We start from the raw sequence: 52,500 nt of genomic DNA on the forward strand, positions 1-52,500 counted from the left end.
AGGCATTTTGTAATCCACTTATTTTTGTATTACTACAATGAATTTTTTTATAATAGTTTTGAAAGATGCAAAAGGTTGACTCATTGTGATGCAAATGTTGCATGTTTGGATTTTTTTGTCCCTTGTACTTCATCAGGATAGTGAACATGAACTGTTCATTGTAAAATTATTATTGTGAGTACTGTAAGGATTGTAAGATATTTTTCATATGTTTGTAGCTTACCATGGGTAATAACCATTGTAGGTATGTACTACTGCACACAGGTAAGTTTTATTCTACAGGAGTCAGTCAGCTGGTTGCCTTTATAATACAAATCTTGTAGTAAAGGATGCTGTTTGTAAAAGTGTGTTTATAGAAATAATTGGCATGTATTGTAATATCTTTTCAGGTGTCTTCCGTTGCATCTCAGTGTAGTCGTACTTTGGTGAGGACTAATCACCATCTTTTTCACCTGCATCCTGTAAAGAGAGGAAACTCAAGTATTAGGGCTTTGTTCTATATTAATCTTTGAAAGTGCAACTGGGTTTTGAATCTTGTTTTCATCTTTTTGATATTAGGGCTTTCATATCCACTTAAATGATTAACAATGTTGCCTTGAGGTTCTTGACATTTTTCTCTTCTATGAACCTTTACTTTAAACTTATGTTTTCATGTTTTAGGGTATCTGTCAAGGTAGTATATTGTTTACACAAAAGAACGTTGGTGGGTCCTTATTCTTTGGTGGTTTTTGTATACAGTAGAACTCCACGTGAGCAGATACGTATCTCATCAGTTTTCTGGGTTTTTGGGGAAGATATGGGGTTACTAGTAGTAAAAAAAAATGAAATATAAGAAATACTAAAGTAGTTTAAGTGTAAAGATTTGTGTTTGGTCATTAGGCCCTTGTAGTATAATTTGTCATGGTCTTTTGCATTTACATATATAAGTATTTGGAGCCCAAGCTGACCCATGATGCTAACTTGATATTGACTCTTGTTCATATACAACTGTGAAAGTATCATCCCGTAGTCCTTAGTTTTCTTTCTGGTACTTTCCAATACGCTACCTGATGCTGTGCAGAATAAAACAAAATTACATAAAAAAATATGTTGGATTCCATCATGTGTAGGAATTGAGGAAAACTAAAAAGTGGATAGTGCAGCAAAAGAAGCAGTAGTATACACATCTTTCAGTTTTATCTCCCGGTCAAGGATTGGCTATATGTATTTAACTTTGTGATATTGGTAAAATGGCAGTGTGACTGGAATAACACCCCCATAACAAACAAATTACGAGCTATTTAAGATGGCAAACAATGGCCATCATCTTCAAGTAGTAGGAAACAAGAAGTACACTCCTAACAAGATTAAGGCACACCACACAATCCCCAACCAATTTGTGATGTATGTCAAACACAAGTATCTATAAATCATATTTTAACAATGTCAGAAATATCAATGAAACTTACTATGACAATGTCAGAAATATCAATGAAACTTACTATGAAACACATTATGAAAGAAATTTTAGCTGAAAATAAACTATTTTCTCTAAGCAATTCAAGAATTTTTACAGCACTGCAACCCCATAAATTATATCTAATGTATTGCTGATAAATTTTACACGTAAGTTTACTAACTAATCCTTCGGGCCAGTCCTAGAAGAGTTCTGTTAACTTAATGGTTTGGTAAAACTGCTCTTATAGGAAAACAAGAGTTATGGTTGTTATCATTTTGAAGTTCACCAAAACAGCTAGTAGGCCAAAGGAAGTAGACCTCTTTCTTAATCAGCTAAGAGTGACACCTTTTGAGTAAGGAGTCAGCTAGAGTATCATATTATTAGACTAGTGCCTTCGTTACCCATGGGCCCTTCCATGGACCCCAAGTATCATTGCTTAGTTTTCCACAATTAGTAATTAATATAGGTGGTTCTGACTGCTCTCAAGTTCATCCTTCTACAGTTCAGGGTTGATTGTAGGTGTGCGGTTGATTGGAGAAAGAATATAAAAGAACCTTAGGGTAAGGAACTTGATTTTTATTACTATGATTTTTTTTATAGTCGGAAACTCTGTTTTGTTTTAATTCAAGAGCTATAAGCATTGCAGGGGGATATGATACTTAAAACTCCCTTCAAAAAATCCTTATCACTGCCTATGTTGAAAGTTTAAACACCAATTTATACCTTAAACTATCATCCTACATCAAATGTACCTGGAATTATTATCCTGTATTGATTTTTGAAATTATATTATTATATCATTTCAGTCATCTTAAACATTTTACCCTTAAAACTATACATAGTAAGTACTTTATGGCTTACTGCTACGTGTGAAAATAATCCAGTTCCCATTACGTATTCAGCCACGCACAGTCTTTCGTACAGTTACTTTTCAGGCCGTCCCATTTTCTCTCACGGGAAACATTGCTATGTACGTAATTCACCAGAGAAAGAGAGAGAACAAAAATATGTATGAACATTAATAGTACGTAAATCATACTTTTACTCGCCAGTGATGAAAGTTGATCAAAAATGATGATGAGGAATTAGATTTGCAATATGATGATGACAATGAAGATATGATTGCACAGCAAAGCAGAGGAGTTAAATCTCCTCTGAGGGCACCTCTTCCCCTTCATCAGGAAGCGCTTTGTCAGGGTTTCAGGCGGCACATCTATAGGCACCATTCCAGGAGATTGGGGACGCACTTTTTCAGTGGTTTGGTAAGGCTTTGGTAGGTCCATTTAATAAACATAGTGATAGGCAGCTGCAGTTGCTGCTGCTTCATGCTGATGAGTGCTTGATTATAGGGCAACAATGCTGCATGAAGGGCATTTGAAAACTGAGCGTTCCATGTAAGAATCCCCTGTACCTCTTCAGTTATCCTCTTAAGTTGAGACTGACATTCCAAAGACAGTTCCTCATTCTCCTCTTCCTCCCCTGAGCCTGGTATGTCTTCTTCCTTGCTGGCAGACTTCGTCAGCTCTTTCAAAGTTTGGTTTATCAGGAGGTCAGAGCCGTCACCACAAAGAATCCTTGCCAACTGGACCACCAAATGTTGAATTTCTTCATGAGAAAAGTCCTTATAATCATGCACAGACTCTGGCCACATCTTTCAGCACACGTTCAGGGTCTCCTCCTTCATGTCCTTCAGCAATTGGTCAATGACAGACAGATGTGGCTGTTGTGAATTTACGGCAACAAATTCCTTGTCAGTGTCCATTGCATTCACAAGGTGCTCGAGGAAGTTGAGGATGTATGGTGCTTGAAGGCACAGATCACACCCTGGAGCTGGACTCCCTTGTAATAAAGATCCAGAGGGTGGCCACCAGCATTATCCATAATCAACAACTTGAACTTCATGCACAAGTTGTTCGGGTATAGCCTAACTAGAAGGATGAAGCTCTGAATGAACCAGTTAGATGTAAGGACTTTGGTGATCCAGGCCTTGGGGTTGTGCATCCAAAACATAGGCAGCAACCCCTTGTTCTTATTCTTGAGGACCCTGGGGTCTGAAGCCTTGTAAATGAGGCCTTTTTTCAGCATGAAGCCAGTTGGATTCCCACACATTATGAGGGTAACCCTATCCTTCTGGGCCTTGAATCCAGAGGCTTTGGCCTTGTCCTTCTTGAGGTATGTCCAGGACGGCATCTTCTTCCAGAACAGGCCAGTCCTGTCAATTTGGAACACCTATTCTGGAGGGTAGCCCTTCTCAGTGATTTTCTTGAAGGTCTCCAGATATTTCATGGCTGCTGCTGTATCAGCAGATGCTGCTTCCTCATGCAGAGAAATATTATTCAGCTGAAACCACCTTGCTGTCCTGGAAACCTTTAGGAGCTGATGATGGTCCTGCTTGTGGCTATTCCTTCTCCTAACGCGGGTTTGTTGTAACCTAAGAATTCTAATTCCCCTCTGTTGCCGCCTTCCTGTGCCTGAACATTGTCGCCTTCCTGTGCCATGCCAGTCGAAAACTGCTGGTACAAATGTTTTTGCAAGTGATTTGGAGTCAAGGGATATGTTCTTTGTATGGCAGTCCTTTATCCAAAACACCAGTTCAGATTCCATCTTAACGATGATGATATTGCACAATGTCAAAACTACCAAAGAAGCCCATGCTTACAGCCTTTTATATCTCCGTCCTTCTTTTTCTTGATGTGCCTTATGATAATCTGGCTATAATGGTGTCCTACTCTGGTGTAACTTTTGCCTTCATTCAACATATCGAGAAGTTTCAAGACTGCCATCTTTCATTTAGGTTATTTACCAGTAGCCTCAGAAGGAGCAGGGGATTTAGTAAGCATTTTATGGCATGTTTTCAAGAGATACATGAAGATTTAAAACAACAAATAAAGATTTGCGATATCACCCAATCAGATGCAACAACAGGCAGTCCCCAGTTATCAGCGGTCTCCGTTAATGGCAATCCAGTTTTATGGCAATCGTCCAGTGCCATAAAATTGGCAATTTATGGCGCCATAAGGGGCCGAGTTTTGGTCATTGGCACATAAGGTGCTGATGATAGAGTTATGGCACCATAACATACCCAACAGTGACGCCATTAACCAGCGCCATATTGGACGTATTAAACGTTGACGAAAATTGTCTGTTGGGTGCCGAATTGATGTATGAAATGTCGATGCAAAAAAGTTTTTTAAAAAATTCGTGGAAAAATAGTTATAGGCCTACTTGGTGAAAACTTTTGAATGACGCACCTTGATGGATGCTGGGAGTTCATGGATCATGCTGTTGTTTTGTTTACAATTGTTACCCAGGCATGCAAGCGCAAATTTCTTTCTTCTCGCACTAAAAAGCATCAGCGACACATCTCAGAAATTATTTCGTCACTTTGACACAAATTTTTGCACCATTTTATATTAGCCGTTACATAGAGTTTTATATATAAAAATGTGTGCAATTTCATTTAGAATACAACTAAAAACAATCCATGGTTGTAGCTTTTATCAATTTTCAAATCTTTTCATATAAATAACAATAAGTGCCAAAATTTCTACCTTCGGTCAACTTTGATTCTATCGAAATGGTCGAAAAACACAATTGTAAGCTAAAACTCCTATATTTTAGTAATATTCAATCATTTACCTTCATTTTACAACAAATTGGAAGTCTCTAGCGCAATATTTTGATTTATGGTGAATTTATGACAAAAAACTTTTTCCTTATGTCCGCGCGGTAACTCTTCCAAAAAAATCAGAAATTTTTTCGTCCGATTGTCGTAATGTTTGCACCGTTTTATATTAGCTGTTACATTAAGTTTTACATATGGAAATGTGTGCACTTTCATGTAAAATACAACAAAAATAACCCATGGGTGTAGCTTTTATCAGTTTTGATATATTTTCATATAAATAACGATAAGTGCCAAAATTTCAAGCTTCGGTCAACTTTGACTTGACCGAAATGGTAAAAAACCGCAATTGTAAGCTAATATTAAATTATTTACCTTTATTTTGCAACAAATTGGAAGTCTCTAGCACAATATTTTGATTTATGGTGAATTTTTGAAAAAAAAAACATTTTCCTTACGTCCGCGCAGTAACTCCTGAAAAAATCAGAAATTTTTTTGTCCGATTGTCGTAATGTTTGCACTGTTTTATATTAGCCGTTACATAAAGTTTTATATATGAAAATGTGTATAATTTCATGCAGAATACTACAACAAAACCAACCATGGTTGTAGCTTTTATCAGTTTTGAAATATTTTCATATAAATAACGATAAGTGCCAAAATTGCAACCTTCGGTCAACTTTGACTCAACCGAAATGATCGAAAACCACAATTGTAAGCTAAAACTCTTAAATTCTAGTAATATTCAATCATTTACCTTCATTTTGCAACAAATTGGAAGTCTCTAGCACAACATTTCGATTTATGGTAAATTTTTGAAAAAACCTTTTTCCTACGTCCGCACCGTAACTGGCGAAAAAATTGAAATTGTTTTGTCCAATTGTCGTAATGTTTGCACCGTTTTATATTATCCGTTACATAAAGTTTTATATATGAAAATGTGAGCAATTTCATGTAGAATACAACAAAAAACAACCCATGGTTATAGCTTTTATCTGTTTTGAAATATTTTCATATGAATAACGAAAAGTGCCAAAATATCAACCTTCGGTCAAATTTGACTCGACCAACATAGTCGAAAAATGCAATTGCAAAGCTAAAACTCTTACATTCTAGTAATATTCAATCATTTATCCTCATTTTGCTACAAATTGGAAGTCTCTAGCACTATATTTCGATTTATGGTGAATTTTTGAAGAAAAAAACTTTTTATCTTACGTCCATGCGGTAACTTCTGAAAAAACCATAAATTTTTTCATCCGATTGTCGTAATGTTTACACCATTTTATATTAGCCATTACATAAAGTTTTGTTCATGAACCTTACCTGCCAGATATATATATAGCTGTATTCTCCGAAGTCCGACAGAATTTCAAAACTCCCGGCACACGCAGTGGTCGGCCAGGTGGTAGTACCCATTCCCGCCGCTGGGAGGCGGGCGTCAGGAACCATTCCCATTTTCTGTCAGATATTTTCTGTCGCCGGTGCAGCCAACAAGTGTTTTCTGCACCTCCGTCATTGGATTTTGGAACTCTTTTGGTCACTTGAGTATCCCGATTGATTTTTTGGTTATTTGATTTGGATCGGTGGTTAGGCATACGCTAATTGTGGATTGGTTTTGAATTTGGCTTGATTTTTCCTTAAACTTGAGATGTCTGGATCTAGTTTTTCCTTAAACTTGAGATGTCTGGATCTAGTTCGACTAGTGCCAGAGTATGTGGTGTGGAAGAATGCAAGGTGAGGCTACCGAAATCTTCGGTAGACCCTCATACAGTGTGCGCGAATTGTCGGAAACATGTTTGTGTGTTTGATGATCGCTGCAATGAATGTGAGAGTATGTCTGATTGTGCGTGGAAGGCGTATGAATCATATGTGTCTAAAATAGAAAGAGATAGGGTAAGAAGGAGTGTAACGCCAGTTACACATCCAGTGGAATTTATCGGTGGTTAGGCATACGCTAATTGTGGATTGGTTTTGAATTTGGCTTGATTTTTCCTTAAACTTGAGATGTCTGGATCTAGTTCGACTAGTGCCAGAGTATGTGGTGTGGAAGAATGCAAGGTGAGGCTACCGAAATCTTCGGTAGACCCTCATACAGTGTGCGCGAATTGTCGGAAACATGTTTGTGTGTTTGATGATCGCTGCAATGAATGTGAGAGTATGTCTGATTGTGCGTGGAAGGCGTATGAATCATATGTGTCTAAAATAGAAAGAGATAGGGTAAGAAGGAGTGTAACGCCAGTTACACATCCAGTGGAATTTATCCCTCCTAAACCTGTGATGCCTTCGGGCCCTACATTAGTGTCTGTGGAGGGTAATACCCTATCAATGATTCTTGAATCTTTGCGTAGCCTGGAATCAAAAGTGCAAGCATTAGAAGGTGTTAATAGTGCAGTGGTGTGTAGTGATAATGCTCCGAGTGTTGCGGAAGGGGGGTCGGACAACCGATCTGACGTTCCTTCGGCAAGACCTGGGGGCGCTTCCCAGGCTTCCAAAGTTCGTAAACGGATCTTGAAAGAGTGCTTTTCGTCATCAGAATCGTCCTCCCCGCGCAGCGGTTGGAGCTTTCGGAAGCGATCGCGCCCTTTGAAGAGGACAAAGACGATAGATGTCGCACAAGCGCGCCGCCGCCTTTGATTCCTCAGAGGAGGACGCTGCACATCCCTTAGCCCCTTCTGTTTTGCGGTCGTCTCCAGAACAATTCGAAGACTCTCCACCGAAAAAAGAGAGCAAAGGTGCAAGGTGTCGCACAGGCGACCGGCACCTTTGGTCTAAAGGAGAAAGATGCTTCACGTCCTTTCTCTTCTTCTGTGTTGCGATCGTCGCCGGAGAGGATGTCTTTTGACGACAATGCTTTTGAGCGCCCTGGTTGCGCTAAGGATATACCTGTGGCGGTCCATGTGAGAAGGAGGAGGGCTTCCCCTCGCCCCTCGTCTTCTCACAGGATCAGCCCTAAATCGAAGAAGATTGAGAATTTGCAACATCAAATTGCCTTATTAGTTGCAGAGACAGAGGATAATTCACGTCACAGGATGAAGGATGATAAACTGCCAGTCAAGAGATCCAGGCAGTCTCCTTCTCATCGCCTCGCTTTTTCTCCTGTTACCTCGCCTTCCAGATTTCGTGCACGAAGGTCTGCAGAGCACGACGTTAAGGCGGCAGCGAGACTTGACGCCAGGCCTGACGTTCGACTGGGCGCTCGGCTCGACGCCGGGCGGGACGCTCGGCTGGATGCCAAGCGTGACGCTCGGTAGGACTCGGCTCGATGCTCGGCTTGACGCCAGGCATGGCGCGCAGCTGGACGCACGACGTAATGTTTCTTCAGACATTCGCCGAGATTCGGAGGATAGTAATGAATCTCAAGAAGAAAACTTGTCGGAGGAATTAACTGAAGAACAATCATCAGAAGTATCTTCAGATTACCAGGTTTTGGTTCAATTGCTTCGAACCTCCTTTGAAGAGAAGTTTAAACCTGAAGCCCCGCAGTCGCCTCCTTCACAATTGCTATCGTCTAAGGCTATCAAGACAAGAGGATTGTTGAAGATGGCTACTTCATTATCAACAAAAAGGGCTTTTAAGAAAATGCAGAATTGGATGGAGTCAAGAAAAGCCCGAAACAAGAACGCTTTCGCCCTACCCCCTTCAAGACTGACAGGTAAGGCAGGTCTTTGGTATGAGACAGGGGAGGAGATAGGTTTTAGAGCCCCCTCGTCGTCCCAAGGTGACTTCGCTACCTTGGTAGATGCGAAGAGATCCCTTTTGTCGACGACGAAAGTGCCCTGGACCCTTTCTGAGATGGACCATCATATGAAGGGACTCTTCCGTACGATAGAAGTTTTCAACTTTTTGGATTGGTGTTTAGGGGTCTTAGATAACCGGTCGCGTAGTCCTGATTCGCTTAGCCTCGAGGAGCTGTCCAGCGTGCTTGCATGCATGGACAAGGCCGTCAGGGATGGTTCGGAGGAGTTGGCTTCGCACTTCTGCACTTCGATTTTGAAGAAGAGACGGCCTATTGTGGTTTTACTGCAAAGGCGGTCTCTATCTCTCAAAATGCAGAATTGTTGTATGCGCCTCTTTCGAGCCATCTTTTTCCTCAGGCTATGGTCAAAGATCTGGCTGTCAGTCTACAAGAGAAGGCTACCCAAGACCTCCTAGCTCAGTCACAAAACGTACGGTTGTTTCTTCTACGTTGGCACGGGCGCAACCGTTCAAGAAGCAGAAGCCCTTTCGAGGTGGAGTTTCCTCGAGAACATCTTCTCGAGGAAGTACACGTTCCAGAGGCAGAGTCTCGGCTAAGATCAGAGGAAAGAAATGAACCAGATATCCTTCAGCCACCAGTAGGAGCCAGGCTTCGACTATTCTCAAAAGCTTGGATAGAAAGGAAGGCGGACAGCTGGTCGCTCAACGTCATCAAGCGGGGGTACAAGATTCCTTTCTTGAAACCTCCCCCACTGTGCACGACACCCAAGGATTTATCCCCGATTTACCATCAGGAGAAGCAACAAATCCTTTTCGATCTGCTCGAGCAGATGTTGGAAAAGAGAGCGGTGGAACAGGTCGTAGACCTGGAATCCCCAGGCTTCTACAACAGGATATTCCTGGTGCCGAAACAGTCAGGAGGTTGGCGACCAGTCTTAGATGTGAGCAGTCTGAATCGGTTCGTACAGAAGCAGAAATTCAAGATGGAGACACCTCAGTCAGTTCTTGGGACCTTAAGACCAAACGATTGGATGGTTTCATTAGACCTCCAAGACGCGTATTTCCACGTCCCCATCCATCCACAGTCGATGAAGTATCTTCGGTTTGTCCTAAAAGGGACAGTTTATCAATTCAGGGCTCTTTGCTTCGGATTGAGCACTGCCCCTATGATCTTCACGACTTTAATGAAGAACGTGGCGAGGTGGCTTCATCTTGCAAATATCAAGAGTCTCTATGTACCTGGACGACTGGCTCATTCGTGCCTCCACTCAAACGCGGTGTCTGAAGGATCTTCAAACAACTTTATCGTTGGTGAAGTCCATGGGACTACTGGTGAATTTCGAAAAGTCACATCTGATTCCAACCCAACCTCCATCTTGTATCTGGGGATTCAGATGGATTCAGTGGCTTTTCAAGCTTTCCGTCCAGGGACGTCAGCAGCAATGTTTAGACAAAGTGACAGCCTTCCTAAGGAAAGATTCGTGCTCGGTGAGGGAATGGATGAGCCTGCTGGGGACCATTTCCTCGCTGGAGAAGTTTGTTTCCTTGGGGAGACTGCACCTCAGACTGCTACAATTTTTTCTCAAGGAAAATTGGAAAGAAAGCAAGAATCTGGATATGAGCTTAAAAATTTCAAGAGGTAAAACATCACTTAAAATGGTGGCTAGATCCAGTGAAGTTGTCGGAGGGTGTGTCTCTCAAGCTTCAGAGCCCCGACCTAGTGTTGTTCTCCGACGCATCCACCACGGGGTGGGGAGCAACATTAGGGGGGGTGGGGGGGAAGAAGTGTCAGGCACCTGGAGAGGGGAACAGGTGTCCTGGCACATAAACCTAAAGGAAATGGCAGCCATCTTTTTAGCTCTCCAGTTTTTCCAAGAAAAAGTCTCTCATCGAATAGTCCAAGTCAACTCAGACAACACCACAGCTCTGGCGTACTTGAAGAAGCAGGGAGGAACACAGTCTCGGTTCCCTTTTTGCACTGGCAAAGGAGATCTTGCTGTGGGCAAGGGCACTGGACGTCACGGATCCTTACAAGGTTTGTAGCAGGAGTAGAGAACGTCCGGGCAGATCTCCTCAGCAGACGAGGTCAACTTCTGCCAACCGAGTGGACTCTGCATCAGGAGGTATGCCAAGAGCTGTGGGGGTTATGGGGACGTCCGCTAGTGGACATCTTTGCGACGTCCAGAACGAAGAGGCTTCCACTGTACTGCTCCCAGTACTCAACCCAGCGGCAGTGGCGATAGACGCACTTCTCTGGGACTGGACGGGGATGGACCTGTACGCCTTTCCCCCGTTCAAGATCCTAGGGGAAGTCATGAGAAAGTTTGCGGCGTCGGAAGGGACGAGAATGACTTTGATCGCCCGGTTCTGGCCGGCGAGAGACTGGTTCACAGAGGTCATGGCCTTCGTAGTAGACTTCCCGATGACGCTTCCAGTAAGGACAGATCTACTCAGACAGCCCCACTTCGAGAGGTACCACAGAAATCTCTCCGCTCTGAGTCTGACTGCATTCAGACTATCCAAAAGTTGGCCAGAGCGAGAGGCTTTTCTAGGTCAGTGGCGAAAGCTATCGCCAGTGCAAGAAGAGCTTCATCCAATGCAGTGTACCAATCGAAGTGGGCAGTCTTCAGGAGTTGGTGCAAGAAGAACGGCATTTCCTCCACCACGACCTCTGTGAGCCAGATTGCTGACTTCCTTTTATATCTGAGAAGGGATCTAAACTTGCAGTCTCTACAATCAAGGGGTATAGGAGTGTGCTTTCAGTTGTCTTTAGGCACAGAGGCCTGGATTTGGCGGACAACAGAGACCTTCACGATCTCTTGAGATCTTTTGAAACAACGAAGGTTCAACAACCCAGGTTGCCGTCTTGGAACTTGGATGTAGTTCTGAAGTTTCTCATGTCCAGTCCATTCGAACCTATGCATACGGCTTCCCTGAAGGATGTTACTAGAAAAGCTATCTTCCTGACTGCTCTGGCGACGGCGAAGAGAGTCAGCGAGGTACAAGCGATTAGCAAATACGTGGGCTTTAAAGGTTATAACGCGGTTTGTTCCTTGAGCCCAACGTTCCTGGCAAAAAATGAAAATCCGTCCAACCCTTGGCCTAGGACCTTCGAAATTAAAGGGATGGCCGAAATCATTGGGCATGAGCCAGAGAGAGTTCTGTGCCCTGTCAGGGCTCTAAAATTCTACCTACAGAAGACTAAGGATTGTAGAGGTCTTTCGGATAACTTGTGGTGTTCGGTAATAAGGAAGCCAAATTTACCAATGTCGAAGAATGCTTTGGCTTTTTTCTTGAGGGACACCATTAAGGAAGCGCATTCATCCTGTCAAGACAGTGATATGAAAATGTTGAAGGTGAATGCGCATGAAGTGAGGGCTATTTCTACGTCGGTAGCCTTCCAAAAGAACATGGCACTTAATGACATCTTGAATGCCACATTTTGGCGTAGTAATTCAGTGTTTGCCTCTCACTACCTTCGGGAGGTGAGGACTACATACGAGAACTGTTGCTCTGTGGGCCCATATGTCGCAGCAGACACTATATTGGGTACAGAGAGTAGCACTCTTCCTATCATTTAGGAAATAATATGTTAGTTTGGACTTTTTAATTTTATTTCTTTTTATTTTTTATTTTTAGTTTATTATTCTTATTTAGGTGTTTAGTTTATTGTGGTCTTGGGTCGGCCGCCTTAGGCGGACTTCCCTCCATTAGCCTTGGTTATACGAAGTTTAACCAGATAGGCTAGGTCAGGTGGTAATGTTTTTGCTTCGCCCTCATAATAGGGTAAAATGTTTTTGTCACATTGTGGTCATGTACCCGTTGACAAATCATCTGGAGCGCACCAGCTATATAGGTCACGTCCTTGCTGGCACCTCCAGTGAAGCATTAACAGCATTCGGTGTCTAATCAACACCTATATGATCTGTCACATTGTGGTCACGCTCCCCGTGACAGTTCATTAGAGCGCACCAGCTACACAGGTCACGTCCTTGCTGGCACCTCTAGGAATGCATTACCCAAAAAATTGGAGGTCTATAATGTAGGATCTAGTTGTTTTGTGGTCACGCCCCTGTTGACAGATCCTCTAGAACTCAACAGCATCGCAGGTCACTACCTTGCTGGAGTCTCTAGTAAAGCAGAAGCAGACTTGGGTGACGGTACTCACGAAGTTAGCTATGCTAACAGGTAAGGAACCAAGATATCAATCATGTAAATGGAATTGTTTCCCAAAATCCGAGTCTGTCTCCCCCTTCCTCCAAAGGTGGGATTCAGCTATATATATATCTGGCAGGTAAGGTTCATGAACAAAATGATATTGTTATGATACAATAAAGTTTGTTCATACTTACCTGGCAGATATATATAATCAAAGTGTGCCCACCCACCTCCCCTCAGGAGACAGTGGCACTAGAAATATCTGACAGAAAATGGGAATGGTTCCTGACGCCCGCCTCCCAGCGGCGGGAATGGGTACTACCACCTGGCCGACCACTGCGTGTGCCGGGAGTTTTGAAATTCTGTCGGACTTCGGAGAATACAGCTATATATATATCTGCCAGGTAAGTATGAACAAACTTTATTGTATCATAACAATATCATTTTATACATTAAAATGTGCACAATTTCATGTTGAATACATGAAAAGCAACCCATGGTTGTAGCTTTTATCACTTTTGAAATATTTTCATATAAATAACGATAAGTGCCAAAATTTCAACCTAAAGTCAACTTTGACTCGACCGAAATGGGAAAAAAACACAATTGTAAGCTAAAACTATTACATTCTAGTAATATTCAATCATTTACCTTTATTTTGCAACAAATTGGAAGTCTCTAGCACAATATTTTGATTTATGGTGAATTTATGAAAAAAAGACTTTTTTTCCTTACGTCCGCGCGGTAATTCTTCCGAAAAAATTAGAAATTTTTTCGTCCGATTGTCGTAATGTTTGCACTGTTTTAATAGCCGTTACATAAAGTTATATATATGAAAATGTGCGCAATTTTATGTGGAATACAACAAAAAACAACCCAATGTTGTAGCTTTTATTAGTTTTGAAATATTTTCATATAAATAACGATAAGTGCCAAAATTTCAACCTTATGTTAACTTTGACTCAACCAAAATGGTAAAAAAATGCAATTGTAAGCTAAAACTATTACATTCTAGTAATATTCAATCATTTACCTTTATTTTGCAACAAATTGGAAGTCTCTAGCACAATATTTCGATTTATGGTGAGTTTTTGGAAATAACTTTTTTACATTCGCGCGTTACAAATTCATGCATCATATTGTGATAATATTTTCTCTGTGTTGCTTTGATCATTTTACAATTTGTTATATACAAAAATCATTGCTATTTAGTGTACAATATAACGAAAAATAATTAACTCATTAGCTTTAACCATTTTGCTCACAGCTCGATTTGTATACATTTATATGTGAATTTTTTTTCGCCCTGTCATATATTCCAATATTTATATATGATAATGATATTTTTTCATTTCTGATGGTTGCATCCTAAACTTCAGGCAATGACAAAAAAAGGAGCCAAAAATTAACTCTTAATCTTGAAAATTAAGCGTGCTGTGATTTAAAAAAAAAAAAACTTTTTCCGCTTCGGCGCTCACTCACGAACGCCGCCGGCATACGGGAGACACTTTCGAAAATACCGGCACGGTGTTTAGGGGTTGATGACGGTTTTCACTCATCGGCACTGCCGAGAACTGAACCCCCTTTGATAACTGGTGATTGCCTGTAATCAAAATCATAATTTTTTTTATTCCTCAGACTAGGTAATCTCTACAAATAAATCCATTAGTAATAGATTACATCTCAAAGGGCTTAGAGTTTTTTTTTTTAGGGTTGTTAATCATTTGTAACATAGTACAGGCAGCTTAAATACAGCCTAAAGCTTCAACATTCAAAGAAAACTTGTAATTCATATTCTTATTTTTAAAATATTGCTATGACTGTTAAGTTTATCAGTTCTCTACTGTTATAATGCTGCAAAGGTAGTTTTATCCTTAGGAGCCTGTTAAGTTCGCTGCCATCGACGCCACTGCTAACCTTATTACATCGTACTTTGAACTTAAGCAATGTGGGAAAAAATAAAGTTCAAATCACACAGATTACAAAATATACCAATGCATAAATGGGATCATATTTATATAATCATAAGTAAAATAGTGCTAGCTGTGAATTCACAAACTTTTCAACTTGTATGACATTGGAAAAAAAAAAAGTTTAACACTACTTGGCAATGTCACGTTGAGTCTGAGAATTTGGACAATACAAAAAGAATCATGTCGCCATCAGATTTTAGCATCACTGTGCAGTGTGAAAATATATTTATTTGGTGTTGTACATTGAAGGAACATATATATTTAGTTTTATTTTAGGAATACATTTTTTTATCAGGTATATTTTTCAGTAATTTTTAGTCCCAATATAGGTTGACAATTTCTGTCCATGTTAATTCACATTTAATGCAGAGTTGTCAAGTCTTTGTTGTGTTATGATAAAAATTGTGCACAGATGCATCCCATGTACTATATTAGTTGCTGATTTTGTTGTGAAATTTTTGTACTTCTCATACTCTGAAAATGGTACTACATTGTTCATACCAAAACAAGCCATTACTCCAGTAGGCCTATGCTGCAACCAATTTTTTTTTTCTTTTTAGGAAATTGTTAAAGTGTGGTAGTTAATCTCTCTCTCTCTCTCTCTCTCTCTCTCTCTCTCTCATCTTCTCCTCTCTCCTCTCTCCATCCTCTCTCTCGCTCCATCTCGTCTGCCTCTCTCTATCTCTCTCATCTCTCTTTCCTCGTCTCTCTCTCACTCTCTCGTCTCTCTCTCTCTCTCTCTCTCTCTCTCGTCTCTCTCTCCTCTCTCTCTCTCGTTATGCTGGTTTCTAGTTGTTATGCTTTTCAAAAATTAATGCTAGTTTTAGTTGTTATGCTTCTAAATATAGTACATATACACACTCATAGTTTTTTAGAATGCCTACCATATTGTTCTATGTCTTAACGCCATAAATGAGAAAAATAATTGTAAAAACTGTTTGTGGTGATGGATTACTTAATGGTTTCAGTAATCATCTGTGAAGTAGTAACATGTGGAAGACACATGATACACTTCAAGAGGAAACAGTGTGCAGTTCCCATTTTATACATGAAAATTAATTCATTTGTTGTTTAGTGGAAATAATTTGTTCTTAGGGAGGCAGAGCCAGTTGGCAAGCAGTGCCATTACAAATTACATACAGGTTGTTATCTAGTTTTTTGTCTTATGTAGATTTAACTTAGCATTAATTCTTTTGACTATAGAATTTAAGCAAAAAAAAGAGGGAAAGGAGTGAAGATAGTAATTGATTTACAAACACTGATAATGGTAATGGTTATTGTTATTTTTTCTTTCAAGTATATTACTTATTTTAATATATTTTTGTGTAATATGTCTATTGAAGTATGCATGTCATAGTATGGTAGTACACTTCTTGAAAATGGAAAAATTTCCAGTGATACTAGAGTATTGTAATAGAAGTGTGTACACATATTTTGCCTAAGTTTTGGTGTGACTTAAAATATAACATTATAGTGTTTTTCATTATAGTATTTAATACTTTATTTTATGTTAATGTCATTTCAAGCATTACTGTTATTCTGTAGACCAGGGAAAAGATTCAGGAAATCATGGAGAAAAGGCACAGTTGAAACCTTCACCAGAGGAGAATTCAGGCTGAAAGCATGAAGGAATGAAGATTATGAAGGAAACTTACACATCTAACCACATTAAAATATGTATTTTGTTTGCTCACAGTGTATTGTACTTGATACTTTTCTCTCAAGATCCATGTCAAACTTTTTCTGTTTGATGTCAGGGCACCCCATCAAATGATTAATGCATCTTTTCTGCTTTTTACTCTGCCTTGTAAAGTGTATTAAAAGTATTTTTTAGCATCACCAGCAGCTAATTGCATTGCTTTATTTGTGTTTTGTCATCTGTTCAAAGCCCAGCTGCATTTTTTCTTTGTCTTATCATCCATTCAGCTTTCAGCTACATTGGTTTCTGTGTCTCTTCTTGGTGTCTATTCAGCCTCCAGCAGCATTGCTTTTGTAGTGTCTTATCATCTGTTCAGTCTCTAGTGGGTTTGCTCTCTCTGTGCCATGGCATATACTTTGTCCTGAGCTACATTCCTTTCTTTCGTCTCCTGTCATCTACTCAGTTCCAATCTGCATTGTTTTTTTTGTGTCGTCTTGGCATATAGTTCTCTCCCAGCTACAGATTTTTTTGCCATTCTTTTCAGTCTCCAACTGCCTCGCTTTCTTTGTGTCTTATCATTTGTTCTATTTCTAGTTGTAATGGTGCCCTTTGTCTTCTCATTTATTCAGCCTCCAACTGCAGTTATTTCTGTGTCTTGTCCACTGTCCAGCTCCAGCATTATTACCTGTTTTCTGTTGTGTTGTCTTGTCTTGTCTTGTGTCATACATTCAGCATTTAGTCCCTTTGCTCACACTGTGTTCTTCTGTCACCCATTAAGGATCAGTAATGGCTCCAGTCACACAACTTTAAAGATCTTGCAAGGAGTTAACACCCTCTGTGCATGCCCACCTTGTATTCTATTGGCTGGAAAAGAGAGGCTCTATCCTGTTTGTAAAAGTACTTCATTCATGTGATTCCTTCAAGTCTATATGTTATTAATGCTTGGTTTGTTCGGTTTTTGCTAAAGGTTGACGTAAGAGCTTTGCCAAGTTTTACCCTGTTCCATTCTCCTTATCAGGAAGTATTTGTATATACTACTATTCGGTTCTTTTTTCAGTGTCCAAAAACGTTTATCTTTTGTTTTCCATTTCTATCTCACCTGTTCATTGTTGCAAATAGTATTGTTTTTGCTTGAGTAACATTATATTGAGTTTTGTACCTCCCCTCAATATTGCCAGAGTTTTAGATTTATTTTACATTAATCATGGCTCAGCATACTAATGTAGCAAGGATGCTAAGCCCTGTACCTCATTTATACCATTCTTGGACAAGGACCCACATTTCCTGTAGTGGTTAACATTGTTCCTCTCTTCAGACCTCTCCACTTAGTGTATATGTGTAGACTGAGTTGTTGATCATCAGTTTTTCTACTCCCATGCAGCATGCGAATGTAAGTGCCCTTGATCACCTAGATAGCTTTCTCCAGTCAATTCTATTGCTGTTTCTTTCAGCAATGCTTCACTTGCTTGTGCCCCTTCTCCGGTTTGTTCTCACTTCTCCTTGTACATCCGTGTCATATAAGAGAGCTCGTTTCAGTTCATCTAAGGATAGTGTTATTAGTAGAAGATTCTTAGATGGAAACCATGGATCAGCCTTACGTACCAAGCAGAATCCTGCACAATATACTTTCAAAGGTCTTGAATCTCACCGACCTTCTCTCTCAACTATTATTTCATGCCATCCAAAGAGTTATCCTGTTTTAGCTTTGGCAGTTTGCTCTCTTGGCTAATTTGGAGGTTTCTGAAAGGATATTATGATTCAAGATCAAGGTTCCTGAAATTCAGGCACTTTACTCTTTCTCATTTTACAAGTGTGACAATGGAGCATTCTATCATCTGTAGAGTAGGCCTGCAATTGTTAAAACATATTCACTATGTTCTACCTAAATCTTTGGAGATGAATGTTGAGAAAGAGGAATGGCATCTTCTTTCCCTTCTTTGCCAATGTATGTGCTGGGCATATGCTGTGCGTCTTTCCTTCTTGCAAGATATTTCAAGTAAGTGTGACTGGGTTAATCGGCTTTGCTTGTGTTCTGTTGTAAAAATATTGTATCTAATGTTACCACAATAGCATTCCATTCTGTCTTCATGTCAGACCATGCATAGCATTTCCTTTCTGTCTTCATGTCAAACCATCCACTATTCCTGTGGTCATTCTAGGCTACTCTTACTTAAAACTTCAGGTGTCATATTTTAAGAACAATCTTTGACATAATTCTGAGGGGGATTTGAGTTTTGGTTGAAGTTTTTAAAAGTACTGTAATTAAAATAATCTTTATAACAATGAGATCTCTGCGCATACATATTTAAATATGGATAAATGGCTACGTTTGTATTAATTTTGGTTAGCATGGACATTTGTGGTATTAATTGGATTATGCCTGAAGGTATCTAGTTAACTCAGAATTTTTATTGGTAGTTCTCTTTAGTAATGTACATTTATGTATATGCCTTTTAATTACTTCTCTTACAATAGATTCATGATTTGGTTCAAATTCACTTACTGTAATTCTTTATTATTATTATGGTTATCAGTCCTACAGATATATTGGTTTTCATAGGTAAGCTTGTTGTTTAATTTGGTCTCATAAACATTTGGTGAGAGAAATGTTGATGGGAAACATTGGTATTTTGAAAAGTTCTTATTTATAATTTTAATAATTTCTTGCTCATTTGAGTTTATAGTTATTGCCATTGCTATAATTTGAAAGGCAAGAATGTAGCTGCATTTTGCTGTACGTTGCTTTGTTCATGTGTAAACAGGTTAAGGCCAGCTCACTTGGTGCTGTGAAAGTGTTAATCAGCCTTTCCAGTGCAACTGCCTATTTGGGTCCATCTGTAACATCGGCAAAGAAAGGTTTGAATTTATTCAAACTTCAGGTATTGTAACTTTTACTGTGTATGTATGTAGTGTAGTTCTTTTTAAAAACAACATTAAAGTATTGAAATTAATTAGTTTAAGATAGACTTTAATTGCTATTATTTTCAAGAGCTTTGATATCATTACATATAGTTAATTATTGAAAGATCTAGGGGATTATTTTGTTGTTGAATCATAAGGAGTATGGTAAGTGTGTCTAATTTGTGCTGAAAGCCTTTGGTTAGTTTTCTATGCAAAATTCTTCAAGTCCCTTGCCTAAGGGTATAATAAAGAAACTTAAATTCAGTGTAAATTGTCAGTTTCCAAGTTTAACAGAGAGTGAGTTTGATAACGGGTAGTTTTGTAGTTTATTTTAAAAATTTCCTTTTATCCAAGTTGTTGATTTCGTAATTGTTTGGAATTTACAAAATCATTTTAATAGTTTCTAAATGAACATAGTTAATCATTGTAACATAAACAGAATTATAGTTTGAGTTGTAATCATGCTCAGCAAGTATGAGTTATACTTTTGAAAGAGAAACTCAGACTTCCAAAATATTAAGTAGTTTTTTCTTAATGAAATTTGTAACATTGCCTCTTGCAGTAGAATGTATCTTAATTTTTTCTTTCTCTCTTTTTAGGCCGGATGAGTATGGAGATGCAATTCTTGCAACTGGAGTAAGAAGCAGCTCTGTCACATCAACGCAAGCAATTGCAAGACGAAAAGCCCTGTCAGTGAGAGCTCTTATGTCTCATACATCCATACGTGCCAGACCCCCAAAACCACGACCTGTGGAAGACCACCAGTCTGTTGTGCCTGCTGACTTGTTAGATTCAATTATAGAAAACCAAACACGATTGATTAAATCTGAGAGAAACAATATTACTATCAAATCACCCTTTGATAAAGGCATAAAAAGTTTAGGGAATAACCGTTTACATTTAAGTGCTAGAGTAGAGGGACGATCTCATGCTGCTGGACCTGATTCCCCTGGAAGACAGCAAACAGGAGGAGATGGACAATCTGGCTTGTCAAGTACACAGCAGGAACAGCAGCAGCAGCAGCAGCAGCAGCAGGAGTCAGGTAGCCATTCTTCTGCAGCTGGAGGGGAAGGAGGAGGAGGGGCTAACAATAATGGAGGAGATAGAACAAAGGATAGTGATCCTACTGGATCCAAGGCCTATACAGTATATCGCAAGAACAATGATAAAGGTCGAGATGAAAGTTATGAAAGTGAAATTGCTGGTAGTTGCAATGGCAGTGAGAAAGATAAGAAGACTGCAGAAAAGAAAAAGAAGAATGACGATGATGATGAAGTAGATCTTTATAGTGATATTGAGCCTCCTGCTCATGGAGGGGATGATGACGATGACGATGATGAAGACGATGAAGAGGATGAGGACACAGAAGGGGCCAATAATGAAAATACTGTCAGCAATGTACCTCTGCCTTTTACATCAGAAGCAGATAAGAGAGAAAATGAAAGTGATCCAGAGTCTAGTGGTGATGAACTTGTTATTGATGACAGTGATAGACCTCAAGTTAAGGAAGCTGTAGAGTGTGCACTGCAAAGAAAAGCGCAAGTAGTGGAAGAGCCAGAAGATAATAATGTTGTTGGTAGTAGTAACTTGCCAGGTTTAAATGACTTTGAGCTTGAAGCTGTCTCAGATACTGATACTCCAGAGTTGGAAAAATCTGCTAATAGCTCTATTTCTCTATCTGATGTTGGAGATCATGAAGTTACAAGTAGCACAAATGAAAACCCTAATCCTTCAAAGTCAGAAAATGCCCCTGAAAACTATTGTGAAAGTGATGAGGAAAAGAACAGAGAAAGACCTAATCAGCCAATAGTAGGATTAGAAGGCCTTGAAACTGAAACTATATCAGACAATGAAGAGATAAGTTTTGATGACAATGATGATAATATTGAAGAAGGGGAGATTCCCAACGAGATGCCTCGACATGCAACACCCCCATCCAATAGACCTAGAGTCAACTTAGAAATTCGCCGTGTAATTGAGGTAGCACAGTCTCCAAGAGACCAAGAAGGGGAGTATGAAGATGGGGAAATAGTAGATGAGAATGCAAAACGAAAAGATAAGAAAAAAGAGAAAAGTGTTAAGAAATTGCTGGGTGAAGAGCTAGAAGGGGAAATCGAAGAAGAAGAGGAGGAGGAAGATGAAGAGCCTAATGCAGAGGGAAAAGAAATTGAGGAATCTGAAAAAGACAAAGAGAATCAAATGCCAGAAATTGAGATGTCTCCTGAAAAGGAGCAGGAAGCAGCGGCAGTGATGACAAGCAATGCAGTAATGCCCTTAGAGACACCCAAAAGTCCTCCAGCCAAAAAAGTGAAGTCAAAACAGAAGGAAAAGGAAAAAGAAAAGGAGAAAGACAAGGACGTTTCATTCAAGAAAGTATCTAAAAGTACTAAAGAGAGAAATTATAGAGAAAATGAAAAAGATGATAAAGAGAAGGATAAAAGAGTGGGCAAAAATGTAAGAGATCGAAGTAGAAACAGACAGGATGTTAGTAGGGAGAGAAGGGATAGAGATAGGAGTGATAAGAATAGGGATTCTGCTAGAAGAAGAGATAGAGATAGAGATAAAAGAAGGGAACCAAAGAGAAAAGAAATGGAGAGGTATAATGTTAGGAAAATGATCACACAGAAAGAGGAAGAAAGAAAAAAGAAAGACGAGTTTGGCAGAGATGTTGCTTTGCGATCTAGGTCAAGGTCTCGATCCAGGAGAAGATCAAGGTCAAGATCACGTAGAAGAAGCAGGTCTCGGTCCAGGAGGCGTTCCATTTCAAGATCACGCAAAGGAAGGAGGAGTTACTCACGTTCCGTATCACGTTCACGTAATAAAAAAAGAGCGACTAGGAGGAGAAGTTATTCTTCTTCATCATCTTCCTCATACACATCCTCTAGCTCTAGTTCTAGTTCAAGTTCATCATCAAGATCTAGGTCTCGTGGTCCAAGTAGAAGTAATAGAAGGCGAAGAACTCGCAGCCGATCAAGAACTCCAGTAAAAAAGAAGGTTGAAAAGAAAAAAGCTTCAGCTCCTCCTGCCCCTATTGTTGCAGGTAGTGCTGGTGGCAGTGGCAGTGCTGCTGCTGCTGCTGCCGCTGCCGCTGCTGCGCGCTGCTGCTGCCGCTGCTGCTGCTGCTGCTGCCTGCTGGTGGGGTGGTGGGGGGCTAGTATAGTGGTGGTGCTGCTGCCCTTACAGTTCCTCCTGGTTCTACTAAGTCAAAAGAAAAGACCAAAGAAAAGCCTAAGAAAGCAAATCCTGTTATTGAGAAGATAGAAGAAAAAAGAAGAAAAGAGAAAGGGAAGAGAAGTTGACAAAAGAGAGGAAGCAAGATTAGAGAGAGAAAGACGAAGAAAAAGAAGAGAAAAATCCCCTCTGCAGAGCAAGGAAGTCTACCAAGCAGGTGGAAGCATAATGGTGAGTGTTAGTTTTGCCAAGAGAGCACCTGGTAAAGAGAACAAAGATACCAAAAGGAGAAAAGAAAGAGATGTAAAAATGGAGAACTTCAAGAAAGTAAGGAAGCCTGCCGATAAGCCCCACGGAAGTCCCATAAGATCATGGTCTAGAAGTCGCACTCCAAGTGGTAAGCGAACGCCATTGCAGGATGAACCCATGTGGTCTCCTGATCATTTAACAGAGGCACGTATTGCAGAGAAACCTTTGAAAAGTCCAGAAGTGATTGATTTAGATGTTATTATGGTAACTCCTCCACCTCAGGAACCCATCCTCATTTCTGATTCTGAGGATGAAGGCATTACTCGATTGCCTCCTGACTTAGGCACAACTCCTGTACCACCAGTTAGACCTCAGGGACCGAAAACTCCTCCAGAACCAGCTGTGAAGTTTACCCTCTCCAGCAAACAGGTTCTGAAACCCATAACAAATCCATTACGTGATGACGAAGAGGAGGAAGAGGAAGAACCTCCTGCACCAGCCAGAGGACCCAATACTCCCCCGGGCCCCCCACCAGAGTCAGATGAATCAGTTGGACGCACCAAATCACCTTCTAGTAGAGTTCCTAGATCTCCAGCTGGGTCCCCTCCTGGTTCCTCACCAGAACCAGATGTTTATGATCCATTTGAACCCACAAAGTCTCCTTCACCCCCGGGGTCTCCTCAGCAGGAACCGAGAGTTAGCAGCAGCGATCAGACAGAGACTGTTGAAAAAGGTTCCCCAGAGGCCCCTGCACCAAAAGCTGCATCACCTCCACCTCTGCCTGCTGAGCCACCTGAACCAGAGGAGAGGCCACCTGAGCCTCAGAAGCCACCTGAAGAAGAAGCAACAAGCACTGTTCCCCCAGCAGCACCTCCGGCTGTTTCTGTAGCTGTCACAACTACTTCCAGTACCAAAACATCAAAACCATCTTCTGTACCATCTAAGGCAGCACCTGCCAATACTGCAGCACCTGTTGTTACTACCCCAGTTAATCCCATCACACAAATTTTCCCAGGTTTACCTGCCAATGTGGCTAATATATTGTATCCTGCTGCTTTAGCAGCAGCTGTTCGAAATGCAACCACTACCATTGTGCGCCCACAGGTTGTACAAACAGTAGTAGCCCCAGATTTTTCAAGACCACCTCCAGCAGCTACCATTTTGAACCGCCCACCTCCAATGACTATAATAGCTCCTACGCGAGTTGGAGAAAAGACTAGAGCATCACAGAATGGAAGAGATGTCACACACACAGATGTTGTTGATATGGATCTTGATTCACCTAACTCTCCTGACAGTTCCGATGTTTCTGATATATTTGAGCCTCCATCTCCTCATTCAACACACCAGTCAGAAAAGCCATCCCCCAAGAAGACCAGAAACCAAACAAAGACCACACCTGTAAAGGCTGCTAAAGGAGGGAGCGTTGACAAATTTGACAGTTTGTTTGGAAGTGGAGCACGTCCAAGTCGGAAGCATAGCACTCCTCATAAGCATAAGCATGGCAAGAAGGCCAAGTCAGGAGGTAAGGTTATGTCTTACTATTTCTGTTCCCTTGCAATGTATAGTTGAGATATGTTTAGACATTTTTATTTATTTTGGTGTCCTTTACATTAGGAAGGATAGTAAATATATGGTAGCTTGTGTATAACTACAGTAACTTTACTAAAGGTAAGAGATATCACATCCTTTTGTTCAGATGTACCAATTTGATAAAATGTTGAAAGGGGAAGTCTTGCATCAGTATTCTTGAGGGTTTCAGTATTGCCATTTAAGTGTTATGGAAGATTTCCTTTTAGGAGTATAGAGCTCATGCAATTCTAATCAGATTGACTGTATTATGTGGCTCTGTGTTAGTTTTCTATCTTTTCCCATTGGTCTCTTTGTGTGCCCTTGTTTACTATATTGAACTCTGTCTCGCTCTAGTTTTCATCTGCCATTTGAGAATTCCTGTGTCCCAGCAATATCAGTTGTGAAATTTGACTCCTTAGTCTGGTTAGACTGCAATACTATCATCTAGTTTTAGGGTAGTAGAAATTATAGATACTCAAGTAGGAGAATGGATTTAGGTTTTCATTGATTTTAGATATCTATAGAAATTATATAAAATTGATAAGTGCAGCAGCATTTGGAGGTTTGGACAACAATATGATCACTATCAACTTCAGATACTTTGTCTAGCAGGAAATAGACTTTATTTAAGGTCTGCAACCCAGTTACTGCACATTTTCAGCCATTTCACTTATTGAAAAGGTGTTTATATGCTTGAATTTTTGTCCATATTGGAATTAATTGTCTCCTTTTCTAAGTATGCATAATTTTAGATATGAGGATTAGGTGTACTTCTTTTTTATTTATAATTTTTTTTTATATTACTGTACTTTGATACTTTACTAATGCAAAGAATATAAACACTTATGTACACTGAAAGTCCATTTATGAGATGAATCTTACCTATTGTTAAAGTGAGCTTATATCTCCACGCTGATAGGCGAGTCAGCATTTGAAACAGTGATAGCAGTAGTTTTAAAGCCTTCCTTCCCATCACCAATACATACTCTCAAAACAGTTGTGTTATCTATAGACAAAAATAACAGGAAAATGAGAGGAAGGTCAAATCAGGGGGAATGGTAAATGCAAACATTGGCAAAAGGGTGCATTTCGGTAGCAATACTTTACTGCATTAATTTCGGGGGTATTATGAATTTTATACTGTAATACAGTATAGTCACTAGACAGTTTCTGAATTTGTACCATTCCCAGATTAGCAAATAATCATACAGTAGCACTGTATATATGGAGAGCATGGTAAGAAATTGGCAGATATGGAAGTAGAAATGCCCTGAAAAGAATGGGAAAGGGCATAGGCAAAGACTTAGATCTGAAGGAAAATCAAAAGTGCACAGAAGCAAAGTGATTAGAGAGAATCATTTCACATCTAACCTAGAAAGTGAAAAGGCTGATCTAAAAGCTTTACTAGTGATGATTATAAATGGTATTGAATATAGAACTCTTAAAAAAAATATATTTTCTGGCATCAGACACTCCAGCTTTGAAGATGCTCACGTTCAGCTGTATGAAAGCATTGAAGTGCTCTGAATTCATATGAAGTCAAGTCAGGGTTGTTTGAGAAAATTGAAAATACCAGTGACATGGATAAACAACCATTAAGTTACACCACACCTGCTAACTCATCTACCATAAACTACTGATGTGGGAATGATTCATTGTGACTATATCTTTCGATTCTCGGCCATTCCATTGAGGAGTGAGAGATGTGTATTTCTGGTGATAGAAGTTCACTCTTGACGTGGTTCGGAAGTCATGTAAAGCCGTTGGTCCCGTTGCTGAATAACCACTGGTTCCATGCAACGTAAAAGCACCATACAAACAATATATCTTTCTTAGATAAGGATAATTTATACATTTCATTCAGAGGTTATATACAGACATTCAGATGATTAACTAGCAGAAATACCCTTCCTTTGAGGTTAAAGGTCATGAAAAATATGACCCTCGACCTTTAGGATACTGTAAATTACCGAGACTTATTTGGGGGAAAAAATAGCCTCTTTGACACTGGTAAATACAGTACATATATGACAGAAATAGAAAACTAAACTTCTTAGGAAATAATTTTATTACAAAAACAAGCACAAGCAAAAAACATGCTTGATAATTGAAGTAAATATTAATTCTTCATAGTCAAGTTATTTGCATGGTACATTTTTAGGTTGGGCATTTATTGTATTTTAACTTGTATATACAAGCATAAAATTTAATATATTATAGCATTTACTTTTCAGTTTATTAAAGTTACTGGAAGAAGCTATCATGTATTTATTTACATGAAAAACTGAATCATTTAAGTTGAAGATAAAGTGGCTCTTTACCATATTCATGTGTATACTTCCACAAGCTATTGAATATAAGAAACTTCCCGTACTCCTGTCACTGGAAGTCTGTATCTTAATAACAGATACTAAAGGGCTGATAGAAAACAAAAAGATGAAAAAGTGAAGTGTAGTCATATCTTGTTTTCAAAATGGAAGAAGATCCTGATGGTGAAGCAAAAATCTCCATCTCACCACTTACACACTCTTATAGATCCCACCCACACTGAGCACACTCAGAGAAAGAGAAGTAACAAGAAAATGAAAGTGAAATGGATAAAAACGGGCAAATTAAAACCGGCTTTAAAACAGATAGATAGTAAACACGTCCTATCTTAAAGGCGGTAGAAAGATAACTGGTGGGTCACAGGACGCCGAGGGCATTCTGGGTAATACATGCCCCGTGACCTGGTATAGATGCCAATAGTCCCTGGATCGCACAAGTTTAATTTTAATTACTGGTTTCCAGCTTGGCGCTAGTAAATCCTATTGTTAAGACCTCAGGTTTGTTAGTTATGAAAAATACAATTGCTCATATATGAAACAAACCTTCGGCCTTAACATTAGGATAAATACTCAGCACCAGCTGGAAACCGGTAAAGTTTAAACCTACATGAGTGGATGAATTGGTTTGTTAGGGGAACAGATCTTCTTATCTTTTTCGGACGCAATGAACTATGACATTGTGTAAAAACCCAGAAGTCTGATTCTATGATATTCATATGTCTTAGATTCGGAAATACTGGTCAGTTGTTTTCTTAGAGTTCTGGTATTCAGAAAACTGATCAAAGGTGGCAAACTCCCAGTTGGTTAATAGTACTTACCTCCCACCAAGAGTAAGTCTATCCTAATGTTAAGACCGAAGGTTTGTTTCGTATATGAACAATTGACAAATTTGTAACTAATTTGTATTTTTCATAACTTACAAACCTGAGGTCTTAACATACAAAGGCCCACCTCTAACCACCCCTCTATCAACTAACCTGGGTTGGAAGAATAATTAACTGGGTCACAAGTTAATGAGGGGTATGTGGGTGGCCCCACATGTCTTGTGACCAAGCACAGATGCCAATAGTCCCTTGCGTACACAACATTTTAAACTTTACCGGCTTCCAGCTGGCACTGAGTATTTATCCTAATGTTAAGAACTCAGGTTTGTAAGTTATGAAAAATACAAATTAGTTACAAATTTGTCATATTACAGTTACAAATTTGTCATTTTTCACCTCTCCCAAGTACATAATTAGTATTTGGAATGAGTCTTAACATACTGTCATATGGTTTGCATCTTTGGCACAAAGAAAGACTGGTGCGACACTAGATTTTATGTCTGATCGGTGAACAGCTTCCACCTCGTATACATATTGAGTTGCCAGATGCTGATATACCTTGCTTTACAATCTTTGAGTGTTTTTAGCCATTTTCCAGCCATCGCAAGATTATCCTATGGTTAAGACCTGAGGTTTGTTAGCTATGAAAAATACGAATTGATTAAAAAATTTGTCATTTTGACATTGGCTCATCATTGTCTCCTTAACCCCTGAGTGTTTTAAGGCTGTTATCTAAAATGCCTCAGATCAGTATGTTAGATTCTTATAATTACCTTTGAAATCTTCCATCTTGGTTCTTGCCCCTACAGCCTTTTTTGCACATCAGTTCCTTGTAGAATTTCCCAAACTACTCTCAAATTCTACTTCAGTAGTTTTTGGCTCATATTTTAAGTGAAAAAATTTATGCAAGCAACCATAACCAATGTTTTTAACTCCCAGTTCAAGTAGGCTGTCTGGATCCTTAGGAGGCCATGTGTAGATTTTCAGAAGTGCCTGGCAAAACATCAAGTTGAACCTTTGGTAGTGATGGTTTCTCAGGGACTTTGTACCTTTTGTTATTTCATTTATCCTTATCATCTTCCTGATATCCTTCTCTTTGCATTCTTCACACTTAGAGACATTCAGAGTTTGGAAAGATAAATTGGACAGTTGTTATGCAACTAGGCCATCAAGCCATGGGCATTTCCAGCCTCAACAAGTTTATTCATGTGCCTCCCTTTTTGATGAGTCTTTTAGTTTACTCCTGGCAGTCTTTTGGAAGGTTAAAGGATAATTTCTGTCAACATGTATGACATGTATGTCCACTTCCTGATATGTACACTCAACAAGAAAAGTGAAGATACAGTTTTCGTTAGCCTTCGTTCATTGAATTTCCCATTTGTTTTTACTGAAAAGACAATATCACTAAATTTACTCTAGAATAGAAAATACACTGCAAATTATATAAGTTAAAACTGCAAAACAAAACCGTTCAGATACTTAAAAACACGATATATGTCCGAAGTAATTGGAATTTCTCAGGTGGATATGTTCATAGAGGTCTGGTAGATAGAATATGAATTTCTGACTGTAGTATTATGTATCACGACAACAATATTTGTTTGTTTTGCTTCATGAACGGGGATATTATTGCATCATCGTAAGTGGTGAATGCCATTATTTTAGTTTCTACAAACTCATGTTTGTATTCCAAAGCGATTAAAGTTAGCTGACATCAATCGCAGTCAGTGTTGCAATGGCTAAGGTAGGTTGAGCAAATTAGTTGCATCTGCAAGATCGTTTTCTATGATTTGAGGAGGAGCCCTAGAACTTCTAGCGGGAAAGCGCAAGTCACGATACTGGCTAACGTAACGGATTTCACACTTTGATTACTTTGACGTTGACATCAATCGAATGCTAGTTGCTGTTTACAAAGCTACTGTCTTTAAACATAAATCTTTATCAAGGTTAAAGTAGCATGTTAGCTCAAAGATATTCTAAAGGCTACTATGAACAAAGCAGTTCATAGTAGTCTACAGCCCTACACGACTGCATTTCTTTGCCGCGAGACTGAAATATCTCCCAACACATCAGCATTTTTTGCACGATATAAAACTTTATTTGCCTATGCAATACATATGTAGTTATTTGTAGTAATAAACATTTTTACTTAATACAGCTTTTTTTTTTTTAATGATTTGTGGATGAAACCCAATTTTCAATAGTAAAGACTATATTAAGAGACCAAGAATGGCCACAGCCTGTGTCTAAAATTTTCCACGTTTTTTTACAATCTTTGAATGCTACAGCAACTGTAGAATGAAATCAAGATTAGGGTATGAATTTCTTAGAGAATTAACTTGAATATTATGATCCTTCAGATTTTATCTAGCATAGTGCACCACAATCTTGGCAGTCATATCGCACAAGCAAAGGCCTATCGATAGAGATACTTAAGGGGACCGTCCGCTATGATGTCTATTTTTTTATTTATTACGCAAAATAGATCATTTTCATATATGTCTTAGATATATATAATACCTTCATCATATAAAAATTTCAAGTCATTTGTGCAAAATCTTTTAGTCTTATTAGCAAAAATTATGATTTAAAAAAAAAAATGGGTAGAGATTTCTCCGCTAATATGACACCAGTTGTATTGAAAATCATACCATAAACACTTCTTTATATACGGAACAATTCTGTGTGACAGAATTTTGATTTTTTTTTTTTTTTTTTTATGATTTTTTTTTTATTTTATGATTTTTTTTTATTTTTTTTTTGGTCTAGACAAAAAATTCTAAAAAAAAGAAAGAAAGAAAAGTCAAAATTCTGTCACACAGAATTATGGGATTTTTATTCCTCTTTCCAATGATATCTTTCTCTCCAAAATTGGATAATAAATAACCGAGTAATGGTTACCGACATGCGCATAAGTATGTTTTTGAGTTATGAGCTCCCAAAGATTTGCTATGTAAATTTTGCTTTTTTCTTATAAAAGTCAAAACAACATTGTTATAATTACTTTATTTGTACTTTTATTGTTGATTTCTACATCAAGGATCCTGGTCCTACCCCCTAAAAGTGGTATTAATACCCTCAGCGTGACACCAGACAATGATGTTGACGGCGAGACATGAGACAATGAAGGCGCTGATAACAATGAAATTTCGTGTTTTTCTTTCAGCACACTCCTGGCCTTCGCTAATTTTGCTAGCCTTAGTTGCTGAGTAGCCTTCTTGATCTTAGGTAACTTCGGCATTGCTATAAGTTCACTAAGAAGTTATAAAAACAACGTAAATAGCTAGTGACCAAACGCAAGTGACGAAGTGCATGTAACTCCTTTGACGACTGTGGCGTAACTGAGTCATTCTCTGAGTCTTGCGGCTCTCGCCTATAAATAGCCGCTCTGACCAGCTCTCAACTCGCACTACCTTTCATTGCTATCAGATGTATGAGAATCTCGAAAAAATCTGAAAAAATCCCTGTATATATGCAAAAATAAACATGCAAAAACGATTCTGTCAAACTCAGTCATACAGACGACGCAGTTACGATGACGTCATCATTTAAAAACCGCTATATCTTCATTATTTGTAAAAATAATTGGCTGAAACTTCTGGAAAGCATGCACGGCATGTTTCTGCATAGATACAAGTAATAACTCTATTTTTTATTTTTTCAAGTTGACATGTCGGACGGTCCCCTTAATTCATTATATTTTCTTGTGCCTTTCCCCCATCACAAGTCCGTCACCAATACATACTATAATTCTCTCTCTCTCTCTCTCTCTCTCTCTCTCTCTCTCTCTCTCTCTCTCTCTCTCTCTCTCTCTCTCTCTCTCTCTTCTTCTCTTCTCTGCTTCTAAAACATACTTTAAAAATATATACAGTAGTGCCTCAGGATACGAAATTAATCCGTTCCGAAGCGGCCTTCGTAACCTGATTTTTTTGTATCTTGAACCACGTTTTACATGTAAATTGCCTAATTCGTTCCAAGCCCTACAAAAACGCCCCAGTAAATTTTATAATAACACTAAATTGACAAATAAACAATGAAATACAACAATTGGACCATTTAATACCTAACTTAACTACATATACTACTAATATGTACTACATACATACTGGCGGCCCGCTCAACGGCGAATCGGTTTTATGGCTGTCTTCAAAAATATTCATTAAAATAATAAGGCATATTAAAGGTATTTTTACGGCACAATTTTCAGTTAACGGCGCTGCTAGCGCCGCTGTCTAATGAGTTCATACATTTGTAGAAATGCCGTTCAGACCATAAAGGTTATGCAAATTATATTAACAAATTTTATGGAGAGTTATTACGTAGGTATTTGGGTAAAATATATGCCTCTGACGCTGTTCTATATCGAGTTAAATAAGTGCAAATTTAGCTATGGATGTGTCGATTTATAAATGTTCCATGCTTTTGTTTAAAATGTGTATGAAAATGTATTACGTTAAAGATATTTTTGTTTTTGCACAGAAATATGATACAATGGCAGCTTTTGAAACTGCCCTTCATGTTATCAAATACAATGTTTTTCATGTTCTTTCTTGTGATCCACCGCTGCTCTTCCGAAAATATTGATTTAAAAAAAGTGCAAATTAGCGATCGATGTGTCGATTTTATAAATTTTTATGATTTAATGTTTAAAATGCGTATGAAAATGTATTACGAATAGGGTATTTTTTATTTCTGTGCAGAAATATGATAAAAAGGCCGCTTTTGAAAATGCCCTTCAAGTTATCGACTACGATGTTTTTTCATGTACATTATTGTATGCCGCCGTCTGCCGCTCTTCCGGAAATATAGAGTTAAAAAGAGTGCAAATTTAGCATTTGATGTGTCGATTTTTTAAATGTTTGTGCTTTTATGTTTAAATTGTGTATGAAAATATATTACGTAAAGGTATTTTTATTTTTGTACATAAATAAGATACAAATTAAGGCAGCCTTTGTAACTACGCTCCACGTTCTAAGGGGATGTTTTTTCATGTTCGTTCTGTCCACCACTGTTCCGAAAAATGCATGGTGTTATTTTATTAACCCTGTTACGCTGATTGGACGTATTAAACGTCGAGTCAAAATGTCTCCCATATGCCGATTGGATGTATTATATGTCGACTCAAGTTTTTTTTTTAAATTTGCGTAAAAATACTTACAGGCCTACCAGCCGAAAACTTTTGAATCACGCGCCTTGGGGGATGCTAGGAGTTCATGGATCAAGGCGTTGTTTTGTTTACAATTGTTACGCAGGCGCGCAAGCGCGAATTTCTTTCTTATCGCACTAAAAAGTATCAGTGACACATCTCAAAAATTATTTCGTCACTTTGACATAATTTTTGCACCGTTTTAAATTATCTGTTACAAGGAGTATTATATATGAAAATGTGCGCAATTTCATGTAGAATACAACAAAAAATACTCATGATTGTAGCTTTTATCAGTTTTGAAATATTTTTATATAAATAACGATAAGTGCCAAAATTTCAACCTGCATTCAACTTTGACTCTACCGAAATGGTCGAAAAACGCAATTGTAAGCTAAAACTCTTATATCCTAGTAATATTCAATCATTTGCCTTCATTTTGCAACAAAATGGACATCTCTAGCACAATATTTCGATTTATGGTGAATTTATGAAAAAACTTTTTCCTTACGTCCGCGCGGTAACTCTTCCGATAAATTTTTTCGTGCTATTGTCCTAATGATTGCACCATTTTAAATTTGCTGTTACATAAAGTTTTATATATGGAAATGTGAACAATTTCATGCACAATACAACTAAAAACAATCCATGGTTGTAGCTTTTATCAGGTTTGAAATATTTTCATATAAATAACGATAAATGCAAAAATTTCAACCTTCGGTCAACTTTGACTCTACCGAAATGGTCGAAAAACACAATTGTAAGCTAAAACTTATTTTCTAGTAATATTCAATCATTTACCTTGATTTTGCAACAAATTGGAAGTCTCTAGCACAATATTTCTATTTATGGTGAATTTATGGGGAAAAAAAACATTTTCCTTACGTCCGCGAGGTAACTCTTCCGAAAAAAATCTGAAATTTTTTCGTGCGATTGTCAAAATGTTTGCACCATTTAAAATTAGCCGTAACATAAAGTTTTATATATGAAAATGTGTGCAATTTCATGTAAAATACAACGAAAAATGATTTAAGGTTGTAGCTTTTATTAGTTTTGAAATATTTGCATATAAATCACGATAAATAGAAAAAAACCACGCTCGGTCAACTTTGACTGTACCGAAATAGTCGTAAAATGCAATTGTAAGCTAAAACTCTTACAATCTAGTAATATACAGTCATTTATCTTCATTTTGAAACAAATTTGAAGTGTCTAGCACAATATTTAGATTTATGGTGAATAAAAAAAAAAAAAAAACTTTCTTTCCCTCCGCACACCGATTCGCGGCCGCAAATCTCTGAAATGCGTATGTCGCATTCTCCTAATATTTGCTCCTTTTCATATTAGGTGTTTTATAAAGTTTCATATATGAAAATGTGCGCAAATTCATGAGGAATACAAACAAAAATATTTGAAGGTTGTAGCTTTTCTCATTTTTGCAATATTTGCATATAAAAGAATATATATATAAAAATTTTGACTTCGGTCAACTTTAACTCGTCCGAAATGGCCAAAATCTGCAATTCTATGCTAAACCTCTTACAGTATCATAATATTCAATCATTTCTCTTCATTTTGAAACAAATTTAAAGTCTCTAGAACAATATTTAGATTTATGGTGAATTAAAAAAAAAAACATTTTTTTTACGTCCGCGCGTTACGAATTCATACATCATTTTGTGATAATATTTTTTCTGTGTTGCTTTGATTGTTTTACAATGTGTTATATATCAAAATTATTGCAATTTAGTGTACAATACAACAAAAAACAAGGTAACTCGTTAGCTTCAACAGTTTTTTGCACAGCTCGATTTGAATACAATTATGTGTGAATTTTTTTTGTCGCTACGATATATCGCATTATTTATAATAATTTCTGATGGTTGCATACTAAACTTCAGGCAATGACAAAAAAAAAAGGAGCCAAAGATGAACTCTTAATCTTAAAAACGAATCGCGCTGTGATTTTTTGAAAAAATTATTTTTTCCGCTTCCACACTCCTCACTCCAAACCCGCCTCGGCATACGGGAGACGTTTTGGTTTTTAGGGCTTAAGCGTAAGAGGGTTAATTATGCATCTTTTCCATAAATCCTTTAAAAAGTTATACATTCACTGTATCCAAGAATATTTTATGTATTCTCATATTATAGTATTATAAAATACTACGGCAAATTTAAGCCAGTATTCCGCGGAGCGGCCAATGTTATGGTTTGAAATCAGCTGATGAATACGAGACTGAGTTTGTTTCACCATAACGCAATTCTGAGCGAATTCTCTTGCTTCTAGTTAGCATAAACGAATATCTAGATACTTGACTTATATGAGACAAGGTTATTTTTCCTTATACCTGTTTTTAGGTGGAAATATTTATTGAATATGTCTCGTTGTGAATCTGAACTAATTTTTTTTTTCGTTAACAGATTACGTTGGCGGCATGTTTATTGCATAAAGAATTATGTGATTCCGTTTGCAATAATCCTATATATCATTGTAATACAAACTTTACGTTTTTTATCTTATATCGGCGTGAAACCAACAGTAAAATGTTCTTTCAAGCACAGTAGTTTTGATTAAAATGATATCCCAATTTTATCTACAGTTGTGTTTGATGGCATACATTTACTGCACTTTTATCCTTGTTGCTGATGTACGATAATAGTCATTAGCAGCTTGAACAGTTTTCTCAGCTTCAGTTATAACTAGGTTTAAATTTAACAATACATTTCCCGATTGATCTTTGATCTATATTGATCTTTGATCTATAGCGAATAAAGTTATTACATTAAGATATCTCAGTTCTATTCTATACATAATGCCATTTATAACAACTACAGTAATAGTGTACTGTAGTACAATGATTGAAATTCAAGCCAAATGGATGTTATCCAGTTCGGTTGTACTTAGGGAAAAAAAAAAAAAAAAAAAAAAAAAAAAGTTGTTTCTCGTTCGGTTGTTCATGGCTGTACACGTTCACGCAATGAGTATAATGTTAAAACAATATTTTCATCATTCTCTTTTGCTGTTATTGAACTTATGTAACTAGAAGATGGACAAAGTTAGGCCATTGTAATTTGATCTCTCATAAAATCGGACTATCGTAAGACTAATGATCGTAAATTGAACACTACAGTTACCTGTACACTGTATAAACTTTATTGTATCTTAGACACCCAAATGATTAAAGCTAGGCTTTTTTCACTTTACTGTATTTATAATGCTATAATGTACTGTACAGTACTACCGTACAGTAAATTCTATAGTACTATACTGCATAAATATAATTTTACTTATTGCACCATTGTGGCATTACGGCACCTTTGACTGGTCTAGAGTTTCGAAAGAAGGTGTGTGGTGGCTGTAGGCTCTAAAATCGCTTAGCGTCGGCAGCCAGGAACGGAACCCCTGCTGCTAACCGAGGGCCGCCTGTACCTGTAAATAAAGTGTATTAGTGTACATGGTACAAGAAATACTGTATGTACATACGTATGTAGTAAAATTGGAACCTTACCTTTCAAGTGAGGCGATCTCCGAAAGTGGCGACAGAGGAGGACGACAAACAGCAGAAAACATGATTACTTAACTTTACAAAACACATTAAAAAATAGCAGGAAACATTAACACTAAACTTTATGAAACACATTAACAAATGGGAGAAAACGTTAACACTTAACTTTACAAAGAATTCAAGGTTCGCCTCGAAACCTCCTGCCAAGCTTGATCGATGTGTCTGATGCATATCATGATATCGAAATGCTCCTTCCAAAATTCACGCAAGGTGAGGTTTGTGGTATTGGTGATGTCGAAACACCTCTTGAAAAGATGTTTCGTATACAGCTTCTTGAAGTTCGATATCACTTGCTGGTCCATGGGCTGGAGGAGATGGGTGGTGTTGGGTGGAAGATAAAGAACCTTGATGAAAGAATACTCCACTAGGATATCTTCCTTGAGCCCAGGAGGGTGAGCAGGGGCTTTGTCCAACAACAGCAGACATTTCAGAGGGAGGCGCTTCTCTTCCAAGAATTTCTTCACTGTCGGGCCGAAACACAGATTTACCCACTCGGTGAACAAAAGTCTTGTTACCCAGGCTTTCGCATTATCCCTCCACATCACTTGAAGCTTCTCCTTTAGCACTTTGTGGGCCTTGAAGGCTCGAGGAGTCTCCGAATGATAGACAAATAGGGGCTTGACTTTACAATCCCCACTAGCGTTGGAACATAGTGCGAGCGTAAGCCTGTCTTTCATAGGCTTATGCCTGGGTAGCTTCTTCTCTTCCTCCGTGATGTATGTCCGACGAGGCATTTTTTTTTTTCCAAAAAAGGCCAATCTCGTCACAGTTGAAGATTTGCTGAGAACTGTAGCCTTCTTTGAGAGTCATCTCGTCGATCGTCTTAATAAAGGCTTCGGCGGCTTTCGTGACTAAGCTGGCAGCTTCCCCATGCCGCACCACCGAATGGATGCCAGTCCGTTTCTGGAATTTTTCAAACCACCCACGAGAAACCTTGAAATCTGGGGTTAGCATCAATGGCCCTTCTCCTCCGTCATCTTCAGCCTGCGCAATCAAATCGCCGAAAATAGCGCTTGCCTTGTGGGAGATTGCCATCTCGGATATCATATCACCAGTGATTTCTTTGTCTTTTATCCATACAAGAAGCAGCCTTTCCATCTCGTCATACACGTGGCTCCTGTTGTTGGGCAAAGTAGTCAAGCCTTTTAAGGATGGTGCCTATTGTCAACAGAGATTTCGGCCATATTCCTTAGCGAGCACACTCAAGGGAATGCCAGCCTCATACTTCTTGATTATCTCCATCTTTGTCTCCATAGAAACCATCCTCTTCTTTCCATGAACTTCAGCAACTTTCTTGGGACCCATGACTATACGTGATTAAGTTATGTACTAATTAAGTCCTCACACAACATGATAAAGTACAAAGCGAAATCACTAACACGAATTTACGTTAACAAACGAAATCGTATATGTGAACGAACGAATTTTGCGTGCGTACGATAACGCTGGTGCAACAAAATGACCGAACGATGCCTTTACGTAGAGCATGATGGGTAGATGCTGACCAATAGGAGAGCAGGATCTTATGGCGGTGACTAGCATCAGGAACCAAGGGGAGAGTGGGAGGATGGTGGCGAGTCTAAAGAGGTGCGCGAGTTTTGAAATTGTTCTTGGTGGTCCGGGCGAATCTTGGGACTTTACAGTAACACCCTTTCGTAACCTGAATTATTTTCGTATGCAGCATCAAAAAATCTTCGTCTTTGCTTTCGTAACTTGAATTTTTCGTAAGTTGGGACTTTCGTTTGTTGAGGTTCAACTGTATTACAGCTCAATCTCCCAAAGAAAATATACATAATGAAATTAAGTAGTTGTAAATAGGCCTAAGCTTTACGTAAGCAGATTTTGCTCTCTCTCTCTCTCTCTCTCTCTCTCTCTCTCTCTCTCTCTCTCTCTCTCTCTCTCTCTCTCTCTCTCTCTCTCTCTCCTCCCTTTTAAAACATTTGAAAAAATACTATCACTCAGTCTCTCAAAGTAAATATAATTAAGTATTTATAGTTAGGCCTATGCTTGCGATCTCTCTCTCTCTCTCTCTCTCTCTCTCTCTCTCTCTCTCTCTCTCTCTCTCTCTCTCTCTCTCTCTCTCTCTCTCTCTCTCTCTCTCTCTCCCCACTGTTGAAACATTTGAAAAAATAATATCACTTAACCTCTCAAAGTAAATATAATTAAGTATTTATAGTTAGGCCTATGCTTGCAATCTCTCTCTCTCTCTCTCTCTCTCTCTCTCTCTCTCTCTCTCTCTCTCTCTCTCTCTCTCTCTCTCTCTCTCTCTCTCTCCACTGTTGAAACATTTGAAAAAATAATATCACTTAACCTCTCAAAGTAAATACTATAATGAATCAATTATCTCTATCGATAGGCCTATGCTTGAGTGCTCTCTCTCCATCGTCAAAAGATTTCATTCTTTACTGTATTGTTCTTCACGATTTCCACAAGTACTGCCCAAATTTTAAATCCCTTTTTCATTGTTTAAGATCCGTCTTTAATTATGTATGAATTTTACATCAGTTTAGTGTCAAACATTACTCATAAATAAGGTTTCGCAGTAGGTGAAACCTTATTTATATATCCTGTTTCTACATTCAAGTATAAATGATTATAGGACATCCACAGAATCTTTATGGTGTAAAGTTAATGGAAATCTAGAAATCAACAAACTATGATTTTCAAGCTCCGCCCCCTTTCAAGAGTTGCCAGGTGTAGCATTATTAAACAATATATGTCCGAAGATTTGAAAAAACTGTATCCTAACTTTGATGGCCGAGTGTACACATGCTCAAATTAGTTGTGGCAGTTTCTTAATTTTTCATTCACCTGCCTGGCGCACGATTCATGCCTTAGTAATCTATTTTTCTTTTTGAAGATGGAAGAAATCTTATGTAATGACTTACAAACACTCGCTGCTATCTTTAGAACATTACATTGTTATTGTGTAAAACCATTTTCTATATAGCAAAATTGACGAGAGCTAAACAGGCTGATAAAAAATCACATATCACAACCACATTATCATTTCAGTATTAAGTTGAAGGTAGTTGAATGATTCCTTTTATTAAATTTAACAGAAAACATTGGAAAATCTCCAAATGCTATCAAGGATAAAAAGACAAAAAGAATTATAACCTAAGTGTGAACCATGTGACCTATGTTGTTTTCGTTGTTGTGATGTGTGTGGGAATCGAATGTCAGTGTGTCATTTATTGGTCTAAGAAACATCCCTTGCGGAGCTGGAGGCAATTATTACATTGAATTGGGTGCAAGTTCTGGTTAGAGATATACCAAAGAGAATCATACACATAGATGAACCAAATTGTTTAAAGAACAGCAAAGTTTTGAAAATGGGCTCAGAAGTGGAGCTCCTCAAAGCAAGATAAGACAGTAGACAATACAGTGGTGTAAATGTTGCTGAGCAACATTATTTTTGTGAATGATTAATTCTAGCACCTTGTCATGATATTGTTGAAGCGGGAATCGTGACTAGGTCTATGCCTATGACTGGTGTCTGATGAATACTTTAGATGGAGAGGAGAGATTATTAAAAATACACTTGAAATATTTGATTGGTGTTTAATGAAGAAATCCAATGAATAAGCAAATCCACCTTTGATGGATGGGAGATTCAATTAGGCTTACTTTTTTTCTTATCAGTGTCCAGTGATTACCACAGATAGGGAGGGAAACAGATTCAATGATGCATGCATTTTTGTCCTTCAAATCTTAAATAATACATTTTATTGGGAGAAACTTTATTCACATCAGCCAACTCCCTTCATCATTCCTATACGGCACCACTGCTCCCCCACATCTCGGGCTACTCTGACTTCTCACTACGAACTCCATCGCGTGAAAGCATCACTAATGATAACGGTTATTTAAAAATTCCCCTCACCGACAACCAAAGCCTTATATTTAAATGCATACATTTATAGAACTTTTTCTGCTCAAAATTACTATCTTGCATTCCCCAAAATATTTGTATACATTCGTGTTACACCCTGTGTGATTGTTGCAGTTGTCAAAGAACAACCCCTGATTACAGCAGTAGGTTTTTATTCTAAAAAAAAAATTGAAATAGACTCATGCAAAAAGTCACCTTTCATATTACCTATCCATTCAGCTACTTACAATATGCTTATGGCAGTAGTTCTGGCTATACATGTGCTTTTTGACTTGAGATAGCTTGATCTGAGTATATTATGTTAAGTATTTATGAAAAGGATAAGAAAAAATGAGAACATGGTAAAGAATAAAGGGAATACTCAAATAAAACAGATTAATATAGATATTGTAGATTTAAATATTCATTCACATTAAGTATCCGAGAGATTATACTGCTGAAAATAGACCTAGGCTAATCAAGTGTGAAAACCAGAAGTCAAATTTAGGCCCACTAATTTTGTCATGCAAATTATTTTATTGATTAAAGTACAAAATTAGTTTAATTACACATTGCTATTAACCCTTAATCGCCGAAGCGGTATTTTAAAAATCGTTTTCCGTATGCCGGCGGCGTTCGCGAGTGAGCGCTGAAGCGGATTTTTTTTTTTTTTTTTTTTTTTTTTTTTTTTTTTTTTTTTTTTTTTTTTTTTTTTTTTTTTTTTTTTTTTTTTTTTTTTTAAATGCACAGCAACTCTTAGTTTTTCAAGATTAAGAGTTCATTTCCGGCTCCTTTTTTTGTCATTGCCTGAAGTTTAGTATGCAACCATCAGAAATGAAAAAAAATATCTATCATATATAAATATTGGGATATATGACAGCGCAAAAAAAAAATTTCATATATAATTGTATACAAATCACACTGTGAGCAAAACGGTTAAAGCTAACGAGTTAATTTTTTTTCATTGTATTGTACACTAAATTGTGATTATTTTGGTATAACACATTGTAAAACGATCAAGGCAACACAGAAAAAATATTATCACAAAATGATGCATGAATTTGTAACGTGCGGACGTAAAAAAAAAGCTGTTTTCAGAAATTCACCATAGTAAATCGAAATATTGTGCTAGAGACTTCCCGTTTGTTGCAAAATGAAGGTAATTGGTTGAATATTACTAGATTGTAAGTGTTGTAGCTTAAAATTGTGTTTTTCGACCATTTCGGTCGAGTTAAAGTTGACCGAAGGAGGAATTTTTTCTATTTATCGTTATTTACATGAAAATATTTCAAAACTGATAAAAGCTACAACCATGGGTTGTTTTCCGTTGTATTCTACTTGAAATTGCGCACATTTCCATATAAAAACTATGTAACGGCTAATTTAAAATGGTGCAAACATTACGACAATCGGACAAAAAATTTTATGATTTTTTTGGAAGAGTTACCGCGCGTATGTAAGGAAAAAGTTTATTTCGTAAATTCATCATAAATCGAAATATTGTGTTAGAGACTTCCAATTTGTTGCAAAACAAAGGTAAATGATTTAATATTACTAGAATGTAATAGTTTTAGCTTACAATTGCGTTTTTTTTACCATATCGGTTGAGTCAAAGTTGACGGAAGGTTGAAAATTTGGCATTTATTGTTATTTATTTGAAAATATTTCAAAACTGATAAAAGCTACAACATTTTCATATATAAAACTTTATGTAACGGCTAATTGAAAATGGTGCAAACATTACGACAATCGGATGAAAAAATTTATGATTTTTTTTTCGGAAGAGTTACAGCGCGGACGTAAGGACTTTTTTTTTTTTCTCTCTCTCTCTCTCTCTCTCTCTCTCCATAAATTCACCAAATCAAAATATTGTACTAGAGACTTCCAATTTGTTGCAAAATAAAGGTAAATGATTGAATATTACAGTGGTCCCCCCGTACTTGCGGGGGATGCGTACCAGATCCCCCCCGCGAATAGTTAGAATCCGCGAATGTTTGGAACCCCTATAAAAACGCTAAAAACAGCCTATTTTGTTAGTTAAAACTTAAGAAAAACCACTAAAAATTTTCATACTTGTTTTTTTTAATAGTTTTATTACAAAAAGTGCATTCTATGATGAAATTGATAAAAAAAAAACCCAGGAATTTGTGGATATTTCTCATAGAAAAATACCGCGAATGAGCGAATTTTCCGCGAATAATGCAGGGAAACATTCCTGAGAGAAATCCGCGAATGTGTGAGTCCGCGAATCCGGAGAACGCGAATACGGGGGGTCCACTGTACTAGAATGTAAGAGTTATAGCTTACAATTGTGTTTTTTTACCATTTTGGTCGAGTCAAAGTTGACCGAAGGTTGATATTTTGGCACTTATCGTTATTTATATGAAAATATATCAAAACTGATAAAAGCTACAACCATGGGTTGTTTTCCGTTGTATTCTACATGAAATTGCGCACATTTCCATATATAAAACTTTATGTAATGGCTAATTTAAAATTATACAAACTTTACAATCGGACAAAAAAATTTTATGATTTTTTCGGAAGAGTTACTGTACGGATGTAAGGAAAAATTTTTTTTTTCATAAATTCACCATAAATCAAAATATTGTGCTAGAAACTTCCAATTTGTTGCAAAATGATGGTAAATGATTGAATATTACTAGAATTTAAGAGTTTTAGCTTACAATTGGGTTTTTCAACCATTTCGGTAGAGTCAGAGTTGACCAAAGGTTGAAATTTTGGCACTTATTGTTATTTATATGAAAATATTTCAAAACTGATAAAAGCTACAACCATGAGTTATTTTTTGTTGTATTCTACATAAAATTGCGCACATTTTCATATATAAAACTTTATGTAACGGTTAATATAAAATGGTGCAAAAATTATGTTAAGTGATAAAATAATTTCTGAGATGTGTCGCTGATACTTTTTAGTGCGAGAAGAAAGAAATTCATGCTTGCGCGCCTGGGTAACGATTGTAAACAAAACAACAGCTTGATCCGTGAGCTCCCAGCATCCCCCAAGGTGTGTGATTCAAAAGTTTTCGCCTAGTAGGCCTATAACTATTTTTCTGCAAATTTTTAAAAAAACTTTTTTGTCGACGTACCATACGTCCAATCGGCGCCCAACAGACAATTTTCGTCGACGTACCATACGTCCAATCGGCACCTGACAGACAATTTTCGTCGACTTTTAATACGTCCAATCAACACCTGACAGACAATTTTCGTCTACTTTTAATACGTCCAATCGGCGTTAAAGGATTAAAGAATATTGATGGCTTAATATGTTATTTATTGGCTGTAGGAGATGAATTGATGAAACCCCAGTACATACAATATGTTGGTTCAAGACTCAAGTTGCAGCAAAGCCAACTTCAAAATGCTTTTGCTATCACAAAGCTTGAGTTGAGAATATGTAAAGTTAGAATTCGTGGACTCATGGGTATATATTTTCCTTACTTTGCAAAATAATGATCTTTGATACTTTGAAGAAATCTACTGTTCTAATTTTATTTATTTCAAGTATAACATCTTTGAAGGAAGTACAATGTTCTCCCCATATTCATGGGGGATGTGTACCAGACACGCCCATGAATAGCTAGATTCTGTAAGTACTTGAAACCCTATAAAAAGACTTAAAACTATGTACCTATTTTGTTAGTTAAAACTCAAGAAAACCCCCACTAAAAATGTTTATACCTGTTTCTTTTAATAGATTTATCACAAAAAGTACATTTTATGATGAAATTGATAAAAAAAAAAAATTGTGGATATTTCTCATAGAAAAATACCGGGAATAGGTGAATTTTCCACGAATAATGAGTATCTACGTTCCATAGAGAAATGCACGAATACAGGAGTCCGGAAATCTGGAAAGTGTATTATTTATTGATAGGCTAATAATCTGGCACTTGCATATGGCAATGTTTCCATAAAGAACAGTGAATTAAGAAAATATGCCAATAGGTAGTGGGCCAACTGTGCACCTTCAGTTGAAGTCAAATAGTATTCTGAGAGTCAAAGTTTTAGCAGCATGAAGTCATCTGCTTGATAGAGTAGTTCTCTCTTGTTTGATTTATTTTCACTAAAGGGTTTTTTGAAGACCTTGAGAGTGATTTATTCTCACTAAAGGGTTTTTTTTTTGAAGACGTTTCTTCTATGTTGACTAAACTATGCTTTTCTGACCCAGTCAGTTGCTTATCTGGGATGACGATCAGCTCTCTCCTGGGGGTTTTCCAACAGAGAAATGGGTAGCCAATTTTCTATCACTTTTGAGATCTGTAATGGGGGTGGCCTGTCGTCCTCAAGAACCTTTAACTCTGTCCTCAAATGTCTCAGAGGCAGATTGGGTCCCTATGTTGAGGAACATTTGATGTCAGGGAGTTGGAAGGTAAACTCCCTATAGCTCTTGCCAGCCAAGAATGGTCTTAAGCAAGTCTTGATTCTTACATACTAAGAGACAGTTCAAGAGAGTTGTTTAGGCTATAAAGAAACTTCCTTATCTTTTGGAAAGAGTCCAGAAATGTCACATCATTACCTCATTTTGTCCCGGGAAAAACCTTTGTTTAAAGACCAACTCAGCAGAAAATGGCAATGTCTCCAGTCAGGTAGCCTTCTCTTCTTCAGGCTTACTAGAAGTTGTAAAACTTTTGGGAAGACCCAAACACCCTTCTGTCCATGACTGCCCAAAACTACTCTACCTAACCAATTTACTGCCCTCCATGCCACGATCCCCAAGCATGAACAGTTGATTCAAGAATGGTCAATCCTAGACCCTTATGATTTTCATGTTTGCAATTTGAGAAAATACTACTCATGTTGTGACCTATACAGATCACAAAGATGATTTTCATTGCTCTTTCATGCTCCCTAAGGGTTGGTTCCCCTAACTTACTTTCTTGGTGGTAGATGTTCCTCATATTTCATTCAAAAAAGATCTTTTCGGGCAGTTTTATTTGAGAAGACTCCAAACCTCCACATGCTTCATCTTCTCACATGTACATTGTCAATTGTCTGTCATGAGCTAAGGGCATTTCCAGAATTGCCAACAAAGCAATCATTAAATCTAGATAGCCCTACTGTCAGACTTGTGTATCAGTAATAGCAGATAGTAATTTTTTTTTTTTTTTTTTTTTTTTTTTTTTTTTATCGTGGTGCTTGTCCAGATCTCATAGTTTTGAATTTAATTTTCAGACACTGGAGGGTAAGCATATCACCTTTGTGAAAAAGTATGTAGTGTCAAACCTATTACATACTCTACTTTATATGAAAATAAAGGCTCTGCAGACATGAACTACAAATGTTTAAAAGTGGAGACTATTGTGTATTTGATACTGTAGGTGGCTGGTTAAATATCTCGTGTCCTCAAAAGCTATTGAGAATTGGAAATCACTGTTTATATACAGAATATGCAAGACACCAATTTTTTAACATTTTTTCAGGTAAGAAGGATGGTAATGAAGAAGATATTCCAAATTCTGCTGTTGATCTGCAAGTTAAAGAAAAGGTGAGAAGTAATATATTTTGTTCATTTAGCCTGTACTGCAGTAGATTGCATCTCTCTCTCTCTCTCTCTCTCTCTCTCTCTCTCTCTCTCTCTCTCTCTCTCTAGTGTAGTTCTTGATCTGTGTTGTTTTATAGGAATTTCAGCATGTGAAAATAATTAGAGTGGTGCTGTATATTTAGAAACAAGTTTCATTTTAGTTTTTATTTAGCATATTTTTAGAAGGTACCTTTAAATGAGTTTGTATTGCTTTTTTGCTCTTGATTTAATCATTTTTTACCCAAGATTGTCTCATGTCTGTCACATATTTAGCTGCTTTGTATTAAATTTGCTACCTTTGGGGAGTTTCTTTTGTAGTGTTGTACAGGTTTTAAATCCCTCTTGTTACTCACTGTTTCTCATGTCACCACCTTCAATTGTTTCTATATCTAATCATATTCAGATAATGAAACTCTTGAAAGCTTTTTCTTTTCTTTAAACCTCCTTGCTCCTTCTCAGTCCTGAAAGATGAAGAATAAAATATTACCTTCATTGAAGTACGTATCACGTACTCAGTCATGTTATTCCAGATGGATTTTAAGCAGCTGTATTAGCAGTTTAAATACTACATACTAAAATGAATTTATACTTATCTGAACCATATCCAACATTTTCAAAGGTTTTATTGTCTGAATATTGTTACTTCTGTCTTCGTTAAAAGAAGTTCTTGATGTACCCACCATTTTTTTTCTCATAGATATATATATATATACAGCAGTCTCCGGGTTATGACAGGGGTTCCGTTCTTGAGATGCTGTATATGTATATATATATATATATATATATATATATATATATGTTTATATATGTGTGTGTGTGTGTGTGTGTATATATATATATATATATATATATATATATATATATACAGTAGACCCTTGACTCACGAACACAATCCATTCCTAGACCTTGGTCGTGTTCCAAATTGTTCGTGACTCGGAGCTAATTTCCCCATAAGGTTTAATGGGAATAATATTAATTGGTTCTCGACCCCTACGAACCAATATATATTATGTATATTTTGCCTTATTTTTACACAGATAATGTAAAAGTCAGTGTAAAAAACCTTAATATATCTAATAATAATAATGTAAACTAACAACACTATAAAACGTTTGTAAAGTGAACACTTACTATGACTGGCAGACTTCTGGCTTGACGGACAAGAGAAGAGGAGGGTGGTGGGTGGGGAGGAGGTTATTGTGCGGAAGGAGAACCCTCCCCCATCCAGGTCGGGGAGGTCTCGTTCCGGAGATTCAACTCTTCTAGGTTTTTTTGGTGAACGTTTAATCACAAACTTATCCAATGTCTGTTGCCTTTTCCTTCCTTGCATAACTTTTCTGAAATGGCTCATTAAATTTCATTGAGCATATTCACGATCCTGTTCGTAACAATTTTGTCCGGATGATACAATTCAAGGAAGCACTGGACATCATTCCACTTTTCCAATGCGGCTTTTATCACATCACTGCTGACATCTGTAACTTCCTCCCCAGCCTCCTCTTCGTCAGTTGATTGCTCCCGAGCAAGTTGCTCCTGCTGCTCTTTGTGGAGTTGAACAAGTTCATCCGCAGTCAAATCTTCTGAATGTTCAGCGACCAATTCCTTCAACATCTTCGTCGTTGACTTGTAGACCCCCATACTGTTGCCCATGGACACAATTTCTTGCACAATCTCTGCATCGAAGCCCTCAAAGTCACGGACAGTTACGCACTGGGGCCAAAGTTTCCGCCACGCAGAATTTAATGTGCGGTACGTAACTTCAGTCCATGCGTTATCAATGAGGGTTTATGCATGAAAAACATTAAAGTGCTTCTTCCAAAATTCTTTAAGGTTAATTTTGTCTCTTCAGTTACACGGAAGCATCTGGAGAAGAGCGCCTTCGTATATAATTTCTTAAAATTGCTATGACTTGTTGGTCCATGGGCTGGAGAACAGAGGTCGTGTTGGGTGGAAGGAACTTGAACTGAATGAAGTCATGTTCACTGCAGTCAGCAAGCCAAGTACGAAGGGTGTGCCGGGGCATTATCCATGATCAGAAGGCACCGCAGGGGTAGCTTGTTCTCTGTTATGGTACTGACTCACGGTCGGCGCAAACACTTCATCAATCCACTCCATAAAACAAGTTTCCGTGTCATCCCATGCTTTTGTATTGGCCCCTACCACAATTACATGGCAGTCTGGCCTTATTTACGTTGTGCTGCTTAAAGGCACGCGGGTTATTTGAATGGTAGACAAGTAGCGGCTTTAGTTTCAAGTCGCCACTTGCGTTTGAGCATAACAAAAGCGTAAGCCTATCCTTCATTGGCTTGTGGCCTGGGAGCGCCTTCTCTTCTTGGGTGATAAATGTCCTGTTGGGCATCTTCTTCCAGAAGAGGCCCGTTTCATCACAATTGAAACTGTTGAGCGACGTATCCTTCGGCCTTCACGAACTCGGCAAACTCAGTCACGAATGCCTCAGCAGCAGCCTTGTCTGCGCTAGCAGCCTCACCATGCCTAATTACAGAGTGAATTCCAGTTCTTTTCTTGAAGTTATCAAACCACCCTTTACTAGCCTTAAAATCATCTGGCGTGGCACTAGTAGGAGTTTCCTTCAGCAAACTCTGATACACTTGCCGAGCTTTCTCGCAGATGATCGGCTCGTTTACACTATCACCTGCCATCTGTTTCTCATGTACCCACTTCAAAATTATTTTTTCTGCCTCTTCGAGGGTTTGCGATCTCATCTTGGTTAGTACTGTCACTCCCTTCGCAACATTTGCTTCTTTAATGGCATCCTTGTTTTTTCAAAATTGTCGAAATTGTCGACTTGGCCATCTTGTACTCACTTGCGATATCGGTTCACGCGAACACCACGTTCAAACTTTTCTATAATTTCTTTCTTTTATTTCAATGGTTATCTTCCTCTGCACCCTCTTCTCACCATCACTCTTCACTTTCTTACTTTCACCACCACTCTTCACTTTCTTAGGGCCCATTATAAGAAAATCACAAGTTTTAGCGCAAAAAAATGCTAAGCGAATTGACGAACGTCTTGTACACAATGAGATGAGACAAAGAGCGATGCGTGGGTGACGCCGTGCGTGGGCGGCTGGAGGATGGCTGTTTCCCATGGCAACTCAAACGCTCTCACGTGTGCTGGGCGATTTCGCGCATTTTTCAAATGTTTGTGTCTAAAAATTAGTTTTGTGAAACAAAGTGAATTGTTATTTTCCAGAAATTTCCAGCATTTTTCAAATGTTCATGTCTCAAAATTAGTTCATGACCCAAACAGAATTTTTATTTTCCCGCATTTTTTTTTTGTTCGTATCTCAAAGTTAGTTCGTAGGTCAAGGGTGAAATTTTACCTATAATTTTGGTCGGGGATTGAGTTGTACGTGGGTCAATGCGTTCGTTAGTCAAAGGGTCTACTGTATATATATATATATATATATATATATATATATATATATATATATATATATATATATATATATATATATATATATATATATATATATATATATATATATATATATATATATATATATATATACAGTGGGGCATCGCTTATTCACGGATCAGTATTCACGGATCCAGTTAATCACGGGTTTTTTCTTGGACCGTTTCTCATGTACATCACTGTATGAATCGCTGCATCCACGGGTTTGTTGTGTGCGTATGCGATGTTTTTCGGTAGGCTAACCCCAATCGGCCGTGGTCCGATAACTACCAACATTCATTTAAAGACTCATATAATGATATTAACTGACAATAAAGGTAATAAAACCATTATCACCTAATATATTATTGTCATATCTTCGAATAAATAGCTATTCAAGGTTTATGTACGACGTTCATATTGGTAGGCTAAGCGTAGTTGCAGTGCGATAACCACCAGTACACAAACATTCACATTATGATATTAACTGACAATAAAGGTAATAAAACCATTCTTCCAATATATATTATAGTCATATCTTCATAATTAATAGCCTATTCGAAGAATAATTCCACATCATTGCACTCAACTTATCGTCGGAGTGGCCAGCCACAAAATGTAAGCAATATTCCTTTACGTACGAAAATGGTTTATGTATACGGTTGCGTTCAAAGCGACATTTTTTGTTTTGATAAACTTTTAGAAATTTTAATAGTAGTGGTAGTGTAATTACAGTAGTAATAACATTAATGCTAAAATTAATTCGAACTTCATTATTATTTTTGGCAGTATTCGTATATAAATTCTCGAACAATGAAGTCATACAAACGCTATTTGTCAGATATCGTAAGTATTGCTGTTTGTTATTGGCGACGAAGCGTAAACGAAATACATAAAAGCATTTTTTACCTTATATATTATCGTCATATCTTCATAATAAAAAGGCTATTCGTGGAGTAATTCCATATCAGTGAATCAATTTTATCTATGCGAGGCCAGCCAGCTGACAAAATGTACGTACGTATATGAAAATCAAATTATGGTAGCGTTCACAGCAAGATTATCTTTCGAAATTTTTATAGTACTATTCATGCTACGTAGTAATAATGTTTGGAATATATTTTACGTACGTACATTTTAATTTTCAATACAAATATCATCGTTATTTGGTAGTGAATAATAGTTTTTAGAATTATCATACATACACTGCATTGTTATGGGTTTGTGACATAGAATCGACTTTGCGACTTCGTCACTTTGATATTTTTTAACGATACAATAACTATCATTTGTACTACTAAAACCATCTTCACATAAGTACAATTTTTCGTAAGATATGTGTTGTTACAAAAGCTAGCTTATACAATAAAAGGCTTTTATAATTTAAGTCATCTTAGATATACATATGTACCCAAACTCATTTTGGGGACATTTACTACTGTTTCCTCGGATATTGAAATACTTTAGCATCATTCAAACACTTTAATAATAATATGCATCAAATATAGGCTATACTATACATCGTATACATACTACATACAGTATATACACACTATATACAGTACAGTTATATACACATACTTTTATATACAAAGTTAAAACATTATTACAACTATATCAAAATTATATATGAGTAGTGATCAGACGACAGCTGTGCACTGGACTACGTACGTACGTACTTGGAAGCTTATAAAACATAAAACAAACAAAAATTTTGTTGTTGTTAGTCGCCGGGATAGATTAACATTTTTCCAGAGATTAAAGAGCTGAATTTTGTTTTGAAGGTATGTCAACCGCGTTAGTAAATAGGTATCATCTTCTAAGGAATTTTTTTCTCTTCTTTTTGCGGAAGAATCTTCAAGCCATTTTGCATTCAAAGTAATGAGAAGGAATCATTCTATTCTTCATGAAATCAGTAAAATACTTACACTAATAATAAAAACTAAAACTACGTACTGTATGCAAAACACATACATCATCGTTAGCTTCGTGTGTGTAAACGTTCATTCTAAGAAATTACAGAGTAGTATAACTAACACCTGATTGGTTGGTGGTAGCCATGGAGATCTGTTATCCAATGACTGCCCTCTGCTTCTGTTCTATTTATAGACATACGCCATGGATGGCACTAGGTTTGAACGTTACCATGTTCGTGATTTTCTGACTGCTGACGGCAAAAATTACTCAATAATTTTCTTTATATAATTATTCCTTCGTGAAAACAATAATATAATATCGCGGTTGACATACCTTCAAAACAAATTCAGCTTTTTAATCTCTGGAAAAATGTTAATCTATCCCGGCGACTAACAACAACAAAAAATTTTTGTTCGTTTTATCTTACAAGTAGTACGTACGTATCCAGTGCACAGCTGTCGTCTGATCACTACTCATATGATTAACTTTGTATATAAAAGTATGTGTATATAAACTGTTAACTTTGTATATAAAAGTATGTGTATATAACTGTATGTAGTATTTGTAAACGATGTAAATATGTATAGCCTAGTATTTATGCATTATATTATTAAAGTGTTTGAATGATGCTAAAGTATTTCAATATCCGAGGAAACAGTAGTAAATTTCCCCACAATGAGTTTGGGTGCATATGTATATCTAAGATGACTTAAATTATAAAAGCTTTTTATGTATAAGCTAGCTTTTGCAACAACACATATCTTACGAAAAATTACTTATGTGAAGATGGTTTTAGTAGTACAAATGATAGTTATTGTATCGTTAAAAATATCAAAGTGAACGAAGTCGCAAAGTCGATTCTATGTCATGTTTTTAACTTTAACGTATAGTGGTATGAAAAACACCAGTGTGTCGTAGCGATGCGTCATCAATATAGTGGTATGAAAATACCACATGGTGTTGTAGCGATACGTGATCACAAAGTACAAATCCTTTTCCCGACCATCCTCAGAATTTTACGACTCTTCAACTTCAAGATCGATATGGTAAAATATATATAGTCATACTTATTGTTAAAATTCACAAGTTGAACTGCAAAACATTATTATATTTTGATTGTTTATGTACATATATTTTTGTGTTTATTTTTACGAATGTTTGTTTTGAAAATAATACCTATTAGTGAACATATGGTATTAATTGTCCCACTATTTTATATAGGTGATCTTAATTATCTCACATTCATTTAAACAGTATATATTAATATTTATTTAAATAAACTGTAATTAATAAATAACAATAATGAAAAACATAAAGGGTAAAAATGTTTTTGCTGCAGTAGTGTGTTTGTTTGATTATGCATCTGACCTCACATTTCCGAAATCTGAAAAATTCCAAAAACCGAAACATCGGAATGTGTGTGTACTGCACATTTTTTTAAAACACGCACACA

The 52,500-nt window shown here is 37.4% G+C and overlaps 1 protein-coding gene across 1 annotated transcript; it reads left to right on the forward strand.

The window, feature by feature from the left end:
- The first annotated feature begins 19,892 nt into the window (after positions 1-19,892).
- On the forward strand, positions 19,893-45,999 carry LOC135217216 (zinc finger CCCH domain-containing protein 18-like). The gene is given in 5 exon segments (XM_064252946.1): positions 19,893-22,469; positions 22,637-22,692; positions 22,694-24,378; positions 45,612-45,740; positions 45,959-45,999. Coding segments are annotated over 5 exon segments (4,473 nt in total). The 5' UTR covers positions 19,893-19,907.
- Positions 46,000-52,500: the final 6,501 nt, after the last annotated feature.

The sequence above is a fragment of the Macrobrachium nipponense genome, chromosome 7 (assembly GCF_015104395.2).
Source record: "Macrobrachium nipponense isolate FS-2020 chromosome 7, ASM1510439v2, whole genome shotgun sequence".
Classification (NCBI taxonomy): domain Eukaryota; kingdom Metazoa; phylum Arthropoda; class Malacostraca; order Decapoda; family Palaemonidae; genus Macrobrachium; species Macrobrachium nipponense.